Source organism: Bos grunniens, chromosome 19, assembly GCF_055505025.1.
Source record: "Bos grunniens cultivar Pamir isolate PY7600 chromosome 19, Bosgru_T2T1.0, whole genome shotgun sequence".
NCBI lineage: Eukaryota > Metazoa > Chordata > Mammalia > Artiodactyla > Bovidae > Bos > Bos grunniens.
Genome location: NC_141183.1, coordinates 39524192 through 39596280, shown reverse-complemented (window position 1 = coordinate 39596280; position 72089 = coordinate 39524192). Strand labels below are relative to the sequence as shown.

At 41.2% G+C, this 72089-nt stretch overlaps 4 protein-coding genes and 1 pseudogene across 5 annotated transcripts; 1 reads left to right on the top strand and 4 right to left on the bottom strand.

Moving 5' to 3' along the window:
- The first annotated feature begins 5303 nt into the window (after window positions 1-5303).
- Window positions 5304-7139, top strand: LOC147352317 (olfactory receptor 1468-like; annotated as a pseudogene). The gene has a single exon (XR_015148072.1). The product of XR_015148072.1 is annotated as an olfactory receptor 1468-like (transcript).
- A 10448-nt stretch (window positions 7140-17587) lies between these two features.
- LOC147352316 (olfactory receptor 1G1-like) lies at window positions 17588-18643 on the bottom strand. Its single transcript, XM_086359662.1, has one exon. It carries the CDS (start codon window positions 18641-18643, stop codon window positions 17588-17590), a length of 1056 nt encoding a protein of 351 aa, XP_086215788.1.
- Window positions 18644-31345: 12702 nt separating this feature from the next.
- On the bottom strand, window positions 31346-32284 carry LOC147352315 (olfactory receptor 1A1). Its single transcript, XM_086360998.1, has one exon. The coding sequence runs from the start codon at window positions 32282-32284 to the stop codon at window positions 31346-31348; it is 939 nt and encodes a 312-aa protein (XP_086217124.1).
- Window positions 32285-40248: 7964 nt separating this feature from the next.
- On the bottom strand, window positions 40249-41236 carry LOC147352314 (olfactory receptor 1A1-like). Its single transcript, XM_086360996.1, has one exon. It carries the CDS (start codon window positions 41234-41236, stop codon window positions 40298-40300), a length of 939 nt encoding a protein of 312 aa, XP_086217122.1. The 3' UTR covers window positions 40249-40297.
- A 10823-nt stretch (window positions 41237-52059) lies between these two features.
- Window positions 52060-53049, bottom strand: LOC147352313 (olfactory receptor 1A1-like). The gene has a single exon (XM_086359661.1). It carries the CDS (start codon window positions 53047-53049, stop codon window positions 52120-52122), a length of 930 nt encoding a protein of 309 aa, XP_086215787.1. The 3' UTR covers window positions 52060-52119.
- Between the last annotated feature and the right edge of the window lie 19040 nt (window positions 53050-72089).

Genomic DNA, 72089 nt, shown 5'->3' with positions numbered 1-72089 from the left:
CCCGAGACAGCTTGTTGAGATGAACCTGGATAATTGCTTCCAAAGTTAGTATCCATAAGCAAAGGTCTTGGGAAATGGGTCTTGTTTACAAGGAGTAAATCAACTTCACACCAGGCAGTAGTCCTATAGGTGCCCTAGGTGTAAGAGAAAACCATAATTGAAGAGAACACCACACATATGCTGCAGCCTGGGTTAGAGTCAGCAGAGGTCCACAGAATCTCGAGAACTAAATTTGGATTGGGATGATTCCAGATTGCTGGTGACTCCAAGTACTAAGGAAAAACAATTGAAAAAAAAATATTTGGAGGAAAATAATACCATCTTAGACTTCAAGTGCTTTCCTTTCAATACCCAGTATCTGGCACAAACCCAGAGATAAACAAACACGTCAGGGAATAAGACTGCTAAAGCAGGAACCAACAGCTGAAGGCCTACAGGGAGTCTGTGTGTGTGTGCTCAGTTGCTTCAGTCACGCCTGACTCTCTGTGACCCTATGGCCTGTAGCCTGCCAGGCTCCTCTGTCTATGGGATTTTCCCGACAAAAATAATGGATTGGTTTTCATGCCCTCCTCCGGGAGATCTTCCTGACCCAGGGATTGAACCTGTGTCTCCTGCATTGCAGGCAGATTCTTTATCTACTAAGTCATTGAGGACTCTAGATAGCATAATAATCAGACATGGACTGCAAAACCAATGATGCTTAGGATGTTTTTGGATACAGAACCAAGGGTGAAAATTTTGGCAGGGCTTTTTATGAACTGAACAAACATGCGTAACCAGCAGTCAGATCAAAAACTTTACTAGCCCTGCAGGAATCCTATCATGTCTCTGCTAGTTGCTATTCCTTCAGGGGCAGTCACTCTCTTGCTATTAAATTAATAGCATTAATTTAAGTTATGCTGTTAAATTAGCTAATTTAATAATAATAAATATATTAGCTATCTAAATATTAGTTGTTAATAATTAATAATTAATCTACAGCATACATTAATTTTACCTGTTTTTGGGCCTATCTGAATGGCAGTACACCTTTTGTTCTCTTTCCTGTCTCCCTCTTTCAGTTAGTGTTATGTATGTGAAATTCATCCACGTTGCTGTCTGCAGTGGTAGACTGTGCATTTTCATTGCTGTGTAGAGTTCTATTGTGTGAGTAAGCCATTAACAACATCCATTCTACCACTGATGAACAGTTTTTGGCTGTTATGAATCCTGAAGCTCCCTGTTCTTCCTGGGCATCTCTACAGAAGAGTGGGATTTCTGGATTATAGGGCTGCTGCTGCTGCTGCTAAGTAGCTTCAGTCGTGTCCAACTCTGTGTGACCCCATAGACGGCAGCCCACCAGGCTCCTCTGCCCCTGAGATTCTCCAGGCAAGAACACTGGAGTGGGTTGCCATGTCCTTCTCCAATGCATGAAAGTGAAAAGTGAAAGTGAAATCGCTGAGTCTTGTCCGACTCTTAGTGACCCCATGGACTGCAGCCCACCAGGCTCCTCCGTCCATGGGATTTTCCAGGCAAGAGTGCTGGAGTGGGGTGCCATTGCCTTCTCCAGGATTATAGGGCAGGTGCTTGTTTAGTTTAGAAGACAGAACTGAGCAGTCTCCAGTCACACTTACCCTCGTTGTAACAATGGAATCCTCTTGTTCCACATTCTTAACATGGTTTGGTATTTCTCCCATCCTTTTCCTGTGAGCTTTCTGTTAAGTGTATAGTAGTATCACATTGTGGTTTTCATTTCTATTTCCCTGCTGACTAACAAAGTTAAGCACCCTTGCATATGGTTATTCTCCAGAGCTATATCCTCTTTGTACATTATCTTGTGCCCATTTTTCTATTGGGTTATCTGTCTCTTTCATTTGATTTGTAGGAGATCTTTATATGTTCTGGTTACAAGTCCTTTGTCAGATGTATGTAATCTTCAACTTTGTAGTTGACTTTCATTCAATTAATGGTGGGTATTTAGAAATATGAGAGAGAAAGAGGAAAGTGAAAAAGCTGGTTTGAAATGCATCATTTAAAAAACTAAAATCATGGCATCTGGTCCCACCACTTTATGGCAAATAGAAGGGGAAAATGTGAAAGTATTGAGATATTTTTTTCTTGGCCTCCAAAAATCGCTGTGGATATGACTGTAGTCATGAATTAAAAGGTGCTTAATCCTTGGAAGGAAAGCTGTGATGAACCTGGGCAGCATATTAAAAATCAGAGGCATCACTTGTTGACAGAGGTCTGCATGGTCAAAGCTATGGTTTTCCCAGTAGTCATGTACAGATGTGAGAGTTTGATTGTAAAGAAGGCTGAGCACTGAAGAATTTATGATTTTGAATTGTGCTGAAGAAGACTCTTGAGAGTCCTTTGGACTGCAAGGAGATCAAACCACTCAATCCTAAAGGAAATCAACCCTTAATATTCATTGGAAGGACTGATGCTGAAGCTCTAATACTTTGGTCACCTGATGCAAAGAGTCGACTGATTGGAAAAGACCCCGATGCTGGGAAAGATTGGAGACAAAAGGAGAAGGAGGCAATAGAGGATAAGATGATTAGATAACATCACTGACTCAGTGGACATGAAAACTTGCGGAGATAGTGGAGGTCAGAGAAGCCTGATGTACTATAGTCCATGGGGTTGCAAAGAGTCAGACATGACTTAGGGACTGAATAACGACAACAAATTGCAAAACAGTCCAATTTAGCAATATTTATTTTATAATTAGTGTCTAAGGACATTTGCTATGTCTTTGTCAATGTTCTCCTATATTTTCCTCTAAAGGAGGAAGGCAAATACTTTAGGAGTGAAAATAATATAGAACCTAGAGAAGAAAGAGCTCTTTTGGGCTATGGTAGCCAGAGGAGTGGGCTTCCCAGGTGGCACTAGTGGTAAAGAACCCACTTGCCAATATAGGAAGGGTAAGAGAGGCGGGTTCGATCCCTGGGTTGGGAAGATCCCTTGGAGAAGGAAATGGCAACCCACTCCAGTATTCTTGCCTGGAAAATCCCATGGACAGAGAAGCCTGGTGGGCTACGGTCCATAGGGTCACAAAGAGTCGGATGCAACTGAAGCGACTTAGCACAGCCAGAGGAGTATTCCTGTGGGATTAGGGCATGAGCTTGCATCCTCTGTTGCCTGTTCCCCTACCCAAAGATGATTAGTAATTAAGAAATATCTGCCTTAGACCTCCTAGAGGATTTGTCCCAGAGAAGCAATAAAATTTACTTTGTTATTAATGAGTTTTTCCAAGTCCTAGTATCCGTTGGGACCCAATGTCCCTCAGGCCCAGGAAGACAGAATGACAAAAGGGATGTTGTAGAAGCAGGTGATGACTGCAGAGTCTATCTCCATATGCCTATAATGAGTAAAAGAGTGAATACCCCCATGTCAAAGCCCTGAAGTCATCCTCAGACATACTTGGTAAGTTAGGCTGGAGAGTCCATGCCTTTGCTCAGTTACTCAGTCATGTCTGACTCTTTTGCAACTCCATGGACTTGTAGCCCACCAGGCTCCTCTGTTCATGGGATTCTCGAGGCAAGAACACTGGAGTGGGTTGCCATTTATTCCTCCAGGCCTTAGGGATTTTTCAGCCTGAGTATCCAGACTACTGAGATTCTATGATACGATTCTATGGGATTTTTCTTCAGGCTGTCTAAAAAACCCCTGTTCAACATTCTAGAAAGTCTGTGTTGATTAGCATCTACCATATTTAACCTCTCTTCTCTGTCAATATAGTAATTTTAAGTATTTCATAATGGACTCCTCTATATTTTGCAAGAGATTCTCAAAAGAGATTTCAAGTTTACAGAAGCTTTGAAAGATAGGCAGGAACAAGTCAGCATTATCATCTTAAAACTGAAGAAGGTAATATGTAGAGAAGTGTAAGGAATAGGTAATTAGGAGTGGGTTTCCTCAAGGGCAGCATTTTTAGATGATATCTGAGTGATTTGGACTCCGTAATCAGGCATTTTATACAATAGATGGATCCCACCTAGTTCCCAGGAATGGAAGTTCATGAGGAGTCAGAAATTCATCCTTTAGTTCACTAATGTATAACAAACATCTTTCTTCTGTCCAGGTGTGAAAACACATACATTTGCCTGGTTTAAACCCTATGATCTTGGTGAGTATCCTGCAGTGAGGGTACTATTCTATATCTCTTTGGGGTTAGAAGAAGTTTCCCTCATCTGAAGTGCTCCTCCTGTTTTTTTCTTTTCTTTTCTTTTTTGGTCAAATCCTGATTCACACTGTGGGGAAATGTATCAGGAGTAGACCAGGCACTGGGTCCAAGAGATTGTAAGTTATTTTTATTATTATTTGCTTTTTCATGACATTTGTCTCAGCTTTAAAGAATCTGCCTGCAATGCAAGACTCGCAAGTTCAGTCCCTGGGCCGAGAAGATCCCCTGGAGGAGGGCATGGCAACCCACTCCAGTATGCTTGCCTGGTGAATTCCATGGACAGAGGAACCTGGCAGGTTATAGTCCATGGGGTTGCAAAGAGTCAGACACAACTGAAGCAACTTAGCATGGATGCACGTATGACCTCTAAACTTCAACATGAATCTCACATCAATATTGACATTGTGTGGGCTGAATTTTAAGGAAAAAATGACAGCCTTGCTTGGGTACATTAGTGTTAAGCCACATAATAAGAAAGCTTGAGATGGGGTGGTTTTCTAACCTGGGGAGAGAAATTCTAGACAGTCTACAGTACAGTATTTGGAAATCAACGCAAATGACTTAGATAAGGGAGCTGTAATTTGGAAAGGCTGTCAGTGGATGTTTCTACCTTCCGTATTTTTGGTGTCTGTTGAAACAATTCAGTGATCTCTTGGATGGCCTGAAAGTTTTCTTTTTGTACTTCTCATTGTCCTAGATGTTAAGGTTCATCAGTGAACAAAGTAGAACTTTTTTTATCTTTAGCATCTATCAAAGAGCAAATAATCCATGTTAAATGATCTGGAAGACGAGTTCCTAGGAGAAGGAATGGAGTGGGATGGGGATAGCACGCATTCAGGTAATGAAAGCATGATGTGCTATGATGGGCAAAAGTAGTCTACCTTTGAGAAAATGAGAGATACCTGGTCTACTTGGAGTAGAGAGAGGGTTGGCCATGAGCTCATTGCTCTGATGAAATAAAGGTCTTGTGGACCATGTCAACCCTGATAAAATAAGGTCTTTGTGTTAGTGGAAAGGGGAAACTCTTCAGTTAGAATAGTGACATGGAAATGTTTGAGTTATAAAAAGAATGATTCTGGATAATGTCAATGCATTATAGGGAAGTGAAAGTAGAGAGAGTCCAAATTTGTTGACATTGTTTAGGTGAGAATAGTAACTGAGCTAATGGTGGCTGTAGGATGTCAAGAAGGGCATATATGAGAAATGTTCAGAAAGCGGGACTGGAAACATAGTAAATGAACAAGGAGAGATGAGGAGAGGGAGAAGTCAAGGATGGCTCTCAGGTCTGGCTTGTATATCTTGTAGGTGGTACTGTCAATCACTGAGGTAGAGAACATTGGGAGTGAAGCACATATGGGACTGAAGAAACAACAAGCCTAATCTCGGGAAGATTTGTCTTGGAGTGAAGGTGAAACATGCAAATAAGATGGTCATCAGGGAGTTGAGCACCCAGGTCTGTAGCTCGGAAGAATGCTGTGGGCTGAATAAGAGTAGAAGGACAATACACTGAGGATCCCCAATATTCAAAGGATGACTTGGCACAAAGACTTCTCTAATGACTGTGTGAAGAAGGTGTTGTTATGGAAGCCAGAATAAAACAGGAGCATGAGGTATCACCATGGCCAAGAGATGAGAGAGTCCTACAAAGGGAAAAGTGATCATTAGTACTGAATGGGATATGTTATTGAATTTAGAGACATGAATGTTATTGCAGACTTTGAAGGGGGAGTTTCAGTAGCATCACCGGCCGCCTGTGCCTAAATTCTCAGTCATCCACCATTTGACAATAAGCCACATGCTATACGCATTATTTATTTTTTATATCTGGATTTAAGGTCTGTGACTTTTTATAAATAATCGAGTTATCAAATGACAAAGAGGAACCAAACCATCATCTCAGAGTTCCTCCTTCTGGGCCTGCCTATCCAGCCAGAGCATCAAAACCTGTTCTATGCTCTGTTCCTGGCCATGTATGTTACCACCATCCTGGGGAACCTCCTCATAATGCTCCTGATTTGACTGGACTCCCACCTCCACACACCCATGTATTTGTTTCTCAGTAACCTGTCTTTCTCTGACCTCTGCTTCTCCTCTGTCACAATGCCTAAGCTGTTGCAGAATGTGAAGAGCCAAGTCCTGTCCATCCCCTAGCAGGCTGTCTGGCCCAGATGTATTTATACTGTTTTTTGGAGTTCTTGAGAGCTTCCTGCTTGTGGCCATGGCCTATGACCACTACAAGGCCATCTGCTTCCCCCTGCACAACACCGCCATCATGAGCCCCAGGCTGTGTCTCCCCCTGCTGGCGCTGTCCTGGGTGCTGACCACTGCCCATGCCATGTTGCACACCGTGCTCATGGCCCGGCTGTCCTTCTGCGCTGACAATGTGATTCCTCACTTTTTCAGTGACACATCTACTTTGTTGAAGGTGTCCTGCTCTGATACTCGAGTCAACGGGTTGGTGATACTTTTCATGGGAGGACTCATTCTCGTGATCCCATTTCTATTCATCATCATGTCCTATGCACGAATTGTCTCCTCCATCCTCAAAGTTCCTTCTGCCAGGGGTATCCACAAGGCCTTCTCCACCTGTGGCTCCCACATCTCCATGGTGTCTCTCTTCTATGGGACAATTATTGGCCTCTACTTGTGCCCATCAACTAATAATTCTACTGTTGAGGAGACCGTGATGGCCATGATGTACACTGTGGTGACCCCCATACTGAACCCCTTCGTATACAGCCTGAAGAACAGAGACATGAAAAGAGCCCTTGGAAGAGTCTTTTGGAAAAAGAAATATCTTTCTCTCTAAAATGGTAACAATTGGGATTTTTACACTATTTAATTCAGTGGTTATGATAATGTTGCCAGTGGAGTATTACTCTAAATCAGTAGCTTTCTTTTTTCAGTTTTAAAGCCATTAACCTTTTTATTCAAGCAAAACCTCACAATAAAGGCTAATATGAAAATATGATGACCAGGAATCTTTGTTTGAAGTGGAATTGAGGTCAGGAAACCATCTGCTCTGCATCTTTATTTTCCTCTTCCCAGGTGGGATTCATGTTTGAAAATAAGATTTATATATTTTTTGTGCAGAATGTTTACTACCCACGTCAATTCAGGAATTAGCTTTTCAAGCATCACTGAAATCATTGCTTTCTTCCTGCTCAAAAATCCTTAATGATGCTCGCAAATGAAGAAAGAATGAAATGTACGCTTTCTGGGTCACAGAAGCACAGAGACTCCTGGAGTTCTCTATTTCTGATACACCTTCACTTTTATCACCATGATTAAAAGCATTTGTTACTACCTTATCTCCATGCATATACTTACAGCATTTTATTCTTAATATTACTTTTTGGGACCAGATCAGAGCAACCTTCCTTTAAGAGAGATAATAAATAGAAAACACTTACTGAGTGTTTTTTTTTTATGTGTCACGCACTTTTCCCATCTATTAATCTACCACCTCTATGATGTTGCTCCTATTATTTTCCTCTTTACAGACAAAGTGATAGAAACATTAATTTACTGTCCAACATCACATAAGAAGTAAGTGGTGGAGTTAAGATCTGAACACAGGTGGTTTGGCTACACAGCTCTAGATCTCCATGACCATACAATACTGCATCTTCAGACTATAGAATCTTACTCCCTTCCGTTGTAACAGTGGATTCTGTCCAGTTCCAATCACTTGTCAATCAATCAAGCTGATTTTTCATGTCCTCTTCATATTTCTTATTGAGGCATTGAATTGCTATTTTCTTCATACAAAACCAGAAATTATAGAACAGAAGTTGTAAATTGTATTCCTGGGAGCCAAGCAAGAAATATGATGAGTGTAAAGTGTATCAGATTTAAGAAAACTCAACTGCAGGGATATGGTCAAAGATATTTTATTTTATGAATACATGGAGTATATATACCTCTACCATAACTCAAAAATCTATGCTACTAGAGATGATATAACTTTCATATTGAATAAATTCTAATTGAAAATAGAAATATTTAATCATGAAATATATTATTGTATCTTATTACTCCTTTGATTTAGAAACAAAATCTGGCAGTTTTCTTTCTGACTAGTGTGACATCGTTTGTTTTCTCTTGAATTACCTAGTAGAAAATTCAGACTTGGGTCTAATAACCAGGAGTGATATTTAGAGTTTTTTTTTCCTGTTTAATAATAGATAAGAGCTGTTTGCAAATGAATATAGGTCTTTGAATATAGGTCAAATTTTTGCACAAGCATTTTTATATTTAGAGTTGCTTTTCTGATGATATAAATAGAATTTTGATAATCTGAGGTTGCTATATATTTTTCAATATTACATTGCACTATATCATTAATGTTTTTTTTTTGCTCTTTATTTACACCATCCTATTGAGAGAGGTGAGCTAAAATGTTCATATAACACATAATATTATTTTATTGTCATATAATTGGTAATAAAGAAATCTTTTAAAATAATTCATTCTTCAACTCTATAATTTTAGATATCTAGACAGGTTATTACTTTCATTTCTGTAAATGCATTTTAGCAATTAGCTTGCATTATTCTTTGCCAAATTAAGTTTGCAAAGACACAGTTTAAGAAAAAGGAATCAGTCAATTGAATTATTTATTTGTTTAATTATTTGTGGATGCCTTTGCAGAGAAATATTCAGAGTGGTTACATGATTTTCAGTGTCAAACCGAGGCCGTGTATTTAATCAAAGCTTTGCAAATATTAAAGTTAAAATATTTTCTTTTGCCTCACATGAGTAACTCATTTTCTTTAAACATTTCCAAAGACTTTTTGGCCCCATGATGCCTAACCTCCATGCAGTACCCAAGGCCACCATCTTGTGTATCCAAGTTATTATGTAGAGTGTTGGATGACCAGTTCAATTTTGGGGAACACATTCAACTTATGATATTAATCACTGTTCTGTGATGGGCTTCATTTTTTACTTTTTAGCATTGAAAAATCACTTCAAAAAGTAAACTCATATTCAGTGTCATGCAAAATATTGCCACTTTGGATTTTATTTTTTAAAATGTTTGATATTATTACCAATATGGCCAGAATACAATTTGTAGCCAGTAATTTCAACCATCTCACATTAAAAATATGAAGCTTTTCTTTCCCCCAACGTATTTTCAACTAATATCTTAATATTGAACCTGTTAGGAGAGTCTTAGCCAAAATTTCTGAGGAATGATCAAACTTTTCATCAACAACACAAACAAATATGGTGAATTGAGTGGTATTATTTGCCTGTATTCTCATGTGGTAACAGACATATGAATGCTTGTCTGTGTTTGAAGCACAGAATTTTTGCTAAATCCTAAAGATCCTCAAAAATCTCTAAAAGATTTGATGCCCAATTATTTCATTTAATACAACAGAATTTCACAATATCATTGTTCATTTTATAATTATATGGAAAAATAAACCATTTAAACATTTAGTTTTAGTTTCTGCTTGTTCAATTTTTCATGTCAAAATTTTCTGTACAGTGGTCATTGTAAGATTTGCTTAAAGTAAAATAGTTTTGACACAGTTTCATTTTGCTTATTTACTAAACATGTTGGAATACTGTATTTTTCCAGAAAGAAATATTCTTGGCATTGTAGTACTGTGGTCAGGTAAATTGAAGGATGCATGCTGTGTGCTTAGTAGCTCAGTCATGTCCGACTCTTTGTGACCCTTTGGACTATAGCCTTCCAGGCCTCTCTGTCCATGGGATTTTTCAGGTAAGAATACTAGAGTGGGTTGCCATTTCTTCTTCCAGGGAATCTTCCTGACCCGGGATTGAACCCGTGTCTCCTGTGTTTCCTGCATTGCAGGTGGATTCTTCACCTGCTTAGCCATTGGAAAGCCTAAGTTGAAGAATCTTATGCTACAAAATTCTCGTATTACTGTTGTGCTGTGCTGTGCTTAGTCGCTCAGTTGTGTCTGACTCTTTGCGACCCCATGGCCGGTAGCCAGCCAGGCCCTTCTGTCCATGGGGATTCTCCAGGCAAGAATACTGGAGTGGGTTGCCATGCTCTCCTCCAGGGAATCTTCCAAACCCAGGGATGGAACCTGTGTCTCTTATGTCTCCTACGTTGGCAGGCAGGTTCTTTACCCACTAGTGCCACCTGGGAAGACCCAGTTAATCACGCAGATAGGCAGTTCTACATCTTCCCAGAGCCACTTCATCTCGTCCATGAGGACTTTCTTGCAAGTTTGAGAAGCAGGTGCAGCAAGGCATGTGACAGCATTTTATAGCATGCTATAAGAATTAGATGACATTTTATATTGTCTTTAAATACTAAGGAATTGGATTGTATGAATGCTCTTGCAATTTTGTGACTGTGTTTTTGAGACAGAGAAACAAGAAGACAGGGAAAGTAGAAAAGAGACAACATGAGCTTGTGATGTCCATACCTTACTCTCTGTTCGTGTGGCTCTCAGAGTCTCTTGGTTCTGCTGCCTCCAGTTTCCTCCTATATAGGATGAAAATTCAGTCAGGACACAGAGGACCCTAAGACACTGCTTTGTCAATAGGGCTTAGTGACTTGTCCTACTGGCTAAAGATGGGAAGAAGGTATTAGTGCCTGGATCTTCTGTCCCTATGAGAGAGGAGACAGAATGGAAGGCTGTGGATGCCCTGATGAGGATGATGATCTGAGAAATGATGCTTCAGTCTCACACTCAAAGAAAAAGGAGTGTACTAGGAGCATGCTACTATCAGTTTTGATGAGGCCTTGGGGAAGCAGTCCCACGACAGTTTGTTGAGATGAACCTGGATAATTGCTCCAGTGTTAATATCTATAAGAAAAGGTCTTGGGAAATGAATTTTATTTACAAGGAATAAACAAGTTCCATATGGGGAAGTCTTCCTTTTAGGAAGCCTTCTTAAAAGGGTTCCTAGAAGTTTAAGAATACACCAGAGTTAAAGAAGACATCCAGCATGTGCTCCTTCCTGGCTTTGAGTCACCAGGGGAATGGAAAGTCTTAAGTATGAAATTTGAATCGGAATGAGCCCATATTTCCTGGTGGCTCAGATAGTAAAGAATTCGCCTGCAATGCAGGAAGCCCGGATTCGATCCCTGGGTTGGGAAGATCCCTTGGATCTGGCATGGCAACCCATTCCAGTATTCTTGCCTGGGAAATCCCATGGACAGAGGAGCCTGGCGGGCTTCAGTCCATAGCATCACAGTCAGACGTGACTGAGCACACACTCATAAGCCCACATTGCTAGTGACTCCAAATACTAAGTAAAAGTAATGGGAAAAAACCCATGTTTAGAGGAAAATAAAGTCACTGTAGCCTTCAAATTATTTCTCTGAAGAATTTTTTCAAACAGAATATCAAGCACAAGACCAAAGAGAAGCAGATACACAAGGAAATGAGGTATCAAAGATAAGAACCAGCAGATGAAAGACAGAAAAGGACTCCAGGTGGTATGATAATCAGACACAGTGAACATTGACGTTTGCAAAGCTTATGAAATGAAACCAAATCTGAAAATTTCGGCAGGAATTTTTACAAACTGAAAAATATGAGTAACCAGTCCTCACATAACAAACACATTTTCCATACTCTGTAATACCCCTCATATTATCTTGTCATTATTCCTGCATGAGTAATCACTCCTAGCAGTATAATTTAGTTTTACCCATTTTATACTTTATATCAATGAATGTATGTTGTTTATACTCTTGTCTGTCATATATCTAATTTTAGTAGATAGTTCTAGACAGTTTCCCCAAGTTCTTGTGCCAGTTTTCCTCCCCTTTCACAGCATATGAGAGTTCCAGTTGTTCCTAATTATCTGACATTTTCCCATCCTTTTATTTAAGCTGTTTTAGTCTGTGTGTAGTGTTAGTATGTATGTTTTAAATTTGCATTTCCTTGATGACTACTGAAGTCAAGTGTCTTTTCATATGGTTACTATTTTAATATGTATATTTTGTGGTGTAAATTCTCTTTTCAGGCCTTTAGCCCATTTTTCTATGGATATTTTTAGGTTGATTTGTAATTATATGTTGCAGCTATGAATTCATGAGACGTTGTAGTAAGAATACAACTGGTTTTTACTCAATTAATGATGGAGAGAGAAGATTTTAATGTCAGTATAGGTTAATTTATCATTTTATCTTTATTCCTTTTTGTATCTTTTCTAAGAAACCTTCGCTAAACTTTAATAATGGTCTCCTATATTTTACTCCTGAACTATTTATTGCTTTCCCTTTAACCTTTAGATCTGCTATTAATCTAGTGTTGGTTATGATATCGGGTGAGGTAGAGGTCAAGAAGATATGTTCTCCCCACAAATATTGATATCTAACTAATCCAGTCCCATTTGTTGAAATGACCATCTTTTTCCTGCTGTATTTCCCATTAGTCAGATGACTGCACCTCTGTGAATCTGTTTCTGGACTCTATTCTGTTCCATTTCTCAGTTGTTTATCCTTGCGTCAATACTCCACTCATTAATTACTGTATCTTTTAATGGCATTGTTACATGGTTTAAATTCTTTAGTTTTCTTTAGTATTTCTTTGCCTATTTTTTACTCTCAATTTCCGTTTCCATTTTGGCTGGTTAATTTCTCTAAAAAAAGACTGGCTAGGATTTTGAATTGTATTGCATTGAAACTAGATTAATTAGGAAGAGAATGGGTTTCTTTGCAATATTGAGTCCTCTAAGTCTTAGACATGGTGTATTTCTCCACTTCTTTATTATTTATTTCAATAACACTTTGCATTCTTCTGAGTAAACAGCTCCCAAATCTTTTGCTAGATTTATTTTTGTGTATTCATTGCCTTTTATTAAATTTAAATTGTATGTATTTAAGGTGTACAACATGATGTTTTGATATACATGTACATACTGAAATGATTACTACAATCAAGCTAATTAACATCTCCATCTCCAGCATTTTCTTTCATGATGAGAGCACTTGAGGTCTACTCTCTTAGCAAAGTTCCAGTATATAATACAGTATTATTAACTATGCTGTAATTAAATCTCTAGACTTTACTAATCCTACCTAACTACAACTTTGGGCTCTTTGAAAACATGTCCTGGATCATAAGGCAGTTGTATTTCCAGTTTTTTAAGGAATCTCCACACTGTTCTCCATAGTGGCTGTACTAATTTGCATTCCCACCAACAGTGTAAGAGAGTTCCCTTTTCTCCACACCCTCTCCAGCATTTATTGCTTGTAGACTTTTGGATCGAAGCCATTCTGACTGGCGTGAAATGGTACCTCATAGTGGTTTTGATTTGCATTTCTCTGATAAATTGCAGCACTGTTTATAATAGCCAGGACATGGAAGCAACCTAGATGACCATCAGCAGATGAATGGATAAGAAAGCTGTGGTACATATACACAATGGAGTATTACTCAGCCATTAAAAAGAATACATTTGAATCAGTTCTAATGAGATGGATGAAACTGGAACCTATTATACAGAGTGAAGTAAGCCAGAAAGAAAAACACCAATTCAGTATACTAACGCATATATATGGAATTTAGAAAGATGGTAACAATAACCCTGTGCACGAGACAGCAAAAGAGACACTGATGTATAGATCAGTCTTATGGACTCTGTGGGAGAGGGAGAGGGTGGGGAGATTTGGGAGAATGGCATTGAAACATGTATAATATCATGTATGAAACGAGTTGCCAGTCCAGGTTCAATGCACGATACTGGATGCTTGGGGCTGGTGCACTGGGACGATCCAGAGGGAGGGTACGGGGAGGGAGGAGGGAGGAGGGTTCAGGATGGGGAACACAGGTATACCTGTGGCAGATTCATTTCGATATTTGGCAAAACTAATACAATATTGTAAAGTTTAAAAATAAAATTAAAAAAAAAAAAGAAAACATGTCCTCTTACCCGCATCTCCCAACCCTGGTAGCGATGATTCTGCTTTCTACTTCTATGAATTTAACTTTTTTAGAGTCTGTATGTAAGTGAGATCATGCAGTATTTTTATTTCTGTGTCTGGCTTATTTCATCTAGCATGATATCCTTCAGGTTGATCCATGTTTTGTCACAATGGCAGGAGCTCCTGTTTTAAAGCCAACTAATATTCCGTTGTGTGTTTATACCACAATATCTTAATCCATTCATGCATCAACAGACACAGGTTGTTTTCACATCTTACTGAACCAGATTCGTTTGCCTGATTTACAGCAAGCTAAATCCTGTGATTCCATGGTTTGCAGCAGAGAAACGGTTTATCCATGAGGCAGCCAAGTGAGAAGAACAAATGTCAAATCTGTATCCCCTAAAGGCTAAAGGCTTGGGATAGTTACATGATAAAGCTGAGGCATGGGGAGAGTGGGAAAAGGTAATAGGAGAAGAGAAAAAGTAAGGTAATCATTGTTCTGTGCAAACATGACTAGGCTACATGCTTTGCCATGGGACATAAATTCTGAAAATGGCCCTGAACTTTTGTGACGTCAAAAGGAACCATATGCTTCATTTACAAATGTCTCCTTATTAAATATTTTTGTGGGTAAGAAGTGACAATGCAGAAGATTTGCTATAATCATAGATGACAGAAATAATTTTCCATTTTCAGTAACTCTACCAATAATTTTATTTTGCTGTAAGAGAAAGGGATAACAGGATGAGATGGTTGGATAGCATCACCAACTCAATGGGTGTGAATTTAAGCAAACTCAGGGACATGGTGACGGATAGGGAAGCCTGGGGCCCTGCAGTGCATGGGGTCGCAAAGAATCTGCTACGACTTAGCGACTGAACAATATTTATTAAGCTAGTAGAATGAATAACAATAGTGAAGCAGTATTGGTGAGATCTTGCAGAAACAGTTTTATTTGGTAGCAATTTGGCAGTATAGAATATGAGCTTTAAAACAAGTAATAAGTATATGTGGATGTATTTATTTTTAGGACTCTAGGCTAGGAGAATAAACCACACAATAAAGTAATGTTTGTTGAAATGATCTTTTTTTCATATTCAAAGATGTGAGTTAATCTTCAAATAGCACAGTAAAACAAATCTTTGACAAAACTATACAATCTTTGACAAAACTATGGTGTAAGAGTGTGTTGACACACCTCAAAAGATATAATTATGAATTATAATTCAAACATGAAAACTGTTGTTACATGAAAATTCACATACAAAATGTCAGTGTGAAAGAGTAACATATAATTTAAGTTAAAAGGTAGCACTAAAAATACTAGTGAATGTTAATTTAAACAGTGAAAGATGCACAACTGTCAATGAATTAGGTGGGAATATGGGACGGTGCAAACCTGTGTATTTAGGTAAAATTTCACCTTAAATTTAAGCACCCCAAGTGGGTAGCCATTCCCTTCTCCCGGGGCTCTTCCTGACTCAGGGACTGAACCTAGGTGTCCTGCATTGCAGGCAGATTCTTAACCGTCTGAACTACCAGGACAAGCATGATTTCAAAGGTAGACAGAAATCTTCCCCGCATGTGAATCCCAGTAAGTGAGAAATCCTGCATTAAATCCCACGATGTTCTCCACAATAATGATAGGATGCCTTCTGGTTTCACAGTGCAGGCCATAGGCAGTCCTTAGCAGCAGTGCTTGAGAGTGAATTCACATAATCTGATGCTTGCTCACCTTTCATTTTAACAAGAACTACTACTACAATAGCTAACATTTATTGAAAATATAACTATATTCTAGGAAGTACATGGTTGCATTCATATCTAATTCATTACAAACCATGCTTTACAGACAGTACCACATTCAAACTTCCTGACAACACAACGAGGTAAGTTATACTTGCTCTGAAAGGTTAAGGAACTTCCTAGAGTCACACAGCTTACAAGTGGCAAAACTAAGCTTTGAACTTGCTTGTCTAACTCTGGAGCTAGTGCTGTCTACCACTTTGCTATACTATATTTTATTGACAGAAGATAGTGTGGGAACTTACTCTCAGGTGAATTGGGAGTAGGTGAGCTATCAACAGGGGCTTCCCAGGCAGTGCTAGTGGTAAAGAACCCGCCTGCCAGTGCAGGAGATGTAAGGGACACGGGTTCGATCCTTGGGTCAGGAAGACCCCCTGGAGAAGGGAATGGCTACCCATTTCAGTATTCTTGCCTGGAGAATCCCATGGACAGAGGAGCCAGGTGGGCTACAGTCCATAGGGTCACAAGGAGTCGGACATGACTGAAGTGACTTAGCATGCACGCACAAGCTATCAACAACTGACTTCCACTGGAAAAGATATTATCAACAGAAATCACGATCTATGTTATGGACGCTTACAGCCAGGTACCTAAAGAGAATGAAAAATATCACCCTGTAGTAACTTTTCATTTTCTTATAGAATCTAACTGGTCTTGGGGCACCTTACTGCATGTATATTTGCTCCAATGTTTACTGACTTAGCTTTTTGGTAACCATCAATAACAATCAGCATAATGCAGATACTGGCTTGAGTTGAATACAGAACAGAGTGGGCCCTCTGTGGGTCATATAAGTTATGAACTGGTGATGGTAGACCTAATGCTTGGGTAAATCATTTGAACTTTATTCTGTAGGCAGCATAAAACCATTTGAGTTTTCTAATAGGGTTGTGATGGTATAATCATATTCTATGAAGATTCATCTGACTGTGGTGTACAGAATGGATGGAGTGAGGAGAAACTGGGGACTGGAGAATATCTAGGAGGGGTTTCAATCATTCAGGTGAGAGATTTGAAATAGTCATAAAATCATTCTTTCCTGATCCCTAACGTTATGATTGCAACTATGCCAGTGGGATTTAACACATCTTAATGGTGCCAGGCATTATGCCAAGTGATGCAAGGGTGAAATTGACTTGCAAAATTTTCCCCAAAGATAAAAATGAAGTTTTCAAGTGAAATTTAAGGTGTTAGGAGAGATGGGGATTTGGATGCCTGGTAAAATGTTGTAGTAGGTCTAGCTAAAGATTCCATCCCATCAGACCCTTCCCAGTCCCAGTGTCTGTTCTTTCAGCCTAGGGGTGTCACAGACACGGGGAGTCTCAGAGTTAAAATGCTATTGGTAGGGGTCCAAGTCACCAAGGTCCCAGTGATGGCAGGAAAAAGTTATATTTTCCTGGAGTTTATTCTTGGCTACATACACTAGTACAACCAAATATTCCCTTATTTTGGCCGTGCACTATCTCATGTGGTTTCAAAAGATTCAAGCACATCCTTTATGATATCATACAACTGGATGGCTATAATTCTAGAACATTATGATCGTAAGAACTTAAGCTGATGATATTGCCCTGATAATGGGTTTGTTCTAATGTTTCCTGTAGCTTAGGCATGAATATTTCAATTTCAGATCACAGGTCTTAGAAGTGAGATTCCCCACTTTTTCTCCCTTTCTCATTCTTCCCTGCTTAATTGTGGTGAATGTAATTGGGTAGGAACCCTCAGATGTGAAGTCATTCCCACTAAAAGGACTGAATTTTCCTAGCCCACATTAGCTTTTTCAGGGAATACTTGATGTCTCTGTTCCTCAAACTATAGATAAAGGGATTTAGCATCGGGGTTACCACCGTGTACATCACTGATGCAACTGCACCCTTCTGTGCCGAGTGGCTGGAGAGGGGGCTGAAGTAAACACAAAAGGAACTCCCAAAGTATAGAGAGACCACAGAGAGGTGAGAGCTGCAGGTGGAAAAGGCTTTCCGCTTCCCCTGAGCTGAGGGGATCTTCAGGATTGTCGAGAAAATGTATGCATAAGAGATAACCAGGCAAAGTACACAAACCAGACCCATAAGACGCCCTACAGTGAAGATTACCAGTTCATTGATGAAGGGGTCTGTGCAGGACAGACTCAGAAGGGGGTTGATGTCACAGAAGAAGTGTGCAATCTCTTGGTCTGCACAGAAGGACAGGCTGCTCATCAAGAGTGTGTGTAGGAGGGAGTGGAGGGCGTTCGTGACCCAGGATGCAGACACTAGGAAGACACAGAGGCCAGGGCTCATGACCATGATGTAATGGAGTGGGTAGCATATGGCCACGTAGCGGTCATAGGCCATGACAGCCAAGAGGGATGCCTCCAGCATCCCAAACATCAAGAAAAGATACAGTTGTGATAGACACCCTGTGTAGGAGATGACCTGATTCTGGGCCCATATATTTGCCAGCGTCTTGGGGACTGTGGTAGAAACAAAGCAGGTATCAGTGAGGGAGAGGTTGGCCCGGAAGAAGAACATGGGAGTGTGGAGTTGAGCATCGACAGTGATGGCCAGAATGATGAGGAGGTTCCCCGTCACTGTGACCAGGTACATGGACAGGAACAGACCAAAGAGGGGCCACTGCTGCTCTGGCTGTTGGGAGAGTCCCAGAAGGAAAAATTCTGAGACACTGGTCAGGTTTTCCCATTCCATTTGTCTGTAAGCAGAAAGTAGAGTTAATTGAATGAGATTGGTAAGCCCTGGATTGTGAGCTCTGAAAATTATGAGATATTCCAGCGTTGATATTCTAGGGTGGGGTTGAATCATATAAAATCTCCAATATTTAACTGCTTGTTGTTCAATCACCAAGTTGTGCCTGACTCTGTGCTACCCCATGGACCGTAGCCTGCCGGGCCTCCCTATCCCTCACTGTCTCCCAGAGTTTGTCCAAGTTCATGTCCATTGAATTGGTGATGCCACCTGCAGAAATACCAGTTTCATCTAGTTCAGCTGACCATTTGCAAATGCTTGTGCTTGGTGCCATGGAAAACTGAAGATGTGTCTGCAGTGGGAGAAGAGGTTTTTGAAAAAACTTTATTATATAAGTGTTAATCCAATATGGGCTTTCCTGGTGGCTCAGACAGTAATGAATCTGCCCGCAATGCAGACAGAGACCCTGGTTCGATCCGTGGGTTGAGATCGACCCTTGGAGAAGGGCATGGCAATCCAATCCTGTATTCTTGCCTGGAGAATTCCATGGACAGAGGAGCCTGGCTGGCTACAGTCCATGGGTTTGCAAAGATGGACATGACTGAATGACTAACACTTTCACTTTTCAATCCAGTACATATATCTGGGGGAGTAGGCTGGACATGTTAGTTTGCTTAACTCTTATGGTATTCGTGTGGACATTATGATAATCCATCCTGGGATTTCACGAGTCAGAAAAGTATTTAACATATTTTCCCAGTGCTTCAAAAAGAATAGCTGCTGGAGAACGGGTTTGGGAATTGGTAAAAAAGCACATCTAATACTGAAAGCGACTAAACAACAATACTGAAATCATTATCACCACTATCCACACAGCTCATTTGGCCAGAAACCTGGGTATCATTACTGACCCATTTTCCTTCCTCCCTGTCTGCATTCAGGTACCATCAAATCGTGGTAATTTTATTTTCTCAATATAGCTGAAATTTACCTATTTATCTCTATTTACGCACTTCCCTCAGGCCCAGCTGCCACTACCATCATCGAGGACAGTAACATTTGTTATTTAGATTTTGGCAGTTGTTCTCCTTGCCTCCAGGCAAACCCACCAGCCATCTGTTCTCACAACAGAAAGAATGAGCTTTCAACACATCATAGCTGATTTTATTGCTCCAGCTGAGAAATCCTTCAGGGGCTCCTCTTTACTCTCAGGATAGACTCTAAACTTGTTAACATGGCCTGAAGTCCCTTGAGTCCACTGGTATTTATTATAGATGTTTCCAGTTATCATGAACCTCCCTCCTGCACTCCACGTCTTATGTACCAATTATACTTTGAATTTTTTAAAAGACCCAGATGCAGTCTCACTTTGGACTTTTGCCCATCTTATTTTCTTGGGCTGGAATAGTCTTCTCGCTCTCATTCATCAGACATGCCAAACTTCAGATCTCGGCTTAAATGTTAGTTCTACTAGGAAGCTTTCCCTCCTTGGGTGGGTGGTTTAGTTGCTAAGTTGTGTCTGACTCTTGCGACCCCATGGACTGTAACCCACCAGACTCCTCTGTCCATGGAATTTTCCAGGCAAGAATACTGGAGTGGGTTGCCATTTCCTTCTCCAGGGGCTCTTCCCAACCCAGGGATCAGGCTTGCATCTCCTGCATTACAGGCAGATTCTTTACCAATTCAGCCACCAGGAAATCTTCCCTCCTTACCCTCACACAAAAAACTCAGGCTCACCGAGTCCCTCCTGGCCCGGTGCCTCCCCCATCACAGCATGTGTCGCTCTGGATTGTGACCATCTATTTACCTCTCTCTGTCTTTCATTCTACTGTGAGCACCACTGAGAGTAGGCAGAGATGTCTATCTTGTTCCTCTTTAGACTCTAACATTAGTCCTGAGCCTAGTACAACATAGGTACTTAGTAAGTACCCATAATGTGAATAAATAAACACCAAAGAGTAGAAAGAATGGAAAGGGAGATTGTAGAGAGATAATATCAGTCATAGGGAGCAGCCTGAACCTTTCTGTTACTGGTTTCATCCTTAGCTGTGATTAAATAAAGTACTGGCCATAGGAATATGTAGGAAACATTATGGTTACAGAGATATAAAGATGTCAAACAAAGCAAAGGCACTCTTGGTGAATTTAACTTGAATGCCTTCTGGACTCAGGTTCAAGTTTGAGAATGAAAATGAAATTTAAAGAGTCCAGGTTCCCCATCGATAAGGAAAGAAACATCCGGGGAGGACTTCCTTGGTGGGCTGGTGGTTAGAAATCACTTGCTGGTACAGGGGATATGGGTTCCAACCTTAATGTGGGAAGCAGCTAAGCCCACATGCCACAGCTACTGAGCCCGAACACCCTGGAACCCATGCTCCCTAGCAAGAGAAGCCACTGTAATGAGAAGTCCCCACACTGCAACTAGAGAAAGCCCATGTGCAGCAACGAAGACTCAGAGCAGTCGAAAATAAATCATAAAAAATTTTTAAAGTATATAAAAAAAGAGAAGCATCCAGGGAGGAGTGGAGTAAAAGATATAAGGTTAAAAACTGAGAGAATTGGGTGGTGGTGGGGGGAGGATTAGAGTGATTAGGACACACCTCAAACTCATTCTCATTGTGGTTCCAAATATAAATAGTTTCATCCCACTTCTAGAAATAATATGTAAATAGATAATAAATAAGCAGTAGTAAATGGTTGACTAGTATGTTTGTTAAAAGTCTCTAGAAGAATAAACAAGACACCAATAAGAGTAAGTACTTGCTGGAGGTCTGGGAATTGCATGAATAAGACACAGGGGAGGGAGGAACTGTTCATGTGTGTGTGTTAGTCACTCAGTCGTGTCCGACTCTTTGCGACCCCATGGATTATAGCCCTCCAGGCTCCTCTGTCCAAGGGGTTCTCCAGGCAAGAATACTAGAATGGGTTGCCATTCCATTCTCCAGGGATCTTCCTGACTCAGGAATTGAACCTGGGTCTCCTGCATTGCAGGTGGAGTCTTTACCATCTGAGCCACCAGGGAAACCCTTTCATGTGTATATTTTAGCATATTTTGAGGTTTGAACCACTCAGTGACCATACCACTTACTGAAAATTTAATTAATTAAAATTAATTAACTGAAAAATAAATCAATTAATAAATTAATTTCCCCTAAAGCAAACCATAAAAATCTATAAAATGGAGACAATGCAGTATATATGCAGCCACTCTTTGATGGAGATTCCATGAATAGCAGAGAAACTTGTCTTACTGGAGCCATGTCCTTTTAATGCCTTAATGTGGTGTGTGAGCATGAGTGTGTATGTTTGTGTGTTTGTGCATATGTGTGGGTGGGTACATGTGTGTTTCCTGCAGAGGCTGGAGGTTAACAGGATCATCTTGAATTATTTGTGGAGAGAAGTTGCCATTAATTCCCGTGCTTTGTTCTTATAGCATGATGACTTTCAGCTTGTAAGATTAAGGACCCAGGTGTCTGCCCCTTTTGTCCACTAAAGCAGCATATCATTGTTGTTTCAGGACTGTTTGTGAGAGATAAGTTCCCAAATGACCATAGGGTAGGACAGACAGAGGAGAAAGGGGGAGAAAAAAGGAGCAACATGGAGTCGTGTATCTTTCTTTTCTAATCCTTACCTGGCTGTTGTTGCCAATCACTGAGGGTGTTACTGGCAGGCTTCTATTTGCTTCACACGCATCTCTCCTACAGTGGATCATCAGAAGACGACAAAAACTGCTTTTAAAGGCAGAAGAGGAAATTTGCTTCATGCTCTGGGTGTGTTAAATAATGATTGTTGCTATTGCTTCATCTGCTCAAATTTTCTCTTTGGTCTCACAGTATTAGAGAACTTTTAATTTTTGTCCGTTCTGAGAATGAAAGACAATAGCTCTGGGTTGAGGTTATAATCATACCAGTATATGACATCCCAGAAATCTGCATTCACAGAATACCACATAGAGCCTAAGAAGCACATAGCATCAGAGCATCCCTTTTCTATTTATTTCAGAATTTTCTGCTCATGTTTGCCCCACGAGAAATGTGTTCTTGCAATTTCATACTCCAGGGACGATGATGAAATTGCAGGAACATATTATGGTCTGTGGGCTTCCCTTGTGGCTCAGCTGGTAAAGAATCTGCCTGAAATGCGAGAGACCTGGGTTCGATTCCTGGGTTGGGAAGATCCCCTGGAGAAGGGAAAGGCTACCCACTCCAGTATTCTGGCCTGGAGAATTCCGTGGACTGTATAGTCCATGTGGTTGCAAAGAGTTGGACACGACTGAGCGACTTTCACATTCTTAGCTGTAGGTTATATTGATCTCAAGATCTGTTAAACTGAAGTTAATTAATTCTGTGTGGTTCTGAGAAGCCACGAGAACTGAGAACCCACTGATGTGTCCCTGCTGTATACTGGTTCAAGAGAGGCTGAGGCAGGACTTCCCTGGTGGTCCAGGAGTTAAGACGCCAAGCTTCTAACGCAGGGGCCAAGGGTTCCATCTCATCCCTGGTTGGGGAACTGGGACCCCATGTGCTGTGTGGTACAGGCAGAATAAAAAAGAGAGGGGGGGGTGCTAAAGCATGAGGGATCTGTCTGTGACACCTCTGTGGGCCCAACAGGATCCTAACATTCCTTTCGCTGGCAAAGAAACCAAGTATGTTTACTGTTGTGATTTTTTTCTGTAACCTTTCCTGGAGGTGCCGACAGAGGCCTCCTGCACCATGAAAAAGGCCAGATGAGTTGAACCACTCTCGACTCAGAGAGTACCTTACTATCTTGTCTTCTAGACTTGATCATTCTAGTCCAGGTGAGGCTAAGTTGGTGTCGACTCACTTGTTCTATTTATCCCTCTTTTGTGCTGGAGAGACCAGGGGTGAGAAGCTGGGATGCCTTATCATGGCAGGTAACCAGCAGCCTGTTCATGCGTAAGTTGCATAAGCAGATCTATGGGGCACATGGAAGCTGAAATGACACCCAGCAAGTGACATCTCTTCTTTCTTTTAGAAATGGTCACTTCCTAGTCCATCTTCTCCAAGTTCACCTAATTAAGGACACAGAGAATAAAGCAACACCAAACATGGGTGACCTGGGAATATGGGTTATTCTGGGAGTCTCTTTAGAAAGTGGAGCTTCCCTCGTGGTTCAGATGGTAAAAGGATCTGCCTGCAATGCAGGAAACTCGGGTTTGATCCCTGAGTGTGGAAGATCCCCTGGAGAAGGGAATGTCAGCCCAGTCCAGTATTCTTGCCTGGAGAATCCCACGGACAGAGGAACCTAGTGGGCTACAGTCCATGGGTTGCAAAAAGTCAGACATGAACAAGCGACTAACTTAACTGGAGTCTCTTTAGAAAAATGGACAACCAGTTCATGTGTGTGCTGGAAGTGCTGGCATGATACACCCTTAAATCAGTAATTTAATGGTTTAAACACATTATTCCATTGTATTGAATAAAATAACCACATAATTCTATGCTGAAAAATCTGCTTTAATTTTTTTCTACCATGGGCAAAAGTTAATTAGTAAACTGATCCTTTAATAAGGGATGTAATATGATTTGGAACATGTGGTCTTTGATGCTCAGACTCCATTGACCACGCAGGAATGGCAACTAGCACAGCTGAGTGGACAGAGCTGGGAAGACAGAGATGTGGGTGGTTCTGTGCTGGTTTCTGCTTTCTCCCCTGGTGTGGGTACTTCAGATATAGTGGGGTTGAGCAGAGGGGTTGGAGCAGCACCACTGAGGTGTCTCTGCTCCATCCCTGGTGCATGCATGCATGTGCATTATTGTTATGGCAGTTTTCACCCTTGCTCAAGGATCGGCCAGGACCTGGGCTGGTTCTGCTTCTTGCACATGCGCATGTGCCTGCTAACAACTGCGGTCTCCACGCTGGCTGGCGGCAGGGCCTTGCTGAACCATCTCCACTTTTTCCACGGTGCAGCATGCACTGGCAATTGCACTCTCTGTCTGGCTAGAGGCAGGGCTGGGTCCTGACCTGGCTCTGCTCCTTCCCTGGTGAATGCTCACGTGCATGGGCAATGGTAGCCTCTTTAGTCGGGAGCGGTGCTGGAGCAGGAGTCTGGTGTGGGCTGAGGGATGTGCTGGAGTCTTCCTGGCAGGTTGGCCAGAGCACCAAGAGGTTTCCTATCTGCTGCCTCCTCACTGGGATTGAGAATATCCAAATTTGTGCACAAGCTCTTTAAGAGCAGTGTCAGTTTCTCATAGCCCTCTGATAAGCCCCTCTTGTTTTTTAAGCCATATATGTGGGCTTGTCTTCTGGGTGTTGGATCCTAGGTCTGGGTTGCTTAATATGTGGCTTGAACCCCTCCATCCCCACGGAGGATCACTGAGCCCATGTCCCCTGCTTCTATGGTTCATTCGTTATGGGAGTGGGTCTTGACTAGATTGCTTCCCTTCTCCTCCTGCCAGACTCCGTGTGGGTTTCTGTACAGCCTTGGTTGCAGAAGAGCCATTCTGCTAGTCTTCAGGTCATTATCGGTAAGAGTTATTCTATATGTATTTGTAGTTTTGATGTGTTTTTTGGGGGGGAGGTATGCTCAGGGTCTTCTTACTTTACCGTTTTGATTCCACCTCAGCACATAAGGATTTTAAACCAGCTATTATAACTATGTTCCATGAAGTGAAGGAAAATAGGCAACCAATAAATGCAATTATAATCTCAGCAGAAAAACTAAAATAAAACAAAAAAGAAATAGACATTCTCCAACTGCTGATGGCTGATTCACGTTGTTGTGTGGCAGAAACCAACAGAAAATTGTAAAGCAATTTGCCTCCAATTAAAAATAAATTTAAAAAAAGAAACTCTAGAGCTGAAAATTGCAGTTATTTGAAATAAAAACACACGTTGCTGTTTTAATTTACATGGCTTGGTGACATCCTGGATGAAAACCCCATGGCACAGCATAGGACCTAATAGACTGCAATATATATATATTAGTTAAGTGGAATTAATCATAAACCTGTCCTCTGGAGCTACACAGGATAAATGTAATACCTTTGATATTAGAAAGATTCTAGATATTAAAAATCACAACCATCAGTTACTCTGTCTAAGAGGAGTATTTTATATCTCCTCTGTGGGTTAGCTGTAGAGTCTAAAGAAGAGTATTGCTGCTGCTGCTGCTAAGTCGCTTCAGTCGTGTCCGACTCTGTGCGACCCCATAGATGGAAGCCCACCAGGCTCCCCCGTCCCTGGGATTCTCCAGGCAAGAACACTGGAGTGGGTTGCCATTTCCTTCTCCAATGCAAGAAAGTGAAAAGTGAAAGTGAAATCGCTCAGTCGTGTCCGACTCTAGTGACCCCATGGACTGCAGCCTACCAGGCTCCTCCATCCGTGGGATTTTCCAGGCAAAAGTACTGGAGTGGGGTGCCATTGCCTTCTCTGAAAGAAGAGCATTAGGCATGAGGAAACTGGAGTCAGATTCTAGAGCAACATCATACTAATTAAAAGGTATTTAGGGCTTCCTGGTGGTCCAGTGGATAAGAATTCACCTGCCAATACAGGAGACACAAGTTCTATCCCTTGCCTGGGGAGATCCCACTTGCTGCAGAGCCACTAAGCGTGTGTGCCACAACTCCTGAGCCTGTGCTTTAGAGCCTGACAACTGCAACGACTGAAGCCTGGGTGACCTAGAGCCCTTGCTCCACAACAGGAGAAGCCGCCACGATGAGAAGGCCATGCACCACAACCAGCGAGTAGCCCCACTGGGGGCAGCTGGAGAAAAGGCTGCACAGCCTGCAAAGACCCAGCACAGCCAAAAATAAATAACACTTAGTAAATAGGTCACTTCAACTTTCAGACATACAACTTTTCTATCTGTAAAGGGGGACTATTTCCATCTATGTCCCAGGGCTATTTTGAAAATTAAGAGACAATACTATATGTAATGTGGTAAATACACATGACCATATACATATGCATATTCAATATTTAATAAAATATCTACTTTCTCTAAACATGCATGGCACGTTTTGCATTTCCTTTGTAGATCTTACCATGGTTTTTTTTAAGTCCCACAGGAACCCTTGAAAATACACCCAAAATGGAACTAATTTTTCTTAAATTGCTCCCTTGTTAATTATTTTCATTAAAGGCATCATTTTCCTTTTAGTGGCTCAACCTCAAAGTCTTGAAGACATCTGCTTACTTACTAGTTTCATAAAAGTACACATTTTGTCTTTATTTCCACATGCCCTTTACATCTAGACCTTTTATCTTTGGCTTTACTGTCTCTCCTCTAGATTACTCTGTGTGCATGCTAAGTCGCTTTAGTTGTGTCTGACTCTTTTGTGACCTGGTGGACTCTAGCCCGCCTCAGGCTCCTCTGTCCACAAGATTCTCCAGGCAAGAGTACTGGAGTAGGTTGCCATGTCCTCCTCCAGGGGATCATTCTAACTCAGGTGTCGAATCTATATCTCCTGCGGCTCCTGCACTGCAGGCATATTCTTTCTTTTTTTTTTTTTACATTTTAAAAAAATTTTAAATTTTATTTTATTTTTTAACTTTACAATATTGTATTGGTTTTGCCATATATCGAAATGAATGCGCCACAGTTATACATGTGTTCCCCATCCTGAACCCTCCTCCTTCCTCCCTCCCCATACCATCCCTCTGGGTCGTCCCAGTGCACCAGCTCCAAGCATCCAGTATCGTGCATCGAACCTGGACTGGCGACTCGTTTCATATATGATATTATACATATTTCAATGCCATTCTCCCAAATCATCCCACCCTCTCCCTCTCCCGCTGAGCCACCAGAGAAGCCCTTAGGTTGCTCTGCTGCTGCTGCTAAGTCGCTTCAGTCGTGTCCGACTCTGTGTGACCCCATAGACGGCAGCCCATCAGGCTCCCCCGTCCCTGGGATTCTCCAGGCAAGAACACTGGAGTGGGTTGCCATTTCCTTCTCCAATGCAGGAAAGTGAAAAGTGAAAGTGAAATCGCTCAGTCATGCCCGACTTGTAGCAACCCCATGGACCGCAGCCCACCTCTGTCCATGGGATTTTCCAGGCAAGAATACTGGAGTGGGGTGCCATCACCTTCTCCGAGGTTGCTCTAGGAGCTGCCTAATTAAACTTCAGTCTCACCACTCCTCCCTGCTTTCTTACTGTTATCCATTCAATCTTAATTAAATAAAACATTCACCATTGCTTCATGCAGATTGTGTTTTCCATCTATCTAGCATTGTAAATCTTCCTAGGACCACCTGGCAACTGAAGAGTTTGGATTTTAGTAGTAACTTCCATCTAACCAGGGCTTCTCTGGTGGCTCAGACGGTAAAGCGTCTGCCCGCAATGCGGGAGACCCGGGTTCGATCTCTGGGTCGGGAAGATCCCCTGGAGAAGGAAATGGCAACCCACTCCACTACTCTTGCCTGGAAAATCCCATGGACTGAGGAGACTGGCGGGCTACAGACCATGGGGTCACAAAGAGTCGGACACGACTGAGCGACTTCACTTTCCATCTAACTATGTGGTACCCCCAGTTGCATTCTCCTGACTCTCCCCTCTTGAATTTCCTCCCATCTTGAATCCTATGCTTATCTTTGCCTTGCTTTTGTTTTTAATACAGTTTTATCGCATATATGTCTATTCCCAGAAAGTTTATTATTTGATTTCTTTAACTGTTTATAATCTTATAGAAGGATATTGATAGTAATCTTTGCGGATATATATTTTTAAATATTATTAAAGTGAAAGTGAAGTCGCTCAGTCGTGTCCGACTCTGCGACAGCATAGACTGTAGCCCATCAGGCTCCTCTATCCATGGGATTTTTCAGGCAAGAGTGCTGGAGTGGATTGCCACTTTACCGTCTAAGCCACCAGTGTGGTGCAAATATTACTAAGATCTAGCCAAATTGTAGCACGTCTGTGTGGGTCATCTAGAAAATAAGAGATTTCTCTACCGGTTGGAGTGACTAATCCAATTACCAAGGACATTGTGTTGCTGCCACAATTTGTCTAGAACTCTGTCTGGAATGCCTTTTGTATTTACATACCCAGTAGCAGAGACTACTAGCAGCTGTGTCAACCAAAAAAGCAAAGAGCAGTTCTATTGAGGACTCAGACCCCTTAGGAACCAAAGTTCTGGTCACCTCATCAGGGGAGGACCAAGTGGCAGCTGTTCAGTACCTCCGCTCAGATATCTGAGCATCAGATATGTGGTCATTCCATCTTGTGTGCTCCTAGGTTCTGAGAGCATTACCTTCCCCTCTGTTCCCCTAGCCATACAAGAGTTAAATTCCTGAGTTAATAATTTTTGGGTTACCTTGGCATCCATCTTTTTTCTCCTTTAGTCTCTTTCAAGATATACCTGTGTATTTAATTCCTTATTTTAAATCTTCTTGGTTCAAAAATACCTAGTGTGACTTTTGTTTTCTGAATGGACCCTAATTTGCCTGAATTGCCATATCTACTATGCAGTCTTTTCCGGACAATCAATCTCAAGACATTGGAACTTGAAGTAATTTAAATTGCAATGTTAACATTACCCCAGCAAAGCATGTTGAACAAAATCAAAGGGAGTTGGGTAGGACAGTGACTAGACATGTTGATGCAATGTTTTTTAGTTGCATTTAAAGTTATAAACATACATATAGATTCTTATGATTGTTGTAGAGAATTTAGTAGAGGAGATCAACTTGCCTTGTCTAATTCAAACAGAAGAATAACATGAGAAAGATGAGGCAATTAAGTGGTATGGGATTCTCCTAAGAGTCTACATCCACTTACCCATAACAGCAAAATTATGCAGTCATCAAAATTGTTGCATTCTTTATTTAAACATAATATTGCAGTAATCATTTATTCATTTAATATAAATTTATTAAGCAGTTACTGGATGTCTGCCCTAAGTGTTGAAGATACAAATCTTCGCATTAGTGTGGGAATAACAGGTAAAAAGATTATGTAATATTTTTACTGACCAATCTTGAAAATTCTCTACATTAAATACCTTCATTCCTTCCATGATTTAGTCATTCATTCACACAGATTCATATGTATTTGTAATCAAATCTTTTTTGATTAAAAAGAAGATAATTGGGGTAAATCTCATCCTTGGTGTTTTAGAGACCCAGAAAGCATTGAAAGGTGAATAACGTCATTATCCAATGCCCATGGTCAAATTCTTGGTGATCTGAATGATCTACAGAAGATGATAATTTTATATGTTTACTGGCAGTTAATATAGTAGATACAAAACAACTTGCACATTGTTCCAAGAGATACTCAATCTAACTATTTAAAACATTATCCTGTGTGGACATACTATATTTGAGGACAATCATTTGTATGTTATTAATATTTTTTAAAGTTTTATAATTATATCATGAACAGAATCAAATCATAGAGAGTAGAGTTCCTTAGTGGTACTTGCTGACCTGCTGAATTAACTGTCTGTTTTTGAGGAATATTACTTACATGATGAGAGCTGGTCATCCAGAATGGAAGCCTCATCCTTCCCAAGTCATGCTGGAAAGACATGGTCACATCATTTTCAATACTGCTCTCTCTTTTTTTTTTTCCATTTATTATTTGGCACTCAATTTTCTTGCCACTGTAACTTTATTTCATGCTATAATTAAGTCAGCACTTTATTATATTAATTAAACCAGAATATTTATTACCTTTAGATGCAATGACTCTATTGATGAGTGTCATTTTAGTAAGATTTTAGAGAGAATCTTATACTCTTTTGGAACAGTCTAGTTTAATTAACAATACAGAAAGAACAAAAATATCCACTCAAATAATTTCCTTTAAAGATTTCAAAGGTTGGATAAATAGTGTCTCTGGTGGCTCAGTGGTAAAGAATCTGCTGCCAGTGCAGGAGATGTGGGTTCAATCCCTAGGTTGGGAAGATCCCCTGGAGAGGGAAATGGCAACCCTCTCCAGTATTCTTGCCTGGAAAATCCCACAGACAGAGGAGCCTGGCAGGCTACAGTCTCTGGGCTGCAAAAGGTTCAGACACGACTGAGCAACTAAACATCAACAAATAGTATCTAGTCTGATTATGTCTATCATTGTGTGCATACGTGCTAAGTCTCTTCAGTCATGTCTGACTCTTTGTGACCCTACCCTATAGACTGTAGTTCACCAGGCTTCTCTGTCTGTGGGATACTCCAGGCAAGAATACTGGAGAGCGTTGTCATTCCCTCCTCCAGAGGGTCTTCCCAACCCAAGGATTGAACTGGCATTTCTTATGTCTCTTGCATTGGCAGGCAGGTTCTTTACCACAAGTGCCATCTGGGAAGCCCCATGTCTATCATTATTAGATTATGATTCTGAGACTGATATTTTCATTTGTTCATCCTACTTTTTACCGAGAATTATTGGATACACTTTATATAACCGAGGTTGTAAAAGGTACAGTGATATATCAGCTCCTGCCTCAGAGATTTGAAAGCATAGTAGGGCTGATTAACATCATAGTGCAATTAAAACTGACATTCAGATACTGATTTATATCCTTCAAACCATGGACTTCTGTGATCCTCACACCTGTGACAGTGGTGGGGCAGATTCTATTATTCCTAATATGTAGATGTAGAAGCTGAGCTTCAAACCTTCTCAGATTTGCTCTGATAATCAGTATCTTTGCTAGGATAAGAATCAAATATTCCTGGGCTTCCACTCTGCTAAATGGACAATGATGAGTACAAAGTGATCTATCATAAATTGTTATAAGATTTCTGAAAGAGGACTTTCTAGCTGGAAAGATCAAAGACAGCTTCTTGGAGAGGAATGACATTGGGGATGGATTTCCAAGTGCATCCTAAATTCTGAGGGCAGTCTCCAATGCAGGATGACCTCACATTGGTTGTGAAAAAATTCTCCTGCTGAAGAGTTTCCCCAGGGCAGCCTTCATGTCCCGATTCCTCAGACTATAGATGAAAGGATTTAACATTGGGGTCACCGCTATGTACATCACAGTTATCACTGCATCCTTTAGGTTATAACTAGTCAGAGGGTGGAAGTACATGCCCATGACTGTCCCATAATACAGAGAAACAACGGTGAGGTGGGAGCCACAGGTGGAGAAGGCTTTGAGCACACCTTTGGTGGATGGAACCCGTAAGACTGTGGAAAAGACCCGAACATAAGAGATGATGATGCATAGTAATGGCACGGAGAAAACACCAACCCCCAGGTACATCATCTTCACATTAAAGTGGATGTCAGAACAGGACAGCTTGAGCAAAGGGGTAATGTCACAGTAGAAGTTGGCCACTTCCTGGTTTCCACAGAAGGACAGGCTAGCTGTGAGCAGAGTGTGGGGGAGGGCATTGCCATTTCCAACCACCCAAGACCCAATGACTAGCAGGACACAAGTCCGTGGGCTCATGATTGTTGTGTAGTGAAGTGGGCGGGTGATGGCCACAGCTCGATCATAGGCCATAGCAGCCAGGATGTAACTATCTGTGTTACCCAAGGCAATCATAAAATACATTTGTGTTAGGCATCCTCCAAAGGAGATGGCTTTGCTGCCCAGGAGGTGGTTGGCCAGCGTCTTAGGGATAGTTACAGAGGAGAAGAAGATGTCAACAAAGGAGAGGTTGGCAAGGAGAAAATACATGGGGTTGTGGAGGCGAATGTCAGAGCAAATGGCCAAGATGATGAGCAGGTTTCCAATCAATGTGGTGGGGTAAATGAACAGGAAAAGTAAGAAGAAGAAGTCTTCCTGTTTTTGCTGGCCAGTAACTCCCAGGAGGATGAAATTGAAGGTAGAAGATTGGTTGTCTTCTCTCATGGATCCTTTAGCAGGAAAGGAGGGAGGAATCCAGAATTATTAGTGTGGTTATTGTGTGTATTGATCTTTCTTACCCACCGTTTTTGAGTCACATGACCAACCGTCTCTATAACTGAGCTAACTAAATCTGGAGATAACCTATATTTGGGGGGAAATATCTTTATTGATTGGTAGGACTAATCAAGAATTACCCCTGGACACTCATGAATAAAAACTGAGCAATCTGTGAATCAGAGGTGCTCATCCTCCTCCACCCCAGAACCATCACATCTCTAGGATTTAATGAGTTAACAAATACTAATTTTTATATTGCATGTGCTACTTTGTTAGACTTGGAAAAAGTACAAAATGTGAAAAGTATAAGAATTTCATTCATGTATTCAATACAGAAGACAGAGTTAGATGCTAAGGTGCCATCGCAGATCACAGAGAGAGATGATTTCTGCTGAAATCTTGAAGGGAGAAATAAAAGAACCATATGTCCCCGGGAGAGGAGCCAGGAGGTTCATCAGCATGAATGCTATGAACAGAGACCATGAGTCAGAGTTTCAGGAAATGCTGGGCTGCTGAAATCCATTTTCCTGGAGAGTGTTTATGTTCTAAGATACTTGTCCCATGAGTGTGAAGATGCTGAAGACAGTTTTTCAGAAGAAGCCAAATTCTTCCCTGTGGTATTAGGGGTTCAGGTGAAAGAAATGCCCTCTTAAGTGCTTTGACCTATTGTTGCTTTGTCAGAGAAATAACTTATTTTTCTTAAGGGGTCTGTTAACATGCACTGTTGAATATGGGAGTGCAAGGTTTGTAGCTATTCCCAGAGGCAAAAGGCTTTTGTGGGTTCGTCTGCATGCATGCATATGTACACACACAGAGTATTATCTCAGGAAGTAGCTGAGGAATGGCATAACCAAATCAAAACTACCCCTTCCTCACCCTGTTTTCATGGATAAGGGCCCAGGAATAACCATTGTCAGAAGGGGAATGTCTCTCTCCCTCTCTCTGTCTCCCCTCTCTCCTCTCTCCTCCCTTCCCCTTTTTCTCTTCATCCAATCAGGAGACCTTGGGTTCTGAATTCAGGCCAAGGTTTGGGTCCCTGTTCTGCCTCTACATCTGTGAAGACAATTCAAAACACCATTTTTTTCATCTGGTAAAATGGCAATAATTCTGCTTACCTCTCCTGGGATTGTGAGGGTCAAAGGAGATTATGTGTGTAGTGTAGTTACTGGCTATTTAATCCCCTGGTATTACTGTCGTAAAAAGTTTCTTCTCCAACATCCACAGCTTCTACCTGGGGAGTCAGCTCAGACGCTTCCAAAAGGGACTTAGTCCTGTGGCCTTCACTCCTCTTCCATGAATGGAGAGTTTACAGGCAGCGGGTCCAGTTAGTACCCGTTAGCTTTCCTTTCTGGAGGCAGGCATGCTGGAGAATGTGTTAGTAGTATGTCCTAGAGGAGGGTCTCTGGTCCTGTGTTTCTGAGGCAGAAGACACAGGACTGGAATGATTTGAAAAGAGGAGCCCTGAGTTTTTCCACTGTGGAGCAGAAGAGCCAGAAGGAGTTGGCCTGGATGGGGGCTAAAGATGAGGACTCTAGTTTCCTCCTCAAGGAAGCATGATGGGTTATATGATAGAGAAAACGGTGAGTGGTTCACTAGGTTATAAAGTCTCTTGAAACATGACTCTCCCGTGTCTTAATTCGGGCCAAAGTCAGAGTAATTGTTGAGACTCATTACATGCTGTGCCTTGAGGGGATACAGTCATTCTCATGAGTAATTTTGTCAGAGTTCTTTTCTAGAAGCAATGATGGGCAACAGTCTCCCAAAGTGTCTCCAGGGTCCAGGCTTTGGGCTCACCTATTCTGGCCTCTCTGTTGAAATGTGGACCCTTGTCCTCTGCTTTAGCACAAACTGGAACCATCCCTTGGGATACAAGGAGTATGGTAAAATTGAACTCCTGGGCTTTATTCTAGGCTACACTGAAGCCTTTCTGATGTTAAATGTGCAAAGAAGAGTAATTATATTTCATCTTTTATCTGTGATTTGTCTTAGGGGAGGCTATGAGGGAAATTAAACTTTCCTTTTTCTTGTGCTTTGATAGTAAGTCTCTGAATTTTTTCGATTCTTAGAGAAGAAAAGGTTCTAGATGTTATCTAGTCCACCTCATGTATGTATCACCTTTGTAACAGCCCTGATTAGTGGTCATGTGAAGAGTTGACTCATTGGAAAAGACTCTGATGCTGGGAGGGATTGGGGGCAGGAGGAGAAGGGAACGACAGAAGATGAGATGGCTGGATGGCATCACTGACTCGATGGACGTGAGTCTGAGTGAACTCCGGGAGTTGGTGATGGACAGGGAGGCCTGGCGTGCTGCGATTCATGGGGTCGCAAAGAGTTGGACATGACTGAGCGACTGATCTGATCTGATCTGATCTGATGCTATATCTTAGCCCCTTCTGTAGTAGCAGTCTGTAGAGGACCATGGTGAAGGCTCTGAGCTCTGACTGGGTTTCAGTCCAGGCTCTGCCTCTTTCGAGCTGTAAGTAACTTTGCATAGTTATTAAATGTACTTGCTCATTTCTGTGGGGCTTCCCAGGTGGTGCTGTGGTTAAGAATCTGACTGACAATACAGGAGACATAAGAGACATGGGTTCAATCCCTGGGTTGGGAAGATCTGGAGAAGGGCATGGCACCCCACTCCAGTATTCTTGCCTAGAGAATCCCATGGACAGAGGAACCTGGAGGGCTACAGTCCATGGGGTCGCAAAGAGTTGGACGCAATTGAAGCGACTTAGCATGCATGCACTCATCTGTATAATTGAAATAACAAAGTAGCAGCAGCAGCAACATTCTCAGAAATTTGTTATGAGGATCACATGAACTGATATCTGAAAAGGCCTTAAACCAGAGCCTGGTATATGGTTAGCACTTAGCAAATTTTAGCTGTTATTTTATTATCTCTGTGCTACTTTTTTCCTCCTATAATACTTCCTATCAACAACCTCTTTTACTACTAGCCACGTAGCTGTTGGATGACTCTCCAAAATCTTCTTCAGCTTCTACCGATCTTGAAACATTTGCTGAATCACATTTTCCCTTGGAGTTGTCTCAGGTTACGCCATCGTATTTGCTCTGTTGTTACTGTTACTCAGATCACAGCCCACTGTCTAGGACTTGGGCTTCACAGACGTGGATAATATAACATCTCATGATAAATATTTTCATCCTAGTAATTTTTTTCTCTTTATGTCCTTTTAAAAATATCTTACTAATTCCACTTTTTATTTTCTGAGGGCTCACTAGGGGCAAGGAATTGTGTAATGGCATCAGAGAGAACTATGAAGAAAACCATGTTTTAACCTCAAACATTACAACTGTTTCTATGTAAAGTGTCTACAACTTTCCTTAGCTTATAAAAGGAATCTCTTACCTCCCATGTGCTAAAGAGAAAATCCTGTGGATTGTCACAGAGGCTAAAATTTACTGTCTGTTATAAAATCCCAAACTTTGTTAAATCTCTTCTAAAGATACTAAAAAATGACCTATACAATATATTTGCAGAATAACAGAAGAGGAAAAACACCTTAAGTACTTGGATGAAAAATTGTATTAGAAAGTTCTCTAAAGAAGGGAACAAAAAAATTTTTTTTTAATTTTAAAATATTTTAAGACCTTTAAAATAAGAGAGTATGAGACAAATAAATTTAGATGAAAATGAAATTGACATAGAAATAGCAAACAGAAGTGAATGAGGAACACTACATGATTGTACTTGGCATTTTAGGCAGAATTGACAACATTTCAGAAAATAAATGAGCAGTATTCAGGACAATCCAGAAATTGTCTTCATCTGTCCAGGAGGATTATTTGACAGCTCTTCTTGGAGATATGAGCATTAGATATGTGGTCTTCCTTCTTCTGAGTGCCAGTGTTCTGGTAACACCACCTTTTGCCTTTTGCTCCCTTGAGATATTGTAACTTCTTGCAGTTTTTACTCTGGGTTACTCAGCATTTTTCACTCTGGTTAGCTCAGCATTTTCTTTTTTCATCTTTAGTCTCTTTTAGGATATATTAATATATTAATACTATATATCTAATTGCAGTATCATGTACGGATGTGATAGTTGGACCATAAAGAAGGCTGAGCACCAAAGAATTGATGCTTTCAAACTGTGGCCTTGGAGAAGACTCTTGAGAGTCCCTTGGACTGCAAGGAGATCAAACCAGTGAATCCTAAAGGAAATCAACCCTGAATACTCATTGGGAGGACTAATGCTGAAGCAGAAGCTCCAATATTTTGGTCACCTGATGCAAACAGCCGACTCATGGGAAAAGACTTTAATGCTAGGAAAGATTGAGGGCAAAAGGAGAAGAGGGCAGCGGAGGATGAGATAGTTGGATAGGATCATTGACTAAATGAAAATGAACTTGGGCAATCTCCAGGAGATAATGAGGGACAGGGAGGACTGGTGTGCTGCAGTTCATGGGGTTGCAAAGAGTCAGACATGACTTAGCAACGAAACAACAACAATCTAATTCCCTGTATTAAATCTTCTTTTTTTAAACTTGCTATTGATTTTTTATTTAACTTTTTATTGGAGTATAGTTGATTTACAATGTTGTATTAGTTTCAGCAAAACGAATCAGTTTTACATATACATACTTTTCCTTTTTTAAGATTCTTTTTCCATATAGGCCATTATAGAGTACTGACTAGAGTTCACTGTGCTATACAATAGGTTCTTAATAGTTAGCTGTTTTTTTTTTAATAATCAGAATTTATTATTTTAATTAATACGATTAACAAATAATTGAGTTAATACATATCTAATAAGTGTTGACTATGTTTCAAGGGATATTCTGGGCATTGAGAATAGAAATACAAGAAACATAGCTCCCAAATTTCTAAGAACCTCCAGGCCAGTATCATAGAGAGATATAAAAACATACAAATTATAATGAAACTTAATAAATGCTATTACAAAGAAATAAATGAGATGCCATAAAAATGATTTGAGACAACTTTGCTCTTGATATAATGATTTCTCACTTTTGAGACATTTGAGAGGCAAAAATGGTGTATAATGGGAACAGTAGGAGGATATTAATTTAGAGTGAATGTTAGGAGCCCAGTAGTGAAGATATTTATTGCACATTTAAGAGTTAACTATTACTGAGCCAAGAGAAATTATAAGAAAGTAATATATCAATTTTGCTTTATGAGGAATATAATAAAGCAGTGAATAAATTAACTTTTACATACAAGATGAGTGACAAGCAATTACTCAAGAATAGCATTCAAGCAAACAATAGTAAAGGTTTCATTATGGTCCATAAGATAGAGATAAAGGACACAATTACAATCTCAATTCAAGCAATGTAGTGGACAGAGATGAGAAAGTTTTCCAGCTTGGAAGACTGCATGGTTGATAAAGCCATAAATCAAATGAAGGATTCAAGAGAAAAACATTTGTCAGCTTAATACTCACAAGTTATATTTAATCAAGTTTGTTTTGAAACACAGATGAAAAAATAAATGTATGGCAAAACCAATACAATATTGTAAAGTAAAAAAAATAAAAAATAAAAAAAAAAGAAAAAAGAAATGTATGAGAAGTATTTGTTTATCAGTGTGCTAATGGACTCAGCTTTGAAGTGGCTCAGTCGTGTCTGACTCTTTGCAACCCCATGGACTGTAGCCTACCACGCTTCTCCATTCATAGGATTTTCCAGGCAAGACTACTGGAGTGGGTTGCCATTTCCTTCTCCAAGGGATCTTCCCAACCCAGGGATTGAACCTGGGTCTCACTGCATTGTAGGCAGACGCTTTACCCAGCTTTAGGACATGTGAAATGTAAGATTAATTTAAAGGAAAATTTGAGCAAGCTACCCAAGGAACAAGTGAGGTTTGGACATAAATGTCTGGCTTTTATCTCAGAGTGATTGAAAAGCACAGACTTAGGAAACAGTCTGAAAAATAGTTTCTAATCAAGGATATTCTGAAATAAAGTCTGCCAATAGTAGCCATCAGAGAGATGAAAGAGGAGGAAGAGGAAGGAGACAGTGGAAAGAGAAGAAGGGAAGGAGAAAGGAAAGAAGGGAGAAAGGAAATAGATATTATAGAAAAAGAAGTAAAACGTCCCCCTGGAGGTCAGAAATTATAGGCTTAAAAATTGTCAGAAGTGGAAGCAAAGCAGTTGAATTTGCAGTGTTAAAAATGTTCATTATACATTTAAAGTTTTATAAGTGAAGTTCAAAATTATTTCAATCTAGTAATGCCAGACAACTAGAGGTCATGTAGAGAAGGAAAAGACTGTCATATCTAACTTAAAAAGAAATTAAAGTTTTAGACATGCAAGGTAGACACTGAAGTAAATAATGAGAACAAGAAAAATCTTGAATCTACTTGCCTGGCAAGTGGAAGCATTTCACTGTGCCTCTTTTCATAATAATAATCCACCATCTGCGCTGTTTGATATTTTCCCTAGAATTAGTGTCTTATGATTTCTTCTGAAAAGCTTTCTCAATTGTGCTTCTTAAATTTCTTTCTTTTTTTTTAAATTTTATTTTATTTTTTAACTTTACAATATTGTATTGGTTTTGCCATATATCGAAATGAATCCGCCACAGGTATACATGTGTTCCCCATCCTGAACCTATTGGAGTATTGTTGATTTACAATGTTGTATTAGTTTCAGCAAAACGAATCAGTTTTACATATACATACTTTTTTTGTTTTTAAGATTCTTTTTCCATATAGGCCATTATAGAGTACTGACTAGAGTTCACTGTGCTATACAATAGGTTCTTAATAGTTAGCTGTTTTTAAAAAAAAATGATTTCTTTGATCGTGCTGGGTCTTTTGTTTCTGTGTGGGCTTTGTTCTGCTTGCAGCGCATGTCACGCTCCAGTTTCGGTGTGTGGGCTTCTCATTGCAGGGGCTTCTCTTGTTGCAGAGCTTAGAGCACTCAGTCTTCAGGAGTTGTGGTATGTGGGCTCAATAGTTGTGGCTTCCGAGCTCTAGAGCACAGGCTCAATAGTTAGGGCACACTGGTTTAGCTGTTCCGCAGCATGTGAGATCTTCCTGGATCAGGGATTGAACCCATATCTCCTGCATTGGCAAGTGGATTCTTTACCACTGAACCACCAGGGAAGCCCCTGGTTATCTATTGTATATGTAGTAGTATGTGTATGCCAGTCCCAATCTCCCAGTTTATCCCTCGTTCCTTATCCTCTGTTAACCGTGTTTGTTTTCTACATCCGTGACTCTAGTTCTGTTTTGTAAATAAGTTCATTTGGATGATTTTTTTTAGATTCCACATTGAAGTGATATCAACCATTTTGTGCGAGGTAAATCTTCTTATTTAAACATACCTGTTATGATTTCTGTTCCCAGAGTGAATCCTTTTTGACATTCGAGGTACATAATGGATGCAATATCCACTATGATTACATATAATCATGATTATATTACGTTTAGAGACTAACAGCGTCATATATTTTGCTTTCCTCCAGCATTCATTGGATGCAATTTATATGACCAAGACTGTGAAAGGTATGGTGATATGTTAAGACAGCTTCTGCCTTAAGAGGCTTGCAAACAGTAGAGGTGATTAAATGTAGTAATCTAATAATTAGCATAATCATCAAAAAATCTAATGACACTTGAATAGTGATTTACAGCCTTTGTAGTCTGAGCCATAGTGATCCTTGTACCTTATGACAGTGGCTGGGCAGGTATTATTATTCTTTACATGTGGATGTAGAGGCTGAACCTCAGTCTTTCTCACTTGTCCTCTCACAGTCAATTGTTTAACTGGGACATGAACCCAATAGTCCTGCCAAAGCAAAACAAAACGTACAAAGTGGTGATTTGAGTAATGTGGTTCATAACTGTTATAAGATTTCTGAGAGGAGGAATTTCCAGAAGGAAAGATATAGGCAGCTTTTTGGAGGGGATGACGTTGGGGATGGGTCTGCAGGTATACCCTAATTGGTGACTGCAGTCTTCAGTGTATGAGCTCATTTTGGATGTGAGGACGTTCTCTTGCTGAAGAGTTTTTCCAGGGCATCTTTCATGACCCTATTTCTCAGAGTATAGATGAAAGGATTTAGCATTGGAGTCACTGCGATGTACATCACGGTTATCACTGCATCCTTTAGGCTGTAACTAGTCAGAGGGCGGAAGTACATGCCCATGACTGTCCCATAATACAGAGAAACAACAGTGAGGTGGGAGCCACAGGTGGAGAAGGCTTTGAGCACACCTTTGGTGGATGGAACACGTAAGACTGTGGAAAAGACGTGAACATAAGAGACGATGATGCATAGTAATGGCACGGAGAAAACACCAACCCCCAGGTACATCATCTTCACATTAAAGTGGATGTCAGAACAGGACAGCTTGAGCAAAGAGGCAATGTCACAGTAGAAGTTGGCCACTTCCTGGTTTCCACAGAAGGACAGGCTAGCTGTGAGCAGAGTGTGGGGGAGGGCATTGCCATTTCCAATCACCCAAGACCCAATGACTAGCAGGACGCAAGTCCGTGGGCTCATGATTGTTGTGTAGTGAAGTGGGCGGGTGATGGCCACAGTGCGATCAAAGGCCATAGCAGCCAGGATGTAACTATCTGTGTTAGCCAAGGCAATCATGAAATACATCTGTGTTAGGCATCCTCCAAAGGAGATGGCTTTGGTGCCCAGGAGGTGGTTGGCCAGCGCCTTAGGGATGGTTACAGAGGAGAAGAAGATGTCAACGAAGGAGAGGTTGGCAAGAAGAAAATACATGGGGTTGTGGAGGCGAATGTCAGAGTAAATGGCCAAGATGATGAGCAGGTTTCCAATCAATGTGATGGGGTAAATGAATAAGAAAAGGATGAAGAAGAAGTCTTCTTGTTTCTGATGACTACTAACTCCTAGGAGGAAGAAATCCAGGACAGAGGATTGGTTTTCATCTCTCATAGCTCCTTTGTTAGCAAGGGAAGAGAAGAAACCAGAATTTTTAGTGAAGTACTGTGTCTAGTATATTCTTTATTCACCACATTGGATTACCTGTATTTATACTTGGGTATGCTAAATTCAGAGATGATTAATATTTTGGGAAAATGATCCCTTTTCATCAATCTAATTGTCAGAGAGCCTTTGACAAATTCTAAGAAGATCAGTGATGCCCGTTCTCCTGAATAAAAACCTTTGATTTAATCATTCAGCAATTAAATTTCAATTTGTGTGTGCTAGATACTTTGTAAGGCCTTGTGGAAAAACCATGAGCATGTTGAAAATATGGTTGTCTATTTATTTGACATATATGACATAGTCTCTGCTCTTAGGAACCTTATAACTTCATGGGGAATCCTATTTGTCACAGGAATTTTATTGTACAGGATAGGAAAAGGACAGCATTCTAGAGTATTTGAAGGAAAAACTTCAGTACAAAGAATGTGTCGTACATGGAGCATCCTGGATAATTAGAAACTGTTCTATTGACTGATCCCAGAGCCCAGGTGGTATCAGGTGTCTGCACTGGTGTTCAGTCAGTTCAGTTCAGTTGCTTAGTTGTATCCAACTCTTTGCAACCCCATGAACAGCAGCACGCCAGGCCTCCCTGTCCAGCACCAACTCACGGAGTTTACCCAAACTCATGTCCGTTCAGTTGGTGATGCCATCCAACTATCTCATCCTCTGTCACCCCCTTCTCCTCCTGCCCTCAATCTTTGCCAGCACCAGGGTCTTTTCAAATGAGTCAGCTCTTTGCATCAGGTGGCCAGAGTATTGGAGTTTCAGCTTCAACATTAGTCTTTCCAAAGAACACCCAGGACTGATCTCCTTTAGGAGGGACTGGTTGGATCTCCTTGCAGTCCAAGGAACGCTCAAGAGTCTTCTCCAACACCACAGTTCAAAAGCATCAATTCTTCTGCACTCAGCTTTCTTTATAGTCCAACTCTCACATCCATACATGACTGCTGGAAAAACCATAACCTTTATGAGATGGACCTTTGTTGACAAAGTAATGTCTCTGCTTTTTAATGTGCTGTCTAGGTTGGTCATAACTTTCCTTCTAAGGAGTAAGCGTCTTTTAATTTCATGGCTGCGATCACCATCTGCAGTGATTTTGGAGACCCCCAAAATAAAATCAGCCACTGTTTCCCCATCTATTTGCCATGAAGTGACGGGACCAGATGCCGTAATCTTTTCTGAATGTTGAGCTTTAAAGCCAAGTTTTTCACTCTCCTCTTTCACTTTCATCAAGAGGCTTTTTAGTTCTTCTTCACTTTCTGCCATAAAGGTGGTGTCATCTGCATTTCTGAGGTTATTGATATTTCTCCCGGCAATCTTGATTCCAGCTTGTGCTTCCTCCAGCCCAGCGTTTCTCATGACATACTCTGCATATAAATTAAATAAGCAGGGTGACAATATACAACCTTGACGTATTCCTTTTCCTATTTAGAACCAGTCTGTTGTTCCATGTCCAGTTCTAACTGTTGCTTCCTGACCTGCATACAGGTTTCTCAAGAGGCAGGTCAGGTGGTGTGGTATTTCCATCTCTTTCAGAATTTTCCACAGTTGATTGTGATCCCCACAGCCAAAGGCTTTGGCATAGTCAATAAAGCGAAATAGATGTTTTTCTGGAACTCTCTGGTGTTAGAAGATTGTAAATCAAAAGACGGGCTTCCCAGGTGACTCAGTGGTAAAGAATTCACCTGCCAATGCAGGAGATGCAGGAGATGAAGTTTCAGTCCCTGGGTGGGGAAGATCTCCTGGAGTAGGAAATGGCAACCCATTCCAATATTCTTGCCTGGAAAATTCCATGGACAGAGGAGCCTGGTGGACTACAGTCCATGGGGTGGCAAACAGTCAGACACAACTGAGTGACTGAGCACACGTGTACGCGGATCAGAAAGACAACTGGGAATAGGTCCTAGCAAAGCAAGCCTAGTAAAATTCCTCCTCAGATGTCCCATTTTCAAAGTATTTATTTTCTACTAGCTCTTGGTAGGTTTTACCTCTTTTCCACACCCTTAATTATATATAAGCTCAACGCTTTCTGTTTTCCCTCGCTTTGCTATGTTATTTCTTTTGGTGACTCATTCAACCCCATTGTGGCTTCAGCTGGTGCTTAGTAGACTGATCTACATCTGTACACTTGATCTCTCTTCCCTTTATTGCCACATTTGTTGTCCTGTAACATGTCTACGAATCCCTATACACTGCATATGCAACCTAAATAGTTGGCAAGGTTTTTTGAAAAGGAAAACCTTCTTTATTTTTATCTCTTCCAGAGAGATTCTTGTTAAATGGTGTTCATTTTGTGTACCAATAAGTTTACACTCAGTATTTCTTGAATTATACCCAGGTTTATTATATGGGCTCCCCACATGTGGCATACTCCTGGGCACGCTCATCCAGTTTTCCCTCACCTCTTCATCTGATCTTGTTGATTTAATTTCAAATAATTGGTCTATAACCTAACCTTTCTATTTATTGTCTCTGTACTTTAAAATTAATTTTTAATTGGGGTATAATTGCTTTGCAATGTGGTGTTAGGTTCTTCTGTACATCAAAGTCAATCAGTTATACATACATATATCCCCTCTTTTTTTAGATTTCCTTCCCATTTAGGTTGCCAAGGAACATTGAGTAGATTTCCCTGTGCTATATAGTAGGTTCTCATTAATTATTATCTATTTTATACATAGTAGTGTGTGGATGTCAATCCTAGTCTCCCAGTTTATCCCATCTCCCCTGCCCCCATTGGTATCCATAGTTTGTTTTTATATAGTGTAGTATCGCTTATATGTGAAATCTAGAAAAATGGTACAGATGAACTTATTGACAAAGCAGAAGTAGAGACTCAGTGCTTTAGTTTTGACAACCATAATTTTCTATCTGGTACATTATAATTTATAAGTCTAGATTCTGAATGGGAGTATATTATCAACTCTAGAATTACAGTTATTGCTGGAATGAAAAGAAAAAAATTGAGATTTGGGATGGGAATAAATGGAGTTTTGAATGTATCTAATATTTATTTCTTTAAAAAATTTGGAGCAAACTGAATCACTTTGCTGAATACCTGAAACTAACTCAACACTGTAAATCAACCATATTCCAAAAAAAAAAAACTGGAGTAAATTTGACCAAATCTTATATTTGTTAAATCTAGATAATAAGTTTTTTAAATGTTATACTCTTTGTCATTATGATGTTTTAATAATTTTATAATAAGTAAATTTAACTTAAAATATACATTTCACAGGTTGGATGATAACTGGGTCTAGAGTGTAGTCATGAAGCTGGATGGTTCTATTCTATTTTTCAGTCAATGTAGGAGACAAAATGTTCCTTGTGAAGAGGTTAAAAATAAATGGAAGTTATTTAGACTGGGAATGGGGACCCAGTGGCCAAATACAATGCTCATCTAGGCTTACTTACAGAGATGGCTGCTTATTGAACTCACAATTATATTATAAAATACAAATGGGATTCTGTCTATCTCTTTAAAACCACTCATTTTCTACATATCACCTAAGAGATGAAGTCCAAGTTTCTTACGGAAAAAATCTCAAGGACCAATTGTTTAGACAGTGAAGGGTACCTTCAGGCAGAACCACATGTATATCTTTATCAGAAGCTGAGGCTTCAGGTACGGGAATAAGAAGAATTCAATCAGGAAAAGAAATTTGGGGTTATATTGTGAGGAGTTTTGACCAACACAGGTAATTTGTACTTTATTCATTAGGTACAAAGATAATATAGTGGATGTGAGTACAATTAACCTTTTCTGATAATACAGATATGCAACCTTTTATTTAACGTAAACAGAAATTTGGACATATATATTAAATGACTGATTCATAAGGCAATGTTTTGAATGCTTATCTTGTGCAAGAACAACCACAAGGAAATAAAAAGATAAATAATGAAAGAATGTAAGGCTGTGCCAGAAAAGAAGCAGTTGGTATAATCAACACAGGAACCAAAGAAACAGGGGACGAGAGCAGAGAGATTTCTGAGCACAGGGATTGATGATAGAGATCCTCAGTGGTGGATGTCAGTGTCATCATGGGGAGAAATGATTTCTGCAGAAACCCTAGCTGCTGCTACTGCTAAGTTGCTTCAGTCGTGTTCGACTCTGTGCGACCCCATAGATGGCAGCCCACCAGTTTCCCCCGTCCCTGGGATTCTCCAGGCAAGAACACTGGAGTGGGTTGCCATTTCCTTCTCCAATGCATGAAAGTGAAAAGTGAAAGTGAAGTCGCTCAGTCATGTCTGACTCTTAGTGACCCCATGGACTGCAGCCCACCAGGCTTCTCCGTCCATGGGATTTTCCAGGCCAGAGTACTGGAGTGGGGTGCCATTGCCTTCTCCACAGAAACCCTAGAGAAAGAGGTAAAAAAGCATATGCCCCCACAGAGAGGAGCCAGGGATGGGAGAAAGGGGGCAGGCAGGGATCAGCATGAAGCTACAGGCTGAGTAAGAGCCTCGAGTTCCCTGGAATTAAGCCAGAGTCCCAGGAAATGCTGCCTGCTAAAATCTGCTTTCATGGAAGATGTTTAGACTCTGTGATATCCGTGGCATGAGTGTGGTGATGCTGAGAAGAAGCCAAATGCTTCCCCTTGTTGTATGATGCAGGAAACATACCAGAAGGCATCCTCTGAGTGCTCTGAGACTCCCCGATAGGCCGGCGCATCAGTGCTTTGACAATGAAATAACATAATTTCCTGGAGGAGCTTCTTAGCATGCACCATTGAATGTGGGGGTGAAAGGACTGCCTTCCTCAGCTCTTTTCTAAAATAATGCACTTGTGTGACCGCTAGTATGTGCACTCACAAACAGTATTACTTTAGAAAGTGGACAGTTCAAGACTGAGACAGCCAAGTCAGAGCTACTCCATCTCATCCTGTTTTTTTTTTTAGAGAAAGCCCAAGGAGAAGTTTTATCAGAAGAGAAGCATGTTCTCCCTGTCTGTCTGTCTCTCTCTTTCTCACACACACACCCATCAAATCTTGAGAACTTTGGTTCTTGAGTCCTAGTTTTGCTACCATCTCTATTTGACTTTAGGTGATTCAGTTAATTGTTTTTTCATCTAATAATTCTACTTACCTCTTGAGGGTTTTATGAGACTCAAAGGAGATAATACATGTAGTGCAGTTGCAGGTTATCTATCTCATGCTGTCACTGTGATAGAGAGTCGGTTCAATATCCAAAGCCCCTGCCTGGGAAGTCAGCTCAGATAATGTTCAAAAAGGGTCCTGGTCTTGTGGCCTTCTGGCCTCTTCCACAGAAGGGAATTTTACAGCCACCTGTTCTAGCAGATTCCTCCTGGGGAGTAAGTGTGCTGGAGAAAGTACTGATAGTAGCTTGGCAGAGATGGTCATCTCTTCCTGTGGGAAAGGAGATAGGCCCAGGGTGGTTTGGAGAGAAGGACCCCAAGTTTCCTAATTGTGGAGCAGAAGGGGTGGGAAGAGATGTCCTGGATGGAGACTGGTGATGAAGATTCTAGCTTCCTCTGTAAGGAAGCAAGGTGTTCACAGCAAGGAGAACATTTGGAATTATGCATCAGGTTTTAAAGTCTCCTGAAACATGATTCACTCAGACCTTCATTCCAACCAGTCAGAGTAATTGTGGAGACTCCTTGCGTGCTCCTACAGCTGTGCCCTAATGGGACACAGTGGTTCTCAGGAGTAATTGATCTCAGAGTTCCTCCCTAGAAAAAAAGGATGGGCAACATCTTCCCAGAGTATGTCTCCAGGGTCAAAGCCCTGGGTTGACCTATTCTGGCCTCTTTGTTGGAAAGTGGGCCCCTATTCTCTGCTTCAGGACAAAATGGAACCAGCCCTTGGGAGCTGTAAAGATTATGGTACAATTAAGCTCCTGTCTTACTTCCAGCCTACACAGAAATCTTTCTGGTGTTAAGTGTGAAACATAATATAGTTCTATTTCATCTTTATCTAGAACTCTATCTGAGGAAAGAGTAGAAATTTATATTTTCAAAAAACCTTCTTCCCATGTAGACTGGTGGTGGTGGTTTAGTCACTAAGTCATGTCTGACTCTTTGCGACCCCATGGACTATAGCCCACCAGGCTCCTCTGTCCATGGGATTTTCCAGGCAAGCATACTGGAATGGGGTGCCATTTCCTTCTCCAGGAGATCTTCCCCATCCAGGGATCAAACCTGGGTCTCCTGCATTGCAGATGGATTCTTTACCAACTGAGCCATCAAGGAAGCCCCCAAGGTAGTCTAGACATGCTTTAAATGGCTGCTTTTTCACTGTGTCCTGGGACAGGTGAGTCTGTGCTCAGGCTCCTCAGTAACATCCCTCCCTCCTGTAGGTTGTTGCATAGGGGTTGGGGTTCCTGTGGGTACCACGTCTCCATCTTTCCTACCCATTTCTTTCTTTTTAAAAGATTTCTTTATTCATTTTTTGGCTGTGCTGCATCTTCATTGCTGCTCACGGGTGTTCACTAGTTGTGGCGTGCAGGGGTTACTCTTTGTTGCAGTGCGCAGGCTTCTCATTGCAGTGGCTTCTCTTGTTGCAGAGCACAGGCTCTAGGGTGCATGGGCTTCAGTAGTTGTGACACGTGGGCTCAGTACTTGTGGCTCTCAGGCTCTAGAGTGTGTGCTCAGTGGCTGTGACACATGGGCTCAGTTGTCCCATGGCATGTGGAATCTTCCTGGGCCAGAGATGGAACCCTTGTCCCCTGCATTGGCAGGCAGATTCTTAACCACTGGACCACCAGGGAAGCTCCCCATTTCTTTATTTTTTAAGATTGTTTTTTGAAATGGACCATTTAAAAAGTCTCTGTTGAATTTCCTATAGTATTTCTTCTGTTCTATGCCTTTTTTTTTTTTTTTTTGGTTTTGAGCCATGTGGGATTTAGCTCCCTGAGCAGGGGTGGAACCCAAACTCCCTGCATTGGAAGGTGAAGTCCTAACTACTGGACTGCCAGGGAAGCCCCTTTCCTACCCATTGCTGGGTGGTCCGTCTGTGTGTAAAAGCCACTCAGTCAACCCTCAGCTCTTTGGAAGGAATTGCTGTGTTTGTGTTAATAGGTATAGATTTGGTGTGTCTGTGCGTGATGCCATCTTGGTCCCCTTCTCTTATACTAACGCATATATATGGAATTTAGAAAGATGGTAACAATAACCCTGTATACGAGACAGCAAAAGAGACACTGATGTATAGAACAGTCTTTTGGGCTCTGTGGGAGAGGGAGAGGGTGGGATGATTTGGGAGAATGGCATTGAAATATGTATAATATCATATATGAAACGAGTTGCCAGTCCACGTTCGATGCACGATACTGGATGCTTGGGGCTGGTGCAATGGGATGACCCAGAGGGATGGTATGGGGAGGGAGGAGGGAGGAGGGTTCAGGATGGGGAACACATGTATACTTGTGGTGGATGCATTTCGATATATGGCAAAACCAATACAATATTGTAAAGTTAAAAAATAAAATTAAATTAAAAAAAATTAAAAACAAAAACCCGTGATTTTAGAGAAAAAATAATTCCTCTGCTTTTATTTTTTTACCCCAGCCCATGGCCCAGTGTCACACCCCTGAACAATTTACACGACTTCCTGGGAAACCAGAGATGTAAATGAATGTGACAGCTGTGGTTCACGTTACTAGCATTCTCTCCTTGTGGATTTCCTTGGCATCCTCTTTGTGACACCAGATATATTTAGATGGACTGAACGATGGTGTAAGGATAGACACTGAGACTAGAAGGATCACTTCACTGCTTTAAAGCTGGTAACTTCTATGAGCGCCCATATTTCCCAGTTCTGTCCTATCGTTCCACTAGCGCTGTGTCCGCAGTGCCCTCTCTAATTGTAAAAATTCTAGCCGTCTTCTGCCAGTGCACACATTCTGACTTGCTTATATATCTATCCTTATTATTTTATGTCTCCTCTGTGGGTCAGCTTAGCCAGGGGAATGTGCTGGTCATGAGGAAAACTGAATTTGAATCCTCATCTGCCTGTTGTTTGTTGTTTGGTTGCTAAGTCGTGACTCTTTGCGAGTCTGTAGACTGTAGCCCACCAGGCTCCTCTGTCCAGGGGATTTCTCAGGCAAGAATACTGGAGTGGGTTGTCATTTTCTCCCCTGAGGAATCTTCCTGACCCACGTATGGAACCTAGGTTTCCTGCATTGCAGGCAGATTCTTTACCATTGAGCCACCCTCCTCTTGAAACACATTAATGAAGTCATTTCACCTTTTGGAGGTTTGGTGTTCCTGTCTGTATAAGAGGGCTACAATTTTGTGCTGCAGGGCTTTTTGAAAATGTAAAGAGACAATAATGTATGTGATATAGTAAGACAACTTACACACACACATGTATTGGGTTGGCCAAAAATTTCATTCAGGTTTTTCTATAAGATCTTAATCAAGAACTCTTAAAAAGTAATTTTTATAGGAGTAGGGTTGTTCACAATGTTGTGTGAGTTTCCATGGTAAAGCAAAGTGAATCAGCCATACATATACCTACATCCCCTTCCTTTTGGGCTTTCTTCCCTTTCAGGTCACCACCGTGAGTTAAGCAGAGTTCCCTGCGCTATACACTATGTTCTCATTAGTTACCTATGTTAGTATGAATAATGTATGTGTGTCAGCTGATTTTTTTGCCAACCCAATATATTTGATCTTTAAAGAAAGATCTACTTTTTCTGAAACTATATGGCGCATTTGGAGCTTCTTTTGTTGCACTTATCACTGTTTTCCTTGTGTTGGCTATTGTTTCATCTTTTTTCTAAAACAAGCATTTGCAGGCCCACTCAATGTTATTATGACAACACAATAAAAATACACTGTGAGGTGTGGTTTGATGAATAGAAAATTGAGAGACACATAGCTTGACTCATAGGAACATCAAGTCAAACTTGTACAAATTTCTTTTTCCTCCAACCAGAATCCTCATTCTCCATTATGCCCCCCTTTTCTTGAAATTTAGTCATTCTACAGAGGCTCTTAGATAATTTTATCTGTTCCCAAACTTTACTTATCAGTGCCACTCTGATTCATGCTCTGTTAATTTTGCTGCAAAGCTTCATATCTTCATTGTATGATTTATTGAACATTTCCCTGAGTGTGTTCCTCAGGAACCTTTAAAGTCTGCCCAAAATAAAACTGGTTTTCTTAAAATTATTCTCTTATTCATTATTTTCAATAAAAGCATCATTTTCTAGGGGCTTCCCAGGTGACTCAGTGGTAAAGAATCTGCCTGCAATTGAGGAGACACATTGGGTCAGGAAGATCCCCTGGAGGAGGACATGGCAACTCACTCCAGTATTCTTGCCTGGAGAGCTCCACGGACAGAGGAGCCTGGTGTCTACAATCCATGGGATCGCAAAGAGCTGGACACGACTGAAACGACTTAGCACACACTCATGAGGATTCAGAGCCCCAGGAATGAACATTTGCGTCACCTCCGCAGGTGAGGACCAAGAAAAAGCAGCTTGGCAGCTCCTTTCAGAGATGTGAGCTTCAGGCATGTGGTCATCCCTCTACTGAACTCCTAGATTCTGGTAACACCACCTATCCCTTTCCTTTCCCACAGTTCTAGTGAAAACAGCTTCTTTTTGCAGTTAGTAACTTTTGGATTATATCAGTATTCATCTTTTATCTTGTTTTAGTCACTTTCAGAATGCATCTATGTATCTAATTCCTTGTGTTAAGTCTTTATAATTTCTGCTTCCTGAATGGTTCCAAAATTAATTTATAACATGTCCAGTATAGGATAGATGGTAAATAATGTCAAATCTGTTCATGTCTAATCATTATCACATTACATTTATTCACTTACATTCATCCATTCTACCTTCACAAATAATTATTGATTGCAATGACCAACATTTGTAGAAATAGAGCAAAGTGTTGAGACAACTCTTGTCCTCAAGGTTTTCAAGCAAAGTAGGGGTGATATAACCTAATAATTCTCCAAACTGATGTTTAAATAATAACTTGTAGACTCCAAAGCATGAAATACTGCGATGCTGCTGCTGCTGCTAAGTCGCTTCAGTCATGTCCGACTCTGTGCGACCCCGTAGACAGCAGCCCACCAGGCTCCCTCGTCCCTGGGATTCTCCAGGCAAGAACACTGGAGTGGGTTGCCATTTCCTTCTCCAATGCAGGAAAGTGAAAAGTGAAAGTGAAGTCGCTCAGTCGTTTCCGACTCTTATCGATCCCACGGACTGCAGCCCACCAGGCTCCTCCGTCCATGGGATTTTCCAGGCAAAAGTACTGGAGTGGGGTGCCATTGCCTTCTCCGAAATACTGTGATACTTACCTCCTAAGACAGAGACAAGGCAGACTTTTTCTATTTATATTATGTACACCTTAAGCCATGATTGAGACATTCTCAAGGCTTCCTAGGTGGCTCAGTGGTAAGGAATCCACCTGCCATGCAAGAGATGCAGGTTCAATTTCTGGGTCAGGAAGATCCCCTAGAGAAGGAAATGGCAACTCACTCCCGTACGCTTGCCTGGGAAATCCCATGGACAGAGGAGCCTGGAGGGCTGTGGTCCATGGGGTCCCAAAAGAGTTAGACAGGACTTAGCAATTAAAACAACAACAACAGACATTCTCAACTTTACTCTGCCAGTCAGTAGCCTCATTGGAACAGGATCTAATAACCTTCCTGCCACTCTGCCAAAAGGAGCAATGACATGTATAAATGGATAACAGGATGTCTCATCAGACCGTTACCAGATTTCTGAGAAAAGAAATTTAAGGTCTGTACAGAATAAGGTGGCTTCTTGGAGGCGGAGACTCTTAAGTCTGACTTTTCAAGTATAATTTTAATTGGTTTAGTGCAGTCTCTAACATTATCTCACATTGGTTATGAGAAGATTCTCCTGCTGAAGAGTTTCCCCAGGGCAGCCTTCATGTCCTGATTCCTCAGACTGTAGATGAAAGGATTTAGCATTGGAGTCACTGCGATGTACATCACAGTTATCACAGCGTCCTTTAGGCTGTAACTAGTCAGAGGGCGGAAGTACATGCCCATGACTGTCCCATAATACAGAGAAACAATGGTGAGGTGGGAGCCACAGGTAGAGAAGGCTTTGAGCACACCTTTGGTGGATGGAACCCGTAAGACTGTGGAAAAGACCCGAACATAAGAGATGATGATGCATAGTAATGGCACAGAGAAAACAGCAGCCCCCAGGTACATCATCTTCACATTAAAGTGGATGTCAGAACAGGACAGCTTGAGCAAAGAGGCAATGTCACAGTAGAAGTTGGCCACTTCCTGGTTTCCACAGAAGGACAGGCTAGCTGTGAGCAGAGTGTGGGGGAAGGCATTGACATTTCCAATCACCCAAGACCCAATGACTAGCAGGACACAAGTCCGTGGGCTCATAATTGTTGTGTAATGAAGTGGGCGAGTGATGGCCACAGCTCGATCATAGGCCATAGCAGCCAGGATATAACTATCTGTGTTACCCAGAGCTAACATGAAACACATCTGTGTTAGGCATCCTCCAAAGGAGATGGCTTTGGTGCCCAGGAGATGGTTGGCCAATGCCTTAGGGATAGTCACAGAGGAGAAGAAGATGTCAACGAAGGAGAGGCTGGCAAGGAGAAAATACATGGGGTTGTGGAGGCGAACATCGAAGCGAATGGCCAAGATGATGAGCAGGTTTCCAATCAGTGTGATGGGGTAAATGAACAGAAAGAGGATGAAGAAGACATCTTCCTCTTCTTGCTGACCGCTAACTCCCAGGAGGATGAAATCGAGGGTAGAGGACTGGTTGTCTTCTCTCATGGATCCTTCAACAGGAAAGGGGAGAGGAATCCAGAATTAATAGTGAAATTCTATGTATAATGTTCTTTTTAAACCACTACTTTTGACTCCTGTAGTTGCTGTGTCAATACCTGGGTTTACCAAATCCAGAGATAGGTAGTGCATTGCAGGGAAAACATCCCTGTTGGTCTGTGGGGCTAGCTGACAATTAGCCCTGGACACTCATTCTAAGAAGTAAGTCATCTATGAAGTGCCCATCCTCCCCAGTCCCAGCACCATATCCAAACACCTAGGGTTTAATTATTTAACAGACAATTAAGTTCATATTTGATGTGCTAGAAACTTTGTTAGTTCTTGAGGCAAAAGCATAAATATGGGAAAAGCACAACTTATCCACTTTTATTCATATATGGCAAGTCTGCTTCAAGGACTTTAGAACTTAATGGAGAAGCCAGAACCCTACGCTAATCTTATCACAGATGAAAAGCAAAGGATAATATTTTGGAGTCTTTGAGAAAGCATTCCAGTGCAAGGATGGCTAGTACAAGAAGAACCCTGAACAATTGGAAAGTGGTCCAATGACTAAACTGAGAATGAGCCCCAGAGTCTAGAACATCACAGCTGCCTACACTGCCAGCAGAACATTGCAGAGCATAAAGACCATCTGGGTTAGGTCACAGCAAAGTGAAATCAGCGAATTTACTTCTTGGGCATCTCATTTTTAAAGTAAACATTCACATTTGATATGTTTCTTCTATATTCCAAACTCTTAAATATATGTGATCATCATGTTTTTCTCTTTGACCTTCCTTATCTTTTTTTTTTTTTATTGTTATCTCCTTTGGTGACTCATCCAATTTCATGGTGACTTTCAACTACTACTTAGTAGAAATGGATAGAAAGAACAAAGTAGATAGAATTCAGAGTTGTTTTCAAGGAAAATTCAAGAGAAACTCTAGATATACTAAAAGATTTAGGCAAGGTAGTTAATAATAATCAATATTAAAATACTGATATTGTCTTATGTTTCTGTTGTTATTCAGTCATGTCCCATCCTTTGCGATCCTGTGGACTGTAGCCTGCCAGGCTCCTCCATCCATGGAATTCTCCAGGCAAGAATACTGGAGTGGGTTGCCATTTCCTTCTCCAGGGGACCTTCCAGACCCAGGGACTGCTAAGTCTATTCCCCTAAGCAGCACTTCCCAAGCCATTTGTCTTATACATTCAAAATTATAATTTTTAAAAATTATTCCCATTCATGGTACAAGAGAAATTTTAAGAAATAGAGAAATAATTCTTTAAAAAAGAGGAGGTCCAGACTGGCTGTGAAAAGCTACAAAACTTTTCCAAACAAGAAGAAACAAATAATAAAAAAAAATAGGGAGATAAATATTAACAGAAGTGTCAGTGTTGTATTATTGAAATGTCAGTTTACCTCTAATTAATTTATGAGTTCGTCACAGTCCCAGTCAAAATACCATAGGTTTCTTTAAAAGATGATATTTACTAAACTGATCCAAAAATTCATGTAGTCTGAGAATAAAGAGCCAAGGGAACTAAAAGAGTTTGAGGCATGAGAATAAGAAAGAAACTGACCTGTCAGTTATCAAAATGATTTACTGTGGTAATTCAGACAGTGGAGTGGAACTGGCATAGAAATAGACAAACAGATCTATGTAATATGTTAGAGAGTTAGAAACAGATCCAACACTTATTAGAAATTGATACTAAACATAGTTGGTTTAGTACTAGACAGGGAAAGGATAGAACGTACATTTGGTAAAGAGTGCTGGGACAGCTGGATATCTATAAGACATGTATGCACTGCTGTATTTAAAATGGATAACCAACAAGGACTTACTGTATAGCACAGGGAACTCTGCAATGTTATGTAACAACCTAAATGGGAAAAGAATTTGAAAAGAATAGATAAATATGTATATGTATAACTGAATCACTTTGCTGTACATCTGAAACTAACACAACATTGTCAGTCACCTATGAAAGTGAAAGTCACTCAGTCGTGTCCAACTCTTTGTGACCCCATGGAATAGTCCATGGAGTTCCCCAGGCCAGAATACTGGAGTGGGTACCTATTCCTCTTTCCAGGGGATCTTCTCAACCCGGGGATTGAACCCAGGTCTCCTGCTTTTGCAGAATTCTTTACCAGCTGAGCCACCAAAGAAGCCCAGAATCAAGTATACTACAACATAAAAAAGTCGTTTCCTGAAAAAAGAAAATATAGAAAAATAATTTGTAAAGGATTAGTTCAAGAAAGCAAAGTTCAGAAAATTTAGAGAGAGATTATGTTTATGAAATCAGGCTTCCTCCACACTATTTCTCCTTGTGCTGGCTGGATGGAAATGTCCAAGAGGTGGATGGGACAATGGAATCAATGGGACATGGGACATGGTGGAGTGAGCCTGTGTCCCTAGGAGAACCATCATCCACCAAGGACACCCACTGAGACTGTTACATAAGGAAAAAACTTTATACCGTTTAAACCATTGCATTTGTCATGTATTTGTTACTGTAGTCCGGAATATCCCAAGTAATTCACTAATTTTTACAAAAGGACTTCTAATCAATGACTGCTTCAATCTGTAATAAATTTTTGCTCCTATTCTGAATGTCTCTTATAGTACACATCAAGTTTATAGTACACCCATAGGCACAGGGAATGCAGATAAAATTATCTTTCCCCCGAATAGGATTTGCTTTTTTATCTCTGCACCTAAGTGAATTTGATTTTCTCTCTTGAATGCCTTTCCCTATATTCACATGGAATTGTAATATCTCACAGTTGAGAGGGTTAGTAAAACTGGAAGGTTCAGAGACTACAGTCAGCTTATATGGCAAAGAAGGGTAGTGCTTAGAGTTGAGGCTCTTGGCAACATGGCAGACTTAGCCAATGTCAGCAGGTCCCATTCCAATGAAAACACATAGAAATTATAAATAAGTTTAATAAGTAATTAGTGGTGTTTGAGGTGGGCCATGGGCTTCCTCGATGGCCAAGTGGTAAAGTATCTACCTGCAATGCAGGAGATGAAGGAGATTCAGTTTCGATCCCTGGTCAGGAAGATCCCCAGGAAGAGGGCAACCCACTCCAGTATTCTTGCCTGGAAAATCTCATGGACAGAACAGCCTGGTGGGCTATATAGAGTTGCAAAACGACAGAGCACACATGCACAATAAGTAATTAAGAATGCATACCCAAAGCTAAAAGAAAGACATGGGAACATGTAGCCATGAGAAACAGAACAAGAGTTGTAAGCAAAGCTGATGCTGTGATGGACCCTTGAGGTTTCAACCCGGAGTTAGGTCTGAAGGCTGGGATCTGGGGTGTTAATGATCCTTATACAAGATGTGGTCACAGACCTGCATGAAGCAGGAAATTTGATTTGAGTCTCTGTGTAAAACATTTAAGCATTGTCCTGTTGATGAAAAGAGCGCTGGGGAAAATAAATTGCCATATAAGACTTGCAAAGGAAAAAACAAAATGGATAGAATTCATTGAAAATGTGATTGCTTCCCAAGAAAATCCAAGAGTTTCTAGATGAAGTAACAGGTTTCAGCCTATGTGTGTGACGTATCAATATTATAAAATCAATAATGACAGTCTACCCAGACTTTTGCCGATCTCCCCAAGCCCACCATGCTCCCTACATCATTACTTTCCCAGCAACACAGGTGCCAGGCTTCCCAGGTGGCTCAGTGGTAGAGAATCCGCCTGCCAGTGCAGGAGATGCAGGAGATGTGGGTTCCATCTCTGGGTCAGGAAGATCCCCTGGAGTAGGAAATGGCAACCCACTCCAATATTCTTGCCTGGGAAATCCCATGGACAGAGGAGGCTTCTGGGCTATAGTCCATAGAGTCGCAGAGGTATCGGACATGACTGAGTGGCTAAACAAAAACAATAAAACATAGGTGTCACATCCCTCTTCACTGAGAAACTTAAGCCCTTAAGGAAATATTCCCTCAGTATTTGCCCCAGAACATCATTTCCATACACATACTTCCATTCTGTTCTTTCTCTTCAAAAACTTAGAAGAAAAGTGTAAAATGCATCTGTATATTCACACCTTTATTCCCTTTGGCTTCTTTAGCTATATAACTCCACCATTCTTTTAGCTGTGGTATTTTCTTTCTCCAGTTTCTACCTTTATACCAGCTTTTTCCCATTGACTGGTAAATGTCATATCCTCTTTCGTCATTCAACAAATGTTCCTCGATCCTACAACTCTTTCTACCTACTATCCCATTTGAAACCTATGTTCTTCTTTTTTCAGGCAGGCTTCTTTATAGAGATGTCTGCCTACTGGATTCAAAAGTATATTTTAACCGGCTTGTGATTGTGTCTGTCTCTTTAAATCACTCACTGTCTCCTTATCACCTAACAGATGAAGTCCAAGTTTAATTTCATGGAGAAAACTCAAGGACAAAGAATTCATACAATGGAAAAATACATTAGGCAGAAATGGATTATGTATCTCTTTTTTGACTGTTGTGGGTGATCGTTGCAGTGCCTGCGCCCTAGAGTGCACAGACTTAGTCGCCCCATGGCATGTGGTATCTTTGATCCCCAACCAGACATTGAACCCCTGCATTGGAAGGTGGATTCTTAACCTCTGGACCACCAGGGAAGTTCTAGATTATGTATCTTTAATAGGGGCACAAAAGGAAATAGTGGGAAAATCAGTCTGAAAGGAAGTTTAGATTCTTTATTGTCTAAGCCATCAGGATTCCAGGCAATTCAGTTCACCATTTTTCCATGTGATAAAATGACAATAATTCTACTTGTTGGGACCAGCCCAACAACGAACTGACCCAAGGCAGCAGTGCTGCAGAAGAAGAAAGAAAAAGAAGACTCAGAAATAAAGTGGGGATCAGGGGGCTGATGCCATTCACAGGCAAAAGCCCAGATCCTGATCCTCGCATGCCTTTTATTGTTAACTTCTACTTCCTTATTCGTGCTCTAGAGATACCTGTTCTTTACAATCTCAGATCGGGGATAAAGATAGACAATGCACAGCCCTCCATGTCAAACCTTCAGGCCTTTCATGACTCTGTTTAGCCCTTCAGCTAGTGAAGACCTTTCTCCGAAACTCCCTCAAGGCTCCGGTCACAAGAACAGTCATTGATGGTTTTCCATCAGTCACATCAGTACTTCAACATCTTGTTTTCAAGATGTCTTTCCACGATGTCCTTTTTACTGCTCCCAGGCCTTCGCCTGGGGGTAATGAGAAAGTCATTCTTATTTTTTCAAAGAAGCCCCAATAATTATAGTACAGGCCTGTGCATAGCATATTCCCTTCACTTACCTCTTGGAAGTTTAGCAAGAGTCAAAAGAGATAATGCATGCAGTGCAGTTGCTGGCTATCTATCCCCTGCTGTGTCTATCGTAGAGTCTCTTGTCCAGTATCTGCTGCTCCTACTGGGCAATCAGCTCAGATGCTGCCAAAAAGTGTTCTAGTCCCGTGGTCTGCCCTTCTCTCTCATGAATGGGAAGCTTGCAGTAGCTGGTTTAGCACTGGTAGCATTCCTTCTGGGGGGCAGGCACGCTGGAGAAAGTGCTAGTCAGTCATAAGCCTAGAGATCAGGTTTTTAGCTCCCTGTCCCCGATGAAAAGGAGACAGGACTATGGTGGTTTGAAAAGAAGAGACTCAGGTTTCTCAACCTTAAAGCTGAAAAGACAGATGAATCTGTCCTGAATGGAGCCTCCAGATGAGAACTCTGACTTCATGGAAGCAGAGTGTGTTATAGCATAGAGAAAATCGTGACTTATTCACCACGTTATAAAGTCCTGAAACAGGACTCCTGTGGGTCCTCTTCAGGCCAGATGAAGTCAGACCATTGGTGAGATCTGTTGATGTACTCCTATAGCTATGTCCTGAGGGGACAGGGTGGCCCATAAGAGTAATTATTCTAGAGTTCTCCTTGAAGGAAGGATGAGTGAGATGGCTTCCCAGTGAATGTGTCTCTAGCGTCCAAGCACTGGGCTGACCTATTCTATCCTATTCAGCACGAACTTGGAGCTACCCCTTGGGAGCAACAAGGACTGTGATACAACTGAGCTCTTGGTTTTGCTTCCAGTCTACCCTGAAGTCTTTCTAGTGTGAAGTGTGGCGAAGAAAAATGATTCTATTTTATCTTTCCTCTACTATTTGATTGGGGGGTGCTGGTTAGTCCTGGTGGGAATTATACTTTACCTAGCATGCTGATGGTGGGTCTCCTACTTCTTTAGATTCTTAAAGCTGGACAGGGTCGGATGTTATCTAATTCATTTTATGTATGTGTTACCTTTATGACAACCCTTGATTAATGGTTGTTATCCTGTGTCCAATGTCTGTGGCAGAGAGGTCACTGAGTTTCTGTAGGGGAGCGTGGTGAAGACAGTGAGCTCTGGCTGGGTTTCAATCCTGGCTCTGCCTTTTACTGGAGCTTCCCAGATGCTACTAGTGGTAAAGAACCTACCTGCCAATGCAGGAGACATAAGAGATGCAGGTTTGATTCCTGGGTCGGGAAAATCCCCTGGAGAAGGAAATGGCAACCCACTCCAGTATTCTTACCTGAAAAATCTCGTGGACAGAGGAGCCTGGCAGGCTGCACTGCATAGATTCACAAAGAGTCAGACAGGACTGAAGTGACTGAGCATGCATGCATGCCTCTTCCTGGCTGTGACTGACTTTGGATAGTTTAATGTACTGACTCATTTCTATAACTGGAATAACAATGCAGCAGCAACAACAACTACATCCTCATAAAGTTGTTATAAGGATCAAATGGATTAATATCTGAAAAGTCTTTAATAAAGCAAAGCCTAGCACAGAGTTGTTGTTTAGTCACTAAGTCTTGTCTGACACTTGCTACCCCATGGACTGTAGCCTGCCAGGTTCCTCTAATACTGGAGTAGGTTGCCATTTCCTTCTCCAGGGGATCTTTCCAACCCAGGGTTCAAACCCACATCACTTGCAATGCAGGTGGATTTTTTATGGTTGAGCCAGCTGGAAAGCACATAGTTAGCAGTTAGTAAAGATTAACTGTTATTTTACTGTTTGTTTTTCTGCTTTCTTCCTGTAATTGTATAACTCTCCAAAATCTTTCATTAGAGGCTGCACATGGGAGTCATTGGAAACTTTGTTTAATTACATTTTCTTGTAGACAAGGTTCAGGCTGTATTTCCTGTCACTCTGTTGTTACTTGCCGTGGGTTCAGATCACATTTCAAAGTCCATACCATGACTTCCCATGGTATTCTTTCTTCTTAGGAATAACATTTTTCTCTTGGTGTCATTCTCAGAATCTCTTGTGATTTCAAACTTTATTTACTGGGGTACCCATTAGGGTCAAGGAACTATGGAATAATATATAAGCGAACTATGAAGGAAATCTGAGAAGGCAGTGGCAGCCCACTCCAGTACTCTTGCCTGGAAAATCCCATGGGTGGAGGAGCCTGGTGGGCTGCAGTCCATGGGGTCGCTAAGAGTCAGACACAACTTCATTTTCACTTTTCACTTTCATGCATTGGAGAAGGAAATGGCAACCCACTCCAGTGTTCTTGCCTGGAGAATCCCAGGGACAGGGGAGCCTGGTGGGCTGCCGTCTATGGGGTCGCACAGAGTCGGACACGACTGAAGCGACTTAGCAGCAGCAGCAGCAGCATGAAGGAAATAATGCTTTAACACTCAAACATTTGCAGATATTATCTGTGGGCAGTGATTACAGCTTCATTAACATATCAAGAATATCTGACCATTCCTTTCCTCCCAAAAAGAAATGAATCTCTGAATAGAGAAAGAGGCTAAACTGAATTGTTTGTTGGGCAAATTCCAGGCTTGATTAAATCACTTCTCCTTTAAAGATGTCTTTTAAAAGTAGAAATGATATATGAAATATATAAGAGAAAGGAAATATATAAGAGGAAGGAAGTAACACCTTAAGTGCTTGGAAGAAAAAACTATCCTTGCGAACAGTTTAAGAAAGTGAAGAGAATATTTTTTTTTCTTTTTTTTCTTAATTTTATTTTATTTTATTCTTTTAACTTTACAATATTTTTTCATAAACTTATGATATTTTTAAAAAGATAGAGCATAAGTCAGACAAAAATTTAGAAGACAATGAGACTGCTCTGCCGATAGCAGACAGAAATGAAAAGGCCCCAAACAGAGATTGTAACTGACATTTTAGGCAAAATTAACATGAGAAAAATAAATTTGTAAGAAAAGTAAGAGGGGAAAAAAATCTTGTAAAAGAGAGTTCCTACAAGGCTATCAGAATATTTCTCAGCAGAGATCTTGCAGATCAGCAGAAGTAGGATGATATATCCAAGGCTTGAATGAAAAGAACTGCCAAGAATTATTTACTCAGGAAAGTTGTTCTTCAGAAACAAATGTGAGAGAAAGACTTTTTCTAACCAACAGAAGCTGACACATTCCATCCTCTTCAGACTTGCTTTACAAGAAATGCTGAAAGGAGTTCTTCAACCTGAAATGCTGCTGCTGCTGCTGCTGCTACGTCACGTCAGTCGTGTCTGACTCTGTGCAACCCCATAGACGGCAGCCCACCAGGCTCCCCCGTCCCTGGGATTCTCCAGGCAAGAACACTGGAGAGGGTTGCCATTTCCTTCTCCAATGCATGAAAGTAAAAAGTGAAAGGGAAGTCCCTCAGTCATGTCCTACTCTTCACGACCCCATGGATTGCAGCCTACCAGGCTCCTCTGTCCATGGGATTTTCCAGGCAAGAGTACTGGAGTGGGGTGCCGTTGCCTTCTCCACAACCTGAAATGAAAGGTCACTAATTAGTAACATAAAAACATATGAAAATATCCAACACCCTGGTAAAGATAAACACCGAGTCAGATTCAGGTTCTATAATGGAGTGGTGTGGTAACCATTTAACGCTAGTTAAACGACAATAGTATTACAATAGCTATAGGCAAAATACACAATTTAAAAAGAAGTAAATTATAATATCAAATATATAAAGACAGAGAGTAAAACAGCAAGATTTTTGTTTGTGATTTAAATTGTTGTCAGTGTAAGATAGACATTTACGTCTGTGTGATGTTTCATGTAGGCCTCATGGTAATCACATGGTAAAAATCTACAGTAGATTCACAAAAGATAAGAGAGGAAGGAATAAAAGCATATTACTGCGGAAAAGCATCAATTGACAAAGGAAAGCAGCAAGAGTGAAAGAAAGGAACAAGAGAACTACAAAACAACCAAAAAACAATCAGTAAGATGGCACTAGTAAGTCCTTGTTGTTGTTGTTTAGCTGCTGAGCCATGTCTGACTCTTTTGTGACTTCATGGACTGTAGCCCACCAGGCTCCTCTGTCCATGGGATTTCCCAGGCAAGGATACTGGACCAGGTTGCCATTTCCTTCTTTAGGGGATCTTCTCAACCCAGGGATCGAACCCTTGTCTCTTGCATCTCTTGCATTGGCAGGCAGATTTTTTGATCACGGCATCACCTGGGAAGCTTATGACCCAGAACCTAAAGCAACAGAAGAGATGGATACACAATGTCAAGCTTCTTCTACAACAAGAGGCAGTTAGGGGACACATGGGATCTCCCTCTGGGGGGACCCCACAGGGTTCTGCTCAGTTACAGAGATTCAGAGCCAAAGATATTGTGTCTTAGCACAGATATACCAGATGTGTGAAAATGTGAAGCCATGTGCTACTGACACCGTGCCTGCTTTTGGACATGACAGAATCTAATGGAACCTAGCAGACCTGAATGACCTTGCCCTGAGAGGTCATATATGGCTTCTGGGAAGGGGGAGGACATTGGCAAATGGAGTTCAAAATGACTGCAGCCTCCGATATGTCCTCACATTGGTTATGAGGAAATGCTCTTGTTGAAGAGTTTCCCTGGGGCAGCTTTCATAGCTTGGTTTCTCAGACTATAATGAAAGGATTTAACATTGGGGTCACAGCCATGTACATCATGGTTATCACTGTATCCTTCAATCTGGTTGCTTAAGTTCAGGCTCATTCTGAAGAGCTGACACCTATCCTACTCAAACTCTTCCAGAAAATTGCAGAGGAAGGTAAACTTCCAAACTCATTCTATGAGGCCACCATCACCCTAATACCAAAACCTGACAGAGATCCCACAAAAAAAGAAAACTACAGGCCAATATCACTGATGAACATAGATGCAAAAATCCTTAATAAAATTCTAGCAATCAGAATCCAACAACACATTAAAAAGATCATACACCATGACCAAGTGGGCTTTATCCCAGAGATGCAAGTATTCTTCAATATCCGCAAATCAATCAGTGTAATACACCACATTAACAAATTGAAAAATAAAAGCCATATGATTATCTCATAGATGCAGAGAAAGCCTTTGACAAAATTCAACATCCATTTTTGATAAAAACTCTCCAGAAAGCAGGAATAGAAGGAACATACCTCAACATAATAAAAGCTATATACAACCAACCCACAGTAAACATTATCCTCAATGGTGAAAAATTGAAAGCATTTCCCCTGAAGTCAGGAACAAGACAGGGGTGCCCACTCTCACCACTACTATTCAACATAGTTTTGGCCACAGCGATCAGAGCAGAAAAAGAAATAAAAGGAATCCAAATTGGAAAAGAAGAAGTAAAACTCTCACTGTTTGCAGATGACATGATCCTCTACATAGAAAACCCTAAAGACTTCACCAGAAAATTGCTAGAGCTAATCAATGAATATAGTAAAGTTGCAGGATATAAAATCAACACACAGAAATCCCTTGCATTCCTATACACTAATAATGAGAAAACAGAAAGAGAAATTAAGGAAACAATTCCATTCACCATTGCAACAAAAAGAATAAAATACTTAGGAATAAATCTACCTAAAGAAACTAAAGACCTATATATATAAAACTATAAAACACTGATGAAAGAAATCAAAGAGGATACTAATAGATGGAGATATATACTGTGTTCATGGATCGGAAGAATCAATATAGTGAAAATGAGTACACTAACCCAAAGCAATCTATAGATTCAATGTAATCCCTATCAAGCTACCAACGGTTTTTTTTCACAGAGCTAGAACAAATAATTTCACAGTTTGTATGGAAATACAAAAAACCTCGAATAGCCGAAGCAATCTTGAGAAAGAAGAATGGAACTGGTGGAATCAACCTGCCTGACTTCAGGCTCTACTACAAAGCCACAGTCATCAAGACAGTGTGGTACTGGCACAAAGACAGAAATATAGATCAATGGAACAAAATAGAAAGCCCAGAGATAAACGCACGTACCTATGGACACCTTATCTTTGACAAAGAAGGCAAGAATATACAATGCAGAAAAGACAATCTCTTAACAAGTGGTTCTGGGAAAACTGGTCAACCATTTGTAAAAGAATGAAACTAGAACACTTTCTAACACCATACACAAAAATAAACTCAAAATGGATTAAAGATCTAAATATAAGACCAGAAACTATAAAACTCTTAGAGGAGAACATAGGCAAAACACTCTCCAACATACATCACAGTAGGATCCTCTATGACCCACCTCCAAGAATAATGGAAATAAAAACAAAAATAAACATTTGGATCAAATTAAAGTAAAAGCTTCTGCACAACAAAAGAAACTATAAGCAAGGTGAAAAGACAGCCTTCAGAATGGGAGAAAATAATAGCAAATGAAGCAACTGACAAACAACTAATCTCAAAAATAGACAAGCAACTCCTGCAGCTCAACTCCAGAAAAATAAATGACCCAATCAAAAAATGGGCCAAGAACTAAATAGATATTTCTTCAAAGAAGACATACAGATGGCTAACAAACACATGAAAAGATGCTCAACATCACTCATTATCAGAGAAATGCAAATCAAAATCACAATGAGGCACCATTTCAGGCCAGTCAGAATGGCTGCTATCTGGAAGTCTACAAGCAATAAATGCTGGAGAGGGTGTGGAGAAAAGGGAACCCTCTTACACTGTTGGTGGAAATGCAAACTAGTACAGCCACTATGGAGAACAGTGTGGAGATTCCTTAAAAAACTGGAAAGAGAACTACCATACGACCCAGCAATCCCACTGCTGGGCATACACACTGAGGAAACCAGAATTGAAAGAGACACGTGTACCCCAATGTTCATCGCAGCACTGTTTATAATAGCCAGGACATGGAAGCAACCTAGATGTCCATCAGCAGATGAATGGATAAGAAAGCTGTAGTACATATACACAATGGAGTATTACTCAGCTATTAAAAAGAGTACATTTGAATCAGTTCTAATGAGGTGGATGAAACTGGAGCCGATTATACAGAGTGAAGTAAGCCAGAAAGAAAAACACCAATACAGTACACTAATGCACATATATGGCATTTAGAAAAATGGTAACGATAACCCTATATGCGAGACAGCAAAAGAGACACAGATGTATAGAACAGTCTTTTGGACTCTGTGGGAGAGGGAGGAGGGGAATGATTTGGGAGAATGGCATTACCATGTATAATATCATATAAGAAACGAATCGCCAGTCCAGGTTCGATGCAGGATACAAGAAGCTTGGGGCTGGTGCACTGGGATGACCCAGAGGGATGGTATGGGGAGGGAGGTGGGAAGGGGGTACGGGATTGGGAGCACGTGTACACCCGTGGTGGATTCCAGTACAATATTGTAAAGTAAAAAAAAATAATAATAAAAAAATTAAAAAAAAAAATCTCAAAGCACTTACTTCCTTTACCATGCTTTATGCTTTTGAAGTCATATTTTACATTTCAAAATTTTATGTATCACTTTAGTGATTTTAGATTCAGATGATTTTTACTACTTTTGTCTTTTAACCTTCATACTAACTTTATAGGTGATTGACCCGCTAGCTTTATTGTGTGTTTGCCTTTACTGGTGAGATTCTTTCTTTCATAATTTTCTTGTTTCTAGTTACAGCCTTTTCTTTGCTATTTAAAGCAGCTCTTTTAACATTTCATGTAGGGCTGGTTTAATGGTCCATAAATGAGCTCCTTTAGATTTTTTCTCTGGGAAGTCTTTATCAACTTTGAATTATAACCTTGCCAGGTAGAGTATTCTACACTGTAAGCTTTTTCCTTTCAGTACTATAGTAAGTCCCCTAGATATGAACCAGTTCCATTCCAAGACTGCTTTTATATGTACAATTTGTTCTTAAGTCTAGCAAAGTTAGCCTCAGTTCAGTTCAGTCGCTCAGTTGTGTCTGACTCTTTGTGACCCCATGAATTGCAACACGCCAGGCCTCCCTGTCTATCACCAACCCCTGGAGTTCACTCAGACTCACGTCCATGGAGTCAGTGATGCCATCCAGCCATTGCATCCTCTGTCATCCCCTTCATGTCCTGCCCCCAATCCCTCCCACCATCAGAGTCTTTTCCAATGAGTCAACTCTTCCCATGAGGTGGCCAAAGTATTGGAGTTTCAGCTTCAGCATCATTCCTTCCAAAGAACACCCAGGGCTGATCTCCTTCAGAATGGACTGGTTGGATCTCCTTGCAGTCCAAGGGGCTCTCAAGAGTCTTCTCCAACACCACAGTTCAAAAGCATCAATTCTTCAGCACTCAGCCTTCTTCAAAGTCCAACTCTCACATCCATACATGACCACAGGAAAAACCGTACCCTTGACTAGACGGACCTTTGTTGGCAAAGTAATGTCTCTGCTTTTGAATATGCTATCTAGGTTGGTCATAACTTTCCTTCCAAGGAGTAAGCGTCTTTTAATTTCTTGGCTGCAATTACCATCTGCAGTGATTTTGGAGCCCCCCCCAAAATAAAGTCTGACACTGTTTCCACTGTTTCCCCATCTATTTCCCATCACTATGAAGTGATGGGACCAGATGCCATGATCTTCGTTTTCTGAGTGTTGAGCTTTAAGCCAACTTTTTCACTCTCCTCTTTCACTTTCATCAAGAGGCTTTTGAGTTCCTCTTCACTTTCTGCCATAAGGGTGGTGTGATCTGCATATCTGAGGTTATTGATATTTCTCCCGGCAATCTTGATTTCAGCTTGTGTTCTTCCAGTCTGGTGTTTCTCATGCTGTACTCTGCATATAAGTTAAATAAGCAGGGTGACAATATACAGCCTTGACGTACTCCTTTTCCTATTTGGAACCAGTCTGTTGTTCCATGTCTAGTTCTAACTGTTGCTTCCCGACCTGCATACATATTTCTCAAGAGGCAGGTCAGGTGGTCTGGTATTCCCATCTCTTTCAGAATTAATGGACTGGAATGGGTGAATTTAACTCATATGACCATTATATCGACTATTGTGGGCAGGAATCCCTTAGAAGAAATGGAGTAGCCATCATGGCCAACAAAAGAGTCTGAAATGCAGTACTTGGATGCAATCTCAAAAATGACAGAATGATTTCTGTTCGTTTCCAAGGCAGACCATTCAACATCACAGTAATCAAAGTCTATGCCCCAACCAGTAACGCTGAAGAAGCTGAAGTTGAACAGTTTTACGAAGACCTACAAGACCTTTTAGAACTAACATCCCAAAAAGATGTCCTTTTCATCATAGGGGATTGGAATGCAAAAGTAGGAAGTCAAGAAACACCTGGAGTAACAGGCAAATTTGGCCTTGGAATACAGAATGAAGCAAGACAAAGACTAATAGAGTTTTGTCAAGAAAATGCACTGGTCATAGCAAACACCCTCTTCCAACAACACAAGAGAAGACTCTACACATGGACATCACCAGACGGTCAACACCGAAATCATATTGATTATATTCTTTGCAGCCAAAGATAGAGAAGCTCTATACAGTCAACAAAAACAAGACCAGAAGCTGACTGTGGCTCAGATCATGAACTCCTTATTACCAAATTCAGATTTAAATTGAAGAAAGTAGGGAAAACAACTAGACCGTTCAGGTATGACCTAAATCAAATCCCTTATGATTATACAGTGGAAGTGAGAAATAGATTTAAGGGCCTAGATCTGATAGATAGAGTGCCTGATGAACTATGGACTGAGGTTCGTGACATTGTACAGGAGACAGGGATCAAGACCATCTCCATGGAAAGAAAATGCAAACAAGCAAAATGGCTGTCTGGGGAGGCCTTACAAATAGCTGTGAAAAGAAGAGAAGTGAAAAGCAAAGGAGAAAAGGAAAGATATAAGCATCTGAACGCAGAGTTCCAAAGAATAGCAAGAAGAGATAAGAAAGCCTTCCTCAGTGATCAATGCAAAGAAATAGAGGAAAACAACAGAATGGGAAAGACTAGAGATCTCTTCAAGAATATTAGAGATACCAAAGGAACATTTCATGCAAAGATGGGCTCGATAAAGGACAGAAATGGTATGGATCTAACAGAAGCAGAAGATATTAAGAAGAGGTGGCAAGGATACACAGAAGAACTGTACAAAAAAGATCTTCACGACCCAGATAATCACGATGGTGTGATCATTGACCTAGAGCCAGACATCCTGGAATGTGAAGCCAAGTGGGCCTTAGAAAGCATCACTACGAACAAAGCTAGTGGAGGTGATGGAATTCCAGTGGAGCTATTTCAAATCCTGAAAGATGATGCTGTGAAAGTGCTGCACTCAATATGCCAGCAAACTTGGAAAAGTCAGCAGTGGCCACAGGACTGGAAAAGGTCAGTTTTTGTTCCAATCCCAAAGAAAGGCAATGCCAAAGAATGCTCAAACTACTGCACAATTGCACTCATCTCACACGCTAGTAAAGTAATGCTCAAGATTCTCCAAGCCAGGCTTCAGCAATACGTGAACCGTGAACTTCTTGATGTTCAAGCTGGTTTAAAAAAGGCAGAGAAACCAGAGATCAAATTGCCAACATCCGCTGGATGATGGAAAAAGCAAGAGAGTTCCAGAAAAACATCTACTTCTGCTTTATTGATTCTGCCAAAGCTTTTGACTGTGTAGATCACAATAAACTGTGGGAAGTTAGCCTAGGTACCCAATTAACACAATCTGATATATAGTTGGAGCATGCTGCATGTTGCTAAGTCACTTCAGTCATATCTGACTCTTCATGAGCCCATCAACTGTAGCCTGCCAGGCTCCTCTGTCCATGGGATTATCCAGGCAAGAATGCTGGAGTGGGCTGCCGTGCTCTCCTCCAGGGGTGCTCTTCTCAACCCAGGGATCAAACCCACATCTCTTACAACTCCTTCATTGGCAGATGAGTTCTTTACCACTAGTGCCCCCTGGGAAGCCCATATAGTACTGTACTGTAAAAGGTTTCTAATACCTTCCACACAAATAATACATTAAAAAAGAAACACACAAAAATAAAACATTTTTAATCTTACAGTGCCATACCTTGAAAAGTACAGTAGTACAGTATAACAGCTGGCATACAGGGGCTGGCATCAAGTGAACAGGCAGGACGAGTTAGTGACTGGAGGTGGGAGAAGGGGTGGGAGATGGAAGAGCTAAAGGCTCGTCAGCAAGAGCAGACGGAAGGCAAGCTGCACTTTCACTCATGCCCGATGTTGATGACACAGCTTCTGGTTCCTTGCTGGATTCAATTTTATCTACTAACTTATGTGATTGGACATGAAAACGCACATTCACATCTTCGAAAGTTTGAAACTTAAAGGTTTGTATGTAGGGGACGTACCGTATCATGCTAATCCTTTCTGGCCTATAAAGTTTCTGATGAAAAATCAGCTGATAGTCTTATGGGGGTTCCCTTGTACATAACTAGTTGTTTCTTACTGCTTTTAAGACTCTCTCTATATCTTTCACTTCTGGCATTTCAGTTATAATGTGCCATCATGTGGGTCTCTTTGATCATCCTGTTTGGGACATTCTGTGTTTCTTGGATGTCAATTTCCTTCACCAGGTGAGGGAAGTTTTAAATTCATTTTTGGCTGTGCTCGGTCTTTGTTGCTGCATGCAGGCTTTCTCTTGCTGTGGTGAGCAGGAGCTCCTCTCCAGCTGCAATGCGAGGGCTTCTCATTCGGTGGCTTCTCTTGTGGTGGCGTGGGGCTCTAGAGCTTGCAGGATTCAGTAGTTGTGGCACGGGGGCTTAGTTGCCCCACAGCATGTGGACTCTTTCCAGACCAGGGATTGAACCTGTGTTCCCTGCATTGGCAGGCAGATTCATATCCACTGGACCACCAGGCAAGTTCCTAGGGAAGGTTTTAGTCAGCCCAAGAGACAGGCAGTTAGTAACTTTTCTGAAAGGAAATCCCAGTGCTGCTGGACCACATCCTTCCCCCTTTTCAGCAATGCTCCTGAGGGGATGCAAAGGGCATGGGACAATTACTAAGCTTCAAACTCCCACAGGACCCCTGAGAGGGCTCTCCCTGAGGCTACCTGGGAAATACATAAATAACACAATTGCCCTTATAGCCCAGAGCTGGGAACCCTAGGGTTCCTCTGGAGGTCCTGGTATTAGTGGACAGAAACACCCCCATCTGCACCCTGCTCCAGAAGCAGGCAACCTGGACATGAGCCTGTTATTGCGTTCGTTGCTCCACACAGGAACAGCCTCTGAGTACTCAAGCAGATTTTTCATGTTAATTTCCAATGATGTAGACCATTGAAGAAGAAGCAGTAGGTCACCCTTGATGAACACAGGCAGGAAGGTAAGCTCCACAGCTGGGGTGGAAAACAAGCCCCAGTACAGCCCCCATGCACAATAGCAGACACTGCCCAAGCTGTCCTGGTGCAGTGAGGACTGTGAAGGTAGATAAAGCATTCTCTCCATCTCTGAAATGTCAGGTCAAGAAGGGAGGAATAGACCTAAGTATTTGTTCATAAAAACATAATGAAATCTTGACACTTGCATAGTTTGGGAGGAAGGATGATGTCAACCTAAAAGTCTTTTCCACCAGAAGACGAGAGATTCCCAAGGCAGATTGTGGGAGCTGCCTAAAATGAGGGGCAGTAAAGAGGTGATGGGGAACACCAGGCAAAGTAGTTTCCCTGCAGGCTGGTATGCCCAGAAGGGCTCCACAGAGACAACAGCGGGGTTTATTATTTATTGATTTTTTTATGGCTGTCCTGGGTCTTTGTTTTCTCTAGTTGCGGCGAGCAGGGGCTACCCACTAGTTGCGGTGCTCGGGCTTCTCACTGCAGCGGCTTCTCTGGTTGCAGAGCGCAGGCTCTGGGATGTGCAGGCTTCAGTAGTCGCTGCACGTGTTCTTGTAGTTGCAGCTCCTGAGTTCTAGAGCACAAGCTCAGTAGTTGTGGTGCACAGGCTTAGTGGCTCTGCCATGTGTGGGATCTTCCCAGATCAGGGATAGAGCCCGTGCCTCCTACATTGGCAGGCAGATTCTTAGCCACTGAGCCACCACAGGGAAGCCAGGGAATCCTAGCAGGGGAATTCAGAACCAGCCTCCCCATCTCTGCCCCATGGACAGCGTGAAGGACAGTTTCTTTTACACACAGAAAAGTCCAAGGTGAATCTTCTAGGATGGTTGAGGATTTCATGTTTTATTAATAACCCCTGCACTCTGAAAAGGGGAGTCTGTGTTTTGACTGAGAAATTCCTTCCCATGAGACTGATTCTTGTTATTGGATGGCCCAAGCTTGGATGGATTTGGGAATGTGCACCCTCGGTCAAGGCAAGGCTGAAGCTGGTCCGCTGTCAGTACAAGGTTCTGGACTCCTTGATTGTAGGGCCCATGGGTATAGTACTCCTCCTTCCATCTACACAGGAATTCAGGGAAGCTGCCTCTTTGCTTCTCTTGTGTTTGTGGAACTCAGTTTTCTGAAAGTAAAATGGAGGCATTGAATTGTTCCTCCTCCAGTGTTCATGCCTTCATACACTCAGACATGGTCGATTTCTTGAACATTTCTTTGGTGCCAGGCATTATCTTAGACACCGAGGAAGCACGTGGTGAACAGAACACACAGGGACCCTCAATCCCCAAAGATTTTATTCCGGTGTTGAAGCCTGGACTTAGTGAAGTAGGTATTGTAAATTATGGTGGTGTTGGAAGAGGGGTGTGAAGGTTGACACCAGAACACCCAGCAAGATGCAGGAAGCTCAAGTCCTCCTAGGGATGTTTGTGCTGGAATCCCAGGGATGAGCAGGACCTGATGCAGGAACAGGTGGGTGGGAAGTGGTGCTGAAGGGTGTTC

What these genes read in the sequence shown, in the direction of transcription:
- LOC147352315 (XM_086360998.1), bottom strand. Translation starts at nt 32,284, where the DNA reads ATGAGAGAAGACAACCAATCTTCTACCTTCAATTTCATCCTCCTGGGA.
- LOC147352314 (XM_086360996.1), bottom strand. Translation starts at nt 41,236, where the DNA reads ATGAGAGATGAAAACCAATCCTCTGTCCTGGATTTCTTCCTCCTAGGA.
- LOC147352316 (XM_086359662.1), bottom strand. Translation starts at nt 18,643, where the DNA reads ATGATTCAACCCCACCCTAGAATATCAACGCTGGAATATCTCATAATT.
- LOC147352313 (XM_086359661.1), bottom strand. Translation starts at nt 53,049, where the DNA reads ATGAGAGAAGACAACCAGTCCTCTACCCTCGATTTCATCCTCCTGGGA.